Below are 72089 nucleotides of genomic sequence, written 5' to 3' on the forward strand. Positions count from 1 at the left end.
TTCCTTAACCTCAAACTTATGTAAAGTAATGGAATCTATGGCCAAAAACAGATTACAACACTATCTAACTCAAAATAACATCATAAACCCAGACCAAAGCGGTTTCACTCCTGGCCGCTCAACCTTAGATAACCTCGCCCGACTAGAGCAGGATATTAAAACAGGTCAGCTAAACAAACAATATACAACAGGCATCTTTCTAGACTTCTCAAAAGCATTCGACGTGGTTTGGCTAATACAAAAACATGTACTGTCACAAATTATCATTACTATGTTCTTATGCATGTAGATACTCCATCTCGAATTAACTCTGATTGCACGGACTTTCGGTTCATTTTCTAGGACATTGACTGATTGTCGTTCATGTTAATTAAATATCCTTAAAGATTTAAAGCAATATGTTTATCAATATAGGTTCAGAAGATTGTCTTATGAAACGTTGAAATAAATCGTGAAAATACCATGATGCATTTTTTATTGATGCAAACATATTGAACAATATAGGCGTGTCAGTCCAACCAAGGATCATTATCATGACAATTCGGTATTCAAAACAACAGACATCGGACTGTGGACCGACTAATCAACGTACCTCACAGCGGGTTGTCGTGTTACCAGTGCCGCGCTTAAATCAGGAACACTAGTATCAATTTCAAATACCGTATTCGGCGTAATAAGCGCCAAGGGCACTCTCAAAATTAGAAATACGGGGCTCTTATTAGAATAGAATTTTGGTGAAAAAAAAACAGATCGTAAATGTCGTTGTTTATGCTATAAGCCTGAAATGATACAAAAGAAAAGTCTGTGCTTATTAAACACGACAGATATATTACGTCGAATACGGTATCTGTTCAGTACATATACAGCTCTTACCAATAAGTCCTGCCAATCTTGCTGCCCTGGCTTACCAGAAATGAGGTGAGGCGTAATGGAGATTAACGTTGCTTCAAGATTTTTGCAACTAATTTGCATTTGGCTGCTTGTACTTGTCCGGACTTATGCTGGGTTTATATTTATATTTATTATATATTTTGCTTGGCTTACTGATCCGCCGATTTTAATAATAAAAAAAATCAGAAAAGAACTAAATCGGAATGACGACCTTCTTTTATACACCCATGACCACCTACCGATTCAAATAAAACTTTAAGATGATACACGGTATACAACTGGAAAAAATATACCCGCCGTAACTGAAGGTCCTTTCAGCAAAAAGGCGTTAACAGTGCCATTGACTTCAGCAAATTGTCACCCGTACCTCACTAACACAGCTGCCACCAGTCACGGGAATTACTTCCTTTTCCATTTGCCCATTGCTAAACAAAATAACGGCTTCCCTTGTTAAGTTTCCACCTTTGTTATCCCATTCCTTTTGTTGTTCTTGCATATATATGTTCTCTGCTTCATGGCATTAATTAATCTGATGTAGGAGTAAGTATATACTCCGAAACGTTCTTCTTCATAATATAGAATTGAAATCCATAAATTCTCTTCCTACATTCTCTAATATATTTTAATCTACGATTTTAAGTCATTCCTACTGAGAAAATATCTAAAATTTTACCTAATTTCCAAACCCATGGAGTCATAAAAAGGATGTACTTCTCCATATTGAGACTATCCGCCTCACAACTGTCTCTGTGAGACACGGGGTGTGGTTTGTGCCAACTGCAACTTCCCCAGAGCGAGGGATGATCAGTGCCAGCCACATATGTCGCTGGCGATGCGTTTAAAATGCTCTTACACACACACACACACACACACACACACACACACACACACACACACACACACACACACATATTTATATACTGTAAATCTTGAAATTAACGCGAGTGTTAATTAAATGCGAAAAATGCATTATAAAACAACGCATTTATATCAACAATAGGACATTTTGGATAGCAGAAATACCAACTCAGACACACGCTGAAAACAAACTATGTATTCCACATCACTGTTTATTGAGCAGCACTTGTAACAAGTATATAAACAATGCCATTCAAACACTAATTACATCCTGTGAATTGTCACTGCTGGGGTCAAGACAAGAGTTCTACACACTTAGGTCATCAGTGATCACACCTGCAAGTCCAGACAGACGCCACCCACGCAATACGGTGTCTTTGTTCTTTGCGACTGCGTCAAAGGCCGACACGAGCCAGTGCGCATGTATTGTTTTAGCGGAAGTACTCTAATCAGTGCAAATGAGCGCTGCTATTTGGTGTGTGATTGGATTAATGTAAGGTTGGATGAAGGTGAGGATTCTCCTGTAAACCTGACAGAGGGCATTTTCTTTAGATATAAATCCACTGATGCTTGAGAGGAGGGGGTGCCCACGAAGTAATTTACGGCAGCGAAAGCGCCGATAAAGCAGCTAAATTATCTCTCAAAATACCAGAAATAAGCCTAAACCTACCCATCTCAAAATCAGAAATTAAAAGTGTAAACAAACAAAAAATAACCAAAAAATGGCATAATCAATATCAAAACTCAAATAGCCAAATAAAAAAAGTGCAGAAAACCACTAGCCAAACCTAAAATCCTACACCCCTCTAAAAAAATTGACAGATTAATTACAAAACTCCAAACAGGACACACGAACCTAAATAACCACCTAAAAAACTTAAAAGACACACCACAGGCAACTGCCCCCACTGCAAACAACCCGAAACCACAGAACACGCACTCATCCACTGCACCCACTACCAAACACACAGAACCACACTACAAATCACCCTCAATCCAAATAAGGTTCCTACTCTAGATGAAATACTAAACCCTCAAAATAAACTAGAAAACTTCAAGGCCCTAGGCGTATTCCTAATCAAACGGACCTAATTATGCGCATCTAAAAACTAATTAATCTACCAATCCAAAATCCAATAAACATACAAACACCAACCTCACCCGGCTCCCTTAGTTCCCTCCTCCAGCCACCTCGGCATTTATTCCAAATTTAAAAATTCCAAAAATGCAATATGAGCAACCCCTCTTGGGTTGCACACACCACTTATACCCTTTTTCGGAATACACTAAATGGTCCGGCCAGGCCCGTGTGCGAAATAAGCTACAGTCGGAAAGCGCACGTTAATCTCCTACATCATTCAGTCAGTCAAAGAAGGGGGTGTCGCATTCATATTGAGTCGCATTATTGGCTAGGGACCAGCGGTCGCATTCTTCTGGAGACGCATTAATTTCACGATTTACAGTATATATACATATATTCATTATAATTATGTATTTTGTATATTGTTTATCGTACAATAAAACACCGCTGGGAGAATGGTTTACCCCATGCTTCGTTCTTCGTTTTTCTTTGCGATTTATCGTGTAGTTATCTTTTAATATAATTTAATCTTTTCATGTTCCCTTTGTCTCGTTCCCCCTGTTGTTTTGTCGTCTTGTAACTGAGTCTAACACGTGTCTTCAGGTCCCGAATGCGATTTTACTATATGCTGAGTCACCACTGCGATGGAGTGTGTATGTATTCCTACACGTTGAATGTTTATCAATCTCGTCATTTTTGACTGCTTTGATATACGCGGATTCATAAAGTTTGCGCATCGGTTTTTCGATTCATACCTCAATGAACCGAAAAAAATACACAGTCAACCTTAGATAAGCATGGTGAATACAAACCATCGATTACAGCAACAGGATCGTTCGACAAATCATGCCTAGGAAAGGTTACGTCATGACCATTGTGACGTCATAGACCGATGTATTTCGTTCGGAAGGAGTGTGACGTCACCGCCAACTACAACGTTCAAAATTTCTGAATTGGTTCCACGGCAAAGCTTTGTTGAGTTATGGAAAAGGCAACTTCAAACGACTGTGACCCTCTACTTGAGAAGAATACCGAACCTTATCGCTATTTTAATTCAGTCATCCGCCCATGTTTGGCTGAATTTCTAGGAGTGTGCCTCTTTGTGTTTGTCGGGTGTATGTCGACACAGGATGCCCTCACAGCCCAGTCTCAAATTTCTTCAGCGGCTTCAGTAGCTCTAGCTCACGGACTGACATCAACTGTCCTTATTATGGGATTTGGAAAAATAAGTGGAGGTCATTTTAATCCAGCTATTACTGTGGGTGTGGCTCTAGCTGGTGGTATAACCCCACTCCTTGCACTTGGTTATGTTATCGCCCAGATCCTTGGTGGTATATGTGGTGCTGGTTTGTGTAGAGCAGTTCTCCTCGACAGTGTCTACCAAGTAATTTACGGCGGAGCACATCTTCTCACTAAAGTGGATCCAGGCCGCGGAATTCTGTGTGAAACACTTATCACTGTTATACTGGTTCTGACTGTAATTCTTGTTAGTGTTGAAGAATCTACAAAGACCAAGTTCGCCCCTCTAGCGATCGGATTTGCTGTGTCTGTTGGAATCCTGGCAGCTTTCAATACTACGGGTGGATCAATGAACCCAGCGAGGAGTTTTGGACCTGCTGTTTTACTGAGTGTATCTTCTAGCATGAATGCCTTCAGGTCACATTATGTTTACTGGGTTGGACCTTTAATTGGATCCCCTGTGGCTGCCTTCTTCTACAGAGTGTTCTTCGCAACAGGAGACAACCTCCTGATATTCCACAGGAAGTAATAACATTGACGTTGTAGTGAACAACTGCGACATACTCTACTTTGACCCTGGAAAGTGTTATGTTTACAAATATTGTATTTATAAATGACTGCTGTCAGATGGACTTCTTAAGTGTTCGTTTCTAATATGATGTAAAAAAGCCCACTAAGAAACGAATCACTAAAAATATTGTCTTACAGATATATTTGTTTTTTCTTATACATTTGGTATACATGTTGAAGGAGTTCGTTGTGTTGTCCGGTTTGATTGTATTTAGGCGCGTTGTTTAACGTGATCGGTAACATATATATATATATGTGACTTTTCCGTCGAAAAATATCATCCGACAAATTATTAAATACCATGTCATTCATGCGCACCCTAAAGTATAAACAATTAAAAAGATGTTGCACAGGTGATGACAGGATCCTCAACTTATGTCTGTATGTTTGTTTATTGTTTAACGCCGCACTCAGCAATATTCCAGCTATATGAGGACGGTCTGTAAATAATAGAATCTGGACCCGACAATCCAGTGATTAACATCATGAGCATCAATCCACGCAATTGGGAAACGATGACATCAACCAAGTCGGCGAGCCTGACGACCCGATCCAGTTAATCGCCCCCTACGACAAGCATTGGTTGCTTAAGACCAATTCTACCTCGAAATCTTCACGGGACTCTCCCGATTATGAAATCCACTGATTGTTTCCTTGTATGTTTGAGGTTTAACGCCATACAACAAAGAAAACAACAACAAAAGTACGATTTCAAATTAGTTTATTAACGTTAATATTGCTTTGCTTTTTTTGTGCGATTTAATACGTACGCACCAAGCAAATATGGACATTTCTTTATGCGTGTCACCTATGCGAGCTAATAAACAACAAAGAGATTATCTTCAGGCTGTTATAGATTTATATCACAATACGGAACATCACACATAGACTATTCCAAACAAGTTAAAGAACACACACAATTTGAAGAATGTGGGTTGCAATACCCAGGAGCCATGATATTAATTATAGTCAAGTGAAAAATATCGAGTCTTTTTTAACTTCTTTTACCTTCACAGGTTCACACCCATGCTTGTAATAAAAGGCCATTAATGGTATCGTGTGGTCAGAACCGCTGACTTGGTTGATGCATGTCATCGTATCCCAATCGCGTAGATCAATGCTCATGATGTAAATCATTGGATTGCCTTGCCTAGAATTGATAAATTATAAGACCGCCGTCATATGGCTGGAATATTGCAGAGTGCGGCGTTAAACAACAAACAAATTTTAGTTCGCACCCGGCGTACGTTTACAGAACCATCAGAGTCTCTGCCAGGAAGAAGCTGTTGATTCGCATTCTGAGACTATCAGTTGACGACGGATCTATTTGGCTTTATTATAATTATATAACAGAAACGTCTTTACAATAATACTGCTGGCATAGTTCATCGAATTCACCGAAATTGAAACAGATATCACCGTCGTCATATGTATATTCAGTCTGTAACAATTGCCAAAGTGTTACATATTGATTTTAGTTTTATACTCACCAAATCATTCACTCTAATTAGGCAGTCCTTGACATTTTTTTCATTTTTACACCACCCTACACCCCGTGCACCGTATTATCGTATCCATGGAAATAGGCAATATTCAATATGTCCCTACACTATCAACATTCACATACCGCGAATTAAGGCTCAGTCATTTACAATTATTTCATAAACAGGTTTAGTTCAGAATCTGAACAATGTGTTCTGGTGTCCCCCGCCGTGATATCGCTGGAATATTGCTAAAAGCGGCGTAAAACCCATACTCACTCACTCAGAATCTGAAAGATTTACAGCCCAAGTAAAAATACCGGAGGGTGGAGAGGGGTGGTCTTGAATCGCGTACGGCCACGACATTTTGACTTTCTGGGGTGGGCGAATGATTTGAGTTACATTTTACACGTCTTTTTATTGCAGCCATATCACAGCGAGAATCACGAAGACAGGGCTTTCCAAATTGCACCCACGTAGACTCTGGGGTTCGGCGTGAATACGTCAATCAGTATCAGTCTGGTTCCCTGGGTATGCTGCGCTGGCGCTCAGTGTAGCGCCAGCGCAGCACACCCAGGGAACCAGGCTGAACCTCTTTTGGCTTCCCTAAACAATGAGAATATGTGTTATCTGGTATGTTCAGTGCATGATCAGTGCAAGCAGTGCATGTGCAGATAAAAATTCATCGACTTTTCCTCAATAGTTTAATGTGAGTGTGTGAGAAAGTATACAGTTTTGGGGACAATAGAGAACTCGCGCTGTTTGCTATATCCAATTGTAATCTCATATCTTTTGAGTCACGCCATACGATTGACGGGCAAGGCTTTTAAAAAAAGGGGCGGTCGGGTAGCCTAGTTGTTAAAGCGTTCGCTCGTCACGCCTAAGACCCGGGTTCGATTCCCGACATGGGTACAATGTGTGAAGCACATTTCTGGTGTCCCCCGCCGTGATATTGATGGAATATTGCTAAAAGCGGCGTAAAACATACTCACTCACTTTAAAAAAATGTATTATGCGATGCCCATTTCAAGCACGTTTACAGAGTAGCTGTGCTAAACACATTCACTGATTGTCATATGTGCGGTATAAATATAATGAAGTGAAAACACAGTGTTTGGGAGTAATTTATATACACCGCCATACTTTGTTTAAAGGCAGTTATTAGTCTGGTAATTAAAGGTTTATATTTCATGAAGTTTCAACAAAATTGAGGGAAAAGGTTTTTTCAATGCATTTCAGATCCTTGACAGGTCTACTTTCAAGAAAGAAAATAGTTTACCAAAATTTGACCAGGGGAAACACCCAAAATAGGTCAAATCCAAGACGTCCACCATAAAAAGAAACGAAAAATCGAAAAAATCAACAACATGGAATCAATCAAAATCTAAACATGAATTATGAGTCAATTTATAATCAACTTGATAGGATTAAGACAGAGGAATATATACATAACAAACTTGAAGTAAAATATATATCGGCGTGTTCATAATTCAGATGCACCTGTGGAGATCCACTGTAGACAGGGAGAGAGTGACTATACTTGGGTTGTCACACGACTGACAACTGTAGAAGCGAGCACATCGTTATTTGTCATGATACAAAGCTGACTTTCTGATTATCGTAGACAGTCAGCAAGCACAGACGTGCATTCTAGATTATATGTCATTGTTAAAGGACTGTTAACCGCAAGCAGATAAAAACAAACAATCCGTGTAATTGTTGCCACGACACATACACTCATTTGTAGACGGAGAGAGATCCAGTGTAAATAGAGGACGGCGACTTTGACAACTTCGACACTGTTTTGATTCTCAGTAGTTTGAGTATGCGTCGCTTCCCGACAAAACCGAGAAAGAGATAACATCCCTGGAGTCCGTTGAGAACGATCTGGAAGTCCCACAAAATACTTACATTGGCATGAGCTGCGGAGAAACAGAACACCCAGGAGAGTCCAGAGATGAGCGACAACTTGCCATAGATGAACAGCTTCTGTCTCTCTTGGCGGCCAGACATTGACGCTTGGTGGATCTTACTTTTCGTCTCAATGATGTACAGAGTGGCGCAGAAACACGTGAAATTAATCAGTAAGCAGATGCCGAAAGGCAAACCAAACACCCAGAATAATGCGTCAGAGTTCCCAATCCAGCAGATGCCATTGGCACCGTAGCTGATGTCAATGCCGCACAACTTCCAGTGGTCTAGACAGACTAGACAACCACAGGCAACTGAAGGCACCACCCAGGCGAAAATGGCATAGAGACTGTATTTGCGACGTCTGGATTTCGTGTCCGTCACCAAGTGGTCACTTCGTAGGGTACATACAAGGTCAAATGTTACGATGGTCATCCAGAAGAAAGTAGAGATCCAGGCGGCGTGTGCGACGGCAGCCACGGCCACGCAAAGAATTCCTTTCGGCAGTGTCATTACCAACTGCAGGCTCTGAGAAACCATCAGTGTTCCAGACAGAGACATAACGATTTTTCCAGGCACGTTCCGCAGTTCCGGTAGCAAGCAGTATACGATCAACGTCCCTACGAGAAAGGTTATGGATATCGAAGATGTAATAATTGTCAGATAAAATTGAACATGGGAATATCTGAAGAAGTAAAACCTTGTATGTTCAATGTAGTCTCTTGTGAGGTTTGACTCACAGACATAAGCATAATTGTTGAAAAGTTTGTAGGCATCTTCCTCAAACACTAAATTAGAATGAAGCAAGGTAAGCGTCCCATTGGTGACTATGTATTGGGTTGCGTCATAACGCAGAGATGCACACTCAGGGAGCAAGCCAAGGTCTGGCACACAACCTTTGATCCTCACTGTTGAGTTAGTAGCAACAAATGGATGGACCTGATACACAAACGGGACGTTGTCAACAGGAAAATAGGTCCAATTTACAACAGCATTATACGGCTGATGATCTGTGTCCAAAGTTGCATTGAAATCAGTTAGTGTGTGAAGGGCAGGACAAGACAGACGTTCATCCTCCCTGTAGTCTTTGAGATATCCTGACGTCATCGACCAGGCCTTTAACTTAAGTTCTTCAGGAAACAACTTCAAAATGTCCCGGCAAGCTGACAAAACAAGCGAGGCTGGATTATCAGTGTAAAACGCCAACAGAACCTTTATCGCCTGGCTCGAGTCATCTAGTGACGGTAACATGCTGCTTATGGTTGTATTATCAGCGGGCATTATGTCCTCCTTGATGTAATCTATAACCCTGATCTTGAAGTTCGAGCTACTGGCGATAAAGTAATTCATCTTTTGAATGAACACATGTTGAAACATGTCTTCTAAGTCGTCTGAAGTACTTCCAGAAAGGGAATTTACATAACACACAAGGACAAAGTATCGGGGTCCTGACTCAAACACCTGGGAATCTGCAGGGATGTATCCTTTATCCTTGAGGTGACAGGTCCCGTTTGCAGGGTACTTGTTCGGGCTGCAGTACAGAGTAGTACACGATAGAGTCAGAGTGTCATACACCTCATCTGGCTTACAGAGCTTGTGAGTCTCCTGAACACGGTAGTGCTGCTTCCCGACTGTGTAACTCATCCCATTACCGTCAAAATTAAACAGGATCTGTAGACTTGCAATCTTCGGTCTGACTCGTTCAGGAGATGTAGCTGTTGTGGAGTGTATCGTCCCATCGACTTTCTCATTCAACGCTGTTGTGAAAACCAGACCCTCTTCTTTCAAATCACAACGCATGTTCTCAGCAGCATACTTTTCTCCTAGCGTACACATCGCACAATGCACATTCTTGTACTTTACACCGTTAGTGTCACGTATGACGTTTAGATAAAGGTGGCAAAGATTGTTCAGTTTGATGGCTTCAGTGGATTTGTTCCCATAGGTCTTCTTAAATTCCGGACATTCGGACACAACACTCGAAGGCGTACAGTTCCTCACGAATTGCCACATGTTAGATTCATACACGATTTCACATCCAGGAGAAGTTAACATTTTCGACATGACATTGTGATTTAACGTGTTTGAGACATTTGGCGCAAGCATTGACAGATTTTTACCATTAGGACAATTAACCATTACAGGCCATGGTACGACACTATCCTTATCGATTCCATGACAACGAGCACACAACGCATTCTTGAATAATATAATGAGATTCGGGGCAAGTGACACCGGGCCCTGCAACAAAGGGTTCTTCCCGGGATTCTCACAACTTGGTTTAGACGTTTGGTCCGAATGGAAGGTCTCCGGACAGCTTGAGATCATCCATACATGCCCTGTTGTGGAGCTTGAACTCTTGACTTTTGTGCACTTCATATGGGGCCTTAACGTCATCAACTCATTTGCGGATGCTCCTCCATTAATATACGGCTTCTGTTTATACTCTGTTCCTTGGAACGTGATTTCAAAACTAGATATAGCGTGAAGAATATCACCCGTCTGTGGAGTTGGTTTGCAGTGGTGGTAATAGTCTGCACAACAGTCTCCAAAACTCGGGCACGCGTCGTCACATGCACAGGTCTGTAAAGGCGGTGGATGAAAGACATGGTTGCTCTGTCGGGCTCCCTGCTGATGGCGCCCGTGTCTACAGTTTCCCAGGCAGGACAAGGTGTTGTTGCAGACGAATGCATCACTGTCTGTTGATGTCGCAGCCAGGATGTCGGGCAACCCTGAAACCAAGTGTGAGTTAGTATATTTACGCCGCTTTTAGAAATATTCCGTATTATTACACGGCGGAGGTACAGAAATTGGATGCACACGTTGAACCCATAAAGGGATTCGGACCCGGGCCCAAACGTGGAGATAGCTTGTTGGTGGGGAGGGGTGGGGTGATTTGAAAGATTGGGTTGCACTTGAATCTTAAAAAAAAAAATAGCGTTTGTTTAGCAGAGAAATAGTCATTTAAATGTTATAGGTGTTTTCATATATATACGTAACCGTGGTGGGTTTGTTTCCCTCTGGATCCGCGTGTGCGGGTCGCTGTTAACCACCAGGCTTTCACACCGCCTGACTAATAACATGAATAGGCGTGGCGATGCATTTGTCATTCAATTTTGTCTTTCTATGATTGAACGATTCTTTAAAGTTTGTGAGCGTTTTTAAAATAAATGAAATAAAGGCAAACTAAAATGCAGTTATACCCATGCGCGTTGCCACTGCGTAGTTAAACCACTTAAATATGATTAATATACAATTATTTAAAAATTGCTTTTTATCATTGTACACAACAATGCAGTACAACATGGACTATATGCGTATGGTCAACACAAATGAAAATAAATTGTATGAACGGGTCTCCGTGTGAACGAGTTGACTCGTTTCCAACAACGTTAAGGTACGAGTAACTCATAGAAAATAACATACGAGGAATTACAAATACCTATACTTAGTGAGTTGATTTTGAAAGGTTTAGCGTTCAACATAAATTCACGAGAGAAGATATTCCATTATTTCGAGTTGAGAGAGGGATATTCTTCATATTACCCACAACCTTTTCTCTGAAGAAATGTAGAAACATGTGGTGTTCTTGTTTGATAGGCATTACTTAGAAGTTGACTGATGACAAAGTAGAAAGAATTTATGGATAACAACTGAGGATATATACCACAACGTCGCCTTACAGTAAATAAAGACGTTATTATCCATAAATTGTCTCTACTTTTACTATGTGGTGTTCTTGATGCCAATGGAGACATCAGGTCATTGCTATTGTTGGAAGACGCACGTCTTAAATATCGTCATGAACAATGGGAGACGTCATCTTCAATTTCGACAATGCGTTCATATGCATGACCTTGATGTATGGGCCTCCTCGCAAACATTGGAAACCAATACTACAGTGGTGCTCTGTGAGATTTACTGAAAATAATGTCACCTATACCCGTGCCTTTATGGGTGTCATCATCATCATCATCATCATCATCATCATCATCACAACTACAACAATAATAACTGACTCGATTGACTCGATTATTTTTACAGGCCGCCATTATATAGCTGGAATTTGTTGAGTGCGGCGTTAAACAACAAACAAACAAAACAAACCTATCGCTCTGCGAAGTAAGTGATCGACCCAGAGGTGCGACGACAATTAATATAAAAGAGTTGATGCTCGTGTAAGCGTCGTCCCATGCCATGGAGAAACGCAGAAACGTTTAATCTTACAGCGTTTATCAGATATCACCAATACTTGTGTTTTCATGAGAAGATATAAGAAATTAAGTGTATAGAAACCTACCTTGAAACAGAAGCCCAAGCACAAAACATAAGATGTACTGTATGAAAACCATCTCAAACGTGAAGCTGTGGATTGCCGTGACACAACTAGTCCAGTAATGATACGTGAACTGTTAACATGTTGTCTTTTATACATTATGAATAAAACAGACACTTTAACATCATGTTTACTCAGGGCTTTGGTGGTAGGGATGAGGATGAGTGTTACTGCTGGACTAATCACTTGAAGAAACAAGAATGGAACGAACGTGTCTCGCTTGATAAAGGCTGTATGTTTACGTGTGTGGCAGTAATGGACATTATGGGCAAAGTGACTGTAGAGAGTCAAGTCGTGCAATAAATTTCTGATTGTGTTAATGGTTAGAGGAAGCCATCAAGCGACACCTAAAGGCTGGAGGACAAGTATAGCAGTGACGTAAATACGTCGCGGTTAAATTCCAAATCTCATTAAAATCAGATTTTAGTTCTCGCTACCGCTAAACAAAGATCTGAGGACATCCCATTAGGGGTCACGTCAGAACGACCTTTCATCCGACCAATCAGTGCATAGCTTATCAGATTATGAAAGTGACTGTCGGAATGTGATTTCTAATCATGCAATTTCGAAAACTTTAACATGGGGCATTCCGAACGATAGTTACCGTTTTAACGACTGAATCCTTACCATCTAGACCATCTATTAGTCATTCCAGAATGTTTTTTTTGTCCAGGTTTCAAATTTGTAATCGAGAATTTGTCAAAATATGCTTCGAAGCGCAGTCGCCAATTTGAAATTTGTGCCGTAAAGCACGAGAAAGCTGCCTTCTGATTGGTCATTCCATTGGTCGGTCTGACGTGACCCGTACTGGGATGTCCTCAGATCTTTGTTAAGCGGTAGCGAGAACCAAGATCTGATTTTAATGAGATTGTTAAATTCCCTTTCCACACGCGAAATCGGTGTTATGACTAGGAGTTAGAACCTATGTGTAGAAAAGCCGAATGACAATAGATACAGGATGATAGTGCAAGCACTATGGAATTAAGCAGCGCTTTGAATGAACTATCGATGACTACCTCTAAGTGTTAAAGAGGTACGAAGCGTAAATATTGTACATGTGCCACGTTATCAGCTAAGAGACTTAATTGTTACGTTCAGATCTGGAATATCTTTCTGTAAAATGAAACGAATTCTTATGTGTGACTGTTTATTGTTGTCTTTTGTTCTGTTTTTAAACATATGTTATTGTTTGTTTGTTCTTTAATGCCGCACTCAGCATTATTCCAGCTATATGATGGCTGTCTGTAAATAATCGAGTATGGGTCGACAATCCAGTGATTGACATCATGAGTATCGATCCACGTTGTTTAACGCTGCTCTCAGCTATACACCGGCTAAATGACGCCACGCACGTACGCACACACACGCACGCACGCATGCACGCACGCACACACACACACACACACACACACAAACACACACATACACCAATACAAATATATACACATATACAAACATGGTTAACATACACATTATATACACATGTATACACATACACAGGCAGTTTATCTATTTGAAGTATGGGTGCCACGTACCTTTAATAGATCTACCTCTAATAGTCACCAAATGCATACATTAATACAACAAGATGTCATAGTGTATTAATTTCTGCCTGTTATGAATATTTATAAGCTGCGATTAATAAACGTTATAAATGTGGGGTTTTCTGTTTGTGCTAAATGAATGGTCCCTAAGTCGGAAATGGAATGGTCCCCTGTCAACATGGCCGCTTTCGTCAGGCTTTGCTACACGTGCAGTGCGAAAAAGGCGTCAAATATCTCCCATGGAACTTGTATTTTATCTAGACGGTTTGCAACGACTGTTAATTATGGAGCTGCGAAAAGTAGGAACTTTATGCAGTGTCAATGCAGGCTGCATAGTACGGAGAAACTTGTCAGTGGGTTACATCAGACAAGGTCGCCAAGTGTGCTCAAACACTGTGAACAACATAATGGGCAGCCTAGGATGGTTTTGTTCAACGAAAAGCGAACACTAAGCACCTATAGACACCAGACTATCTCAAAGAGTGCTAACACTTCTAATTTTATGAAATTCAACTCTTCAGCATTGACACTGAAAAGTCGAGCTGGTCGGACTTTTCTAGAACAGAGTCGAATTGCTTCTGCTACCGTTTCTTCGAGATATTTTTCGAGTAGCTCTGATAAAGGTGACGGAAACGAAGATGGGCAACCTGCTGAGGAGGAAACGCAGACGCCGCATGTGCAGCCTGAGCCATTTCCAATGGGAGCTCTTACCACCTTAGCAGTTCCTGAGATTTTCCCCAAAGTGCCCGTCATTGCAATCAGCAGAAATCCAGTTTTCCCAAGATTTGTTAAGATGATAGAAGTAAGTTGCATGATCCCATAAGTATAATATAGGCCACTAACTCTCTTGTTTTCTCTGTGTTTTGATATAACTCCATATTAACTAAAATAAGATAGATACCCTTTAGTTTGTTGTTTAACGACACACTCATTAGTATTCATAGTCAGCGGTAGAAACTAACATTTTTGGTCCACTAGTCCTTATAATGATCATATATAGCAAAACCCTTAAAAATGCCAAATATCTACTATTCCTTATGATACTTTAACAATTGAGCAGTTTGGCAAGGACTATAGGACTAGTGCCAATTTCTAACCCTGATAGTATTCTAGCTATATCATATGACAGCAGCCTGTAAATGACTATGTCTGGCCCAGACTAAACTAAGGGGTGGGGGGCATCCTAAGGGGTGAATCCCATGAAAAATGATGAAATGTGATGTAAATATGTAGCATAATGTGAAATATATATGCGTTGTTACATATTACAAAAGCATCTCCCAAATTCACATACTGTTTATTTGTTGTTTAACGCCGCACTCAGCAATATTCCAGCTATATGACAGCGGTCTGTAAATAATCAAGTCTGGACAAGTCAGTCCAGTGATTGACATCATTAGCATCAATCCACGCAATTGGGAATGGTGACATGCATCAACCATGTCAGTGAGCCTGACCACTCGATCCAGTTAATCGCCTCTTACAACAAGCATTAGTCGCCTTTTATGGCAAGCATGGGTTTCTGAAGACCTGTTCTACCCCGGATCTTCACGGGTTAGTGTTCAATATGCAGGTCAGTGACATCAGCATGATCATAGGGAACTCATCTTGCTCATGTTGATTAGCGGTAATTCATTCAAGATATTTGTTGAAAGTTTAAGTTCAGTATACATTGTATCTGCATGATTTGTACTGTCAATTCAGGTTGGTGACAAGACCTTGATGGATCTGCTGAGAAGGAAAGTGAGACTCAATCAACCATATGCTGGAGTGTTCTTGAAAAAGGATGACAGGTAATTTTGTCTTGTTTGCCCTTTTTTGTACCCACATACTGACATGTCTATCCTAGTTCAAATATGATATTGGATTGATGACATCAGATGACACAGAGCTATCTATTTGTTTTGAAATATGACTTTTTCAATACGCAAGTGACCGCCTCTGGTCTAGTAGGTGGGGCGTCCCCTCGGAGAGCAGGTCAGTGGTTGGATCCCCTGGTGCATCAGACCAAAAGGTTTTAAGATGGTACTTCTTGTTGCGCATTGAAGGGATAAGAAACAAAGACTGTGCCCCGTTCCATAAAGGAGATCTTAATGCTAAGACGATTGTAACCCCAATACTTTAACATAGATTTGCAACAGTTGTAGAGCTACAATCTCTTTGAAGTATGGCTTGAAGTCAATATACTGTATGGGGTATGTTAAAGTGTGGCATGGGTTCTATTTAGCCAAGCACTGTAAAACCAGCATAAGTCCGGTCTCGTATATAAGTGCAATAATATTGATTGAGACATTAAGTCCAATTTCACCTAATTTCACCAATCCTAAAGTCTTAAATAAATGTTTTAAAAGATAAATTTAGCCTTAATGATTGAAGATGTTGCTCTTGGATAAGTATTTGTAACACTGTTTCCAGTAATGAGAGCGATGTCGTTTCCCGCCTGGACGACATCTATGATGTGGGAACCTTCGTCCAGATCACCGAGATGCAGGACCTTGGAGACAAGTTGAGGATGATCGTCATGGCACACCGCAGGTAGAAGGCACAACATTGTGAAACAGACATGAGATGATATAGTGACCTCTTTCTTTGGTACAGCATGCTTAGTGTGGATTTCTTTTTGTGCCAAGTGTTTACTATCTTGACATTTATTTTGGTTTTTATCTCACAGTTCCACACCCACTGTAGTTTCATGTCAATGTAGTAGGGCAGGGATGGGTAACTCGGGTACCCGGGTCGGGTGGGTACTGAGTAGGACCCGGGTACCCTTGGGATCAACCAGACCTGTGGTTAGTCACGTGATATAGTGTTTTTTGACAAAAAGTATCCAGAATTCTATGGTGACACTACAAGTCACAAATGTTCTTATTTCTTTCTGACAATGCACCCATTTCTTCTGACTTTTCATATCTTTGAATAAAGATATAACTTGAGTCAACTTCAGTGTATGCATAACCAGATTGTTTAATACATGTATCTAAATACGTTTTGCCTGTGCTATGGTAAAAAAATGCGCAGTCTGACATTTTGTATCTACAAGGGAGACCTACATTGGGTACCTGTGTAGGGTCGGGTAATAGGGGTTTGGGTACCTGCGTAGTAAATTTGGACTCATCCCAGCCCTACAACGTAGTCATGATATCATTTGGTCAACTTTAACCTTTGATCAAACGGTTAAGCCAGAATGTAAGATTGGCTAGTTAACGTACCATGCCTATCTGTGTAAATGTCAAATATTTAGGTTTGTGTAGCTACAGTATTTGTTTCTTTCTTTGTTGTTTAACACAGCACTAAGCATTATTCCAGCCTTTTGGCAGCATCCTGTAAATAATTCCATAAAGCAGACAGTGATCAATATTGTGAGTAACGATCCATTGGGGTGTGATAACACGCAATCTACCAGTCACTGAGTCTGGCGACCAGATCCATTTGGATGTGTCTAATGACCAGCATAAGGGGGAACCATTTCTAACCCAGAATCCCCAAAGGGGTGTAGCTCACCTGGGTAATGGTGACTCATTATGTCTAGATGGCATTGACCGTTGCTCATCCTATCAACCACTGGTTACAAGACCTTTGATTTAACGGCCACAGCTTGATACTGTTGACTACATTCACTCACTCACTCACTCACTCACCGAGGGACCAGTTCAAAAGTTTCATTAAGTTCATTGGTGTGGGGTTAATGGGCCTGCAAGTTTTCCATCCAACAAAATCAACTTACCTGATTTCTCAATGTTTTATGTTGTAACTTAACTAAATGAATCCTATTTTCATTTATATGCTGTAAGGAGTTGTCATTAAATACATCCAGTCTTTCCACAAGGTAGTTTTTATTGTTCGTTTTATATTGTGTAGTATGGAATGGCAGATTTGATCTATGAAAGCTCTACAAATGTTTTTCAACACCTAGTAAATAAGCTTAGGCGGATAGAGGCCACGCAACGCATGTATTCAATATTTTCAGAGTTAAGGATTTTTGAAAGGGGTGTGGGGTCTGAAACCTTAAAGAATTAACTTTTTTTTATCCAATTTGAAATTTTTGAAGAAGAGGCAACGTTTTTTTATGGGTTCAACAACAAGGTTCCAATGTCAGCGAGACTTTTCCCTTTGTCATATACTGTTAACAAATATAAGCTCACTTGCAGGATTCGGGGCGGTCGGGTAGCCTAGTGGTTAAAGCATTCGCTCGTCACGCCGAAGACCCGGGTTTGATTCCCGACATGGGTACAATGTGTGAAGCCCATTTCTGGTGTCTCCCGCCGTGATATTGCTGGAATATTGCCAAAAGCGGCGTATATCCATACTCACTCACTCACTCACTCACTTGCAGGATTCGGATTACTGGGCTTGGCTCAGAGGAAGCTGAAGTGCAAGATCAAGCCATTGAAGCAGGTATGTCTGCATGGTTAGGCCAGACTCTTCTGGTTGTATTAACACAAACTCACCACTTACTATGAGGATGAAGGTTTTCATGGTAATGAAATTGAAGCTAAGACTGATAGATCAAGAAATGAAAACATGGTAAACAAGGCATTGGTGACAAGTCAGTTAGAACATTGCCTCTTACACATTTTAAATGCATTGAAATAACATGCTCGACTGACTCCTTGTGAAAATTCGGATAGATACATCCCAGGTGAAATCTGCTTGGCTTGATGCTTAGGACAAGATTTGTTTTGGAGATTGAAAGGGTTTGGTGGAGAATACAATACTGGTCCAGGTGTTTCCAAGGTGAAAAACAACTTGAAAGTGGACATTACGTATTGCTTTTCACAGACAGGGACAACTATTAGCATGTTATAACAAGGACTTTTCATTATGATCAGACAACAATAACAGTAACAAGAAGAAACGGCGACGACGACGTAACGGCCGCAATGGTGGTGAGGAGGCGGTAAAGACAGTGGGAGGGGAAGCAGTTGAGTCGTCTCCCTTGTTGGATAATGTGGCAGAGCAGATGCTTCAAGCTCCAACACCTGTACCGCCCATGCCTCACGTCCTGATGGTGGATGTGGAGAACCTTCAGCATGAACCCTTCACCAGCGATGATGAGATAAAGGTGGTTACTAATACCTGTCACAATTATATGTTTACTTAAGACTTCAGATTTAACGGGCTGCACGGGTGGCCCAGTCGTCTGAGGCGCCACAATTCGCTGTGCAGAGTTGCATCCCTTGGGCATGCCAAAAACCTATGATTGTGGGTATGCCTTGATTAAATTTCTTGTTTTGTCAGCACCATACCTGTGTCACTTTTAACAGTATTCCAGTCATATCGCGGCGTGTCAGCTTAATGTCGGAGGAAAGCCCGAAGTGATGCAGGTCTTAGACGTCTACCACTTCGGTGAAACCCACGAGCACGGGTATGGTGCTGACAAACCTAGGAACATAATCTGAGTGAACCAGGATTCAATCCCACAATCATAGGTTTCTGCACAGCGAATCGCTGCACCTTAGACACCAGGGCCATCCATACATAAACAGGAATTGCTTGGATAACCAATCAAATGCCATTCAATGCCACAATACCCCGTGTTTGTGATAACATTCTGGTGGATTAGATCCATAAGAAACTGTATTTGTTGATTAAACTTACTGGCAAGTACTGTTAGTACTTGGATGGAAGTCCACAAGCAATGGCCAAACATCAGCTTTTTTGTGTTAATGCTGTCTTTGTGAAAATGTTATGCTATGTTTTATAAAAGAAATTTGTACATATAGTTCATGCTGACCAATTTGAAGCCGATATAGCTATGATAGCATGTTACATGATGCTGGCTGATTATCATAATTGATTGTAAAAGGAGGTTTGATGTTATGCAGGCGCTGACATCTGAAGTTGTGAAGACGATCCGGGACATCATAGCAATGAATCCTCTGTACAGGTACATGGACCATCTAATAACCTATACAGGACCATCTAATAACCTATACAGGACCATCTAATAACCTTAGAGGACCATCTAATAACCTATACTGGACCATCTGATAGTAATAACCTATACTGGACCATCTAATAATGTTTTTGTATATACTATGCAACACCAAAGTAAGTTTTGTTATTGGGGAAATATATGCATTTGTATGATGACAGATACATACTTTTCAAGGCAGGGAACATCTTGATATTGTGTTTTGATAGATGTTTATACCTCACCAAGTTATATTGACTGAAGGCAGTGACAAGACATTCACCATTGAGTGTCACGCACATACAATATGGTTGCTGTCATCATTTTGAAAAAGCATAGAACTGTTGGATATGTTCTGATCAGCTTCCCGAGGCAAGGGAGTTTACTGACTATAAAAGTCTAGTTTCCACTCTTGCTAAACAAGGCTGGAATTATGGAGTTATATTTTGGCTGGACTAACGAGCCTACGTTCAGTCCAGTCAGAATTTCGTAACGAAATTGACATCTGGTTTGAAAACTGGTGTGCATGTTTTGGTTGATTGCAGGATTTGCAAAGCAACTCGGCATTAACAGATCTTTTACAAATCTTTTCATGTTTTTTATCCAGCGATAAGCGATAAGACCCGTTTGATCACAATATACATTTTGATTATCAACCAGATTGTCTTGACTGGCCCTGCCATTTTCTTTGAAACAAATGCGAAGTGATATGAGAGGCGGAATCTGATTGGTCAATAGGAGGGACATAGAAGGAACATAACCCGTAATGGCCACAGGTGGTGCTATGATTGAGTCTGGAAATTCAAGCCTAGTTTGGCAAGGGTAGAAACTGGACATTTATAGTCAGTTAATTCCCTTGCCTCGGGAAGATGTCTTGTGATATTTTACAAATATGTTTTTTAAATCTTAAGTATTTGATTGTCATGATTATATGGAAGAGAATTATTGCTTTTTCTTGTATATTTTTGTGTTCAAAGGTTAGACCTATAAGATATGAAAATTATTGGTGCTTACTTTGTAAAATTGTTGACTGAGACTTACACAGATTTGTAGATGATAAACACCCCCATGATAATAAGTTATCACTAATCATTACCTACTTAATGGCTCTGTTTTCAGGGGTAAGTTACGTGTGTCATCTAAATGAGACTACTGTATTTTGTGTATTCCAGAGAGAATCTGGCCCAGATCATTCAGGCTGGTCAGAGGGTGATTGACAATCCAGTTTACATCAGTGATTTAGGTAAGTAGACTGGTTCTGTGCTGCTTGTGCAGGGATACAGTGTTGGGGGGATGGAGTTGTTGGCGGGGTGGAGGTGTTGGCGGGATGGATGTGTTGGCAGGATGGATGTGTTGAGGGGTGGAGGTGTTGGCGGGATGGATGTGTTGGCGGGATGGATGTGTTGGCGGGATGGATGTGTTGGCGGGATGGAGGTGTTGGCGGGATGGAGGTGTTGGCGGGATGGACTGTTGGCGTGAGGGTGTGTGTTGGCAGGATGGAGGTGTTGGCGGGATGGAGGTGTTGGCGGGATGGAGGTGTTGGCAGGATGGAGGTGTTGTTGGGAGGGTGTGTGTTGGCGGGATGGAGGTTTTGGCGGGATGGAGGTGTTGGCAGGATGGAGGTGTTGGCGGGATGGAGGTGTTGGCGGGATGGACTGTTGGCGTGAGGGTGTGTGTTGGCGGGATGGAGGTGTGAGTTGGCGGGATGGAGGTGTGTGTTGGCGGGATGGAGGTGTTGGCAGGATGGAGGTGTTGGCGGGGTGGAGGTGTTGGCGGGGTGGAGGTGTTGGCAGGATGGAGGTGTTGGCGGGATGGAGGTGTGAGTTGGCGGGATGGAGGTGTGTGTTGGCGGGATGGAGGTGTTGGCAGGATGGAGGTGTTGGCGGGGTGGAGGTGTTGTTAACATCACATGTAGTCATTAAAGTATCAGATAGATTTTGAATGTAATTTTGTGTTTGACTGCTTATCTTAATAATTATTCATGGCATTGAAAGTGGGCTCTTGGATAGTCAGCCATTGTAATCTGTTTCTTGAATGAAATTACTCTAAATGATTATGCATGTTCATGATACAGTTTAACCTGCAATTTTACATTGTTATTTACTTTGGATGGAGTTGTCTCCCTTGCTATGTTTCTCAAGCCTGTATGTATGCATTGTGCTTGAAGTCAATGACCTGCATACAGGCTTGCCTTTCATATACGCTGACATGCTTCAAAGTAGCAGTAAAACCACCGCTCACTCTCTCCGTTTCATCAGAACTACTATCTGTGAAGGCATGTTTCTTCTTTGAGCAAGCTGAGATATAAAGGACATTAAAAGCCTAATGGTTTGCACAATTTCAAGCTTTATCAGGGTTTATGTATTATATACAGCAGGGATGTATCTCGAGGCCAGTTTTCAGAAGCATGTCTATGGAAAAGATCAGTAAAATTCCCAACTTAAAATGTTCCTAATTAATGTTAATATAGTTGTATGTATTATGTTGTGTTGTCTTTCACTGTTATCAGGACAAGTGAAGAGGAAATGGCTTTAATGCTTAGAAAATAGAATCTTTTGAACCCAATTTTTCCCCATATTAGCTTGCCAAGGGCTCTTAGTTTGCAATCCCAGATAAATCCCTGTATGTATATGTTTAATAGAAATAAGCTATCCACATTTTTCTGTTATTACTGATCTTGCTTCAAATGTATGTTGTGTTTACGACATTTGTCACTGAAACCTTGTGGCTTCAGGAGCTGCTCTGACTGCTGGGGAGGCGGAGGAACTCCAGAAGGTCCTGGAGGAGACAAATGTAAGGCTTAAGACTGTCATGTTGCCCATCCATGTACCCCCTCCCCTTCCCATGGGATCGCCATGCCCATAACCCATAGTTCAACCCCCCACCCCCCCCACTATATCCCATGCTTGTACACCCCCCACCCTCCCTTCCCATGGGGTGGCCATGCCCATAACCTATGCTTGTACACCCCCTACCCTCCCTTCCCATGGGGTGGCCATGCCCATAACCTATGGTTGTACACCCCCTACCCTCCCTTCCCATGGGGTGGCCATGCCCATAACCTATGCTTGTACACCCCCCACCCTCCCTTCCAATGGGGTTGCCATGCCCATAACCCATGCTTGTACACGCCCCATCATCCCTTCCCATGGGGTTGCCATGCCCATAACCCATGCTTGTACCTTGACCACCCTCCCTTCCCATGGGGTTGTCATGCCCATAAACCATGCTTGTACACACCCCCCCCCCCCCCATCATCCTTTCCCATGGGGTTGCCATGCCCATAACCCATGCTTGTAACACACATCCCCCCCCATCATCCCTTCCCATGGGGTTGCTATGCCATAACCCATGCATGTACCCTTCCAAACCTCCCTTCCAATAGGGTTGCCATGCCCATAACCCATGCTTGTACATGCCCCCTCCCCCCCATCATCCTTTCCCATGGGGTTGCCATGCCCATAACCCATGCTTGTAACACACACACCCCCCATCATCCCTTCCCATTGGGTTGCTATGCCATAACCCATGCATGTACCCTTCCAAACCTCCCTTCCAATAGGGTTGCCATGCCCATAACCCATGCTTGTACACGCCCCCTCCCCCCCATCATCCCTTCCCATGGGGTTGCTATGCCATAACCAATGCATGTACCCTTCCAAACCTCCCTTCCAATGGGGTTGCCATGCCCATAACCCATGCTTGTACCTTGACCCCCCTCCCTTCCAATGTGGTTGCCATGCCCATAACCCATGCTTGTACCTTGACCCCCCTCCCTTCCAATGTGGTTGCCATGCCCATAACCCATGCTTGTACCTTGACCACCCTCCCTTCCAATGGGGTGGCCATGCCCATAACCCATGCTTGTACACCCCCATCATCCCTTCCCATGGGGTTGCCATGCCCATAACCCATGGTTGTACCTTGACCCCCCTCCCTTCCAATGGGGTTGCCATGCCCATAACCCATGCTTGTACACCCCCATCATCCCTTCCCATGGGGTTGCCATGCCCATAACCCATGCTTGTACCTTGACCACCCTCCCTTCCAATGGGGTTGCCATGCCCATAAACCATGCTTGTACCTTGACCACCCTCCCTTCCAATGGGGTTGCCATGCCCATAACCCATGCTTGTACCCTGACCACCCTCCCTTCCAATGGGGTTGCCATGCCCATAAACCATGCTTGTATCGTCCCCATGGGGATGCAGGGCAGAAAACAGGGATGTGAAATCTCTGCGGAAATGCGTTTTTTTAAACAGTAGTCTTCGGAAAAAATCATCATCCGCATAAAAATATAATCAAAGTTTTAAAAAATACACTCGGAAAAATATGATCGGAAACCGGACAACTGTCTCGAATTGTCCTGTTTTCGATCAGAGCTTTCAGCAGCAGGCTTTCGTACTCATCCGTTTTCTATTACAAATACTTGCACTATTACGTGGGGTGTGGCGCCACACAGAAATTATAAATACTCAGAGTCAGATGATGGTTTGTTTAAGAAAAAATTGTCTTTTAGCCTATGTGTGAATGAGATGTTTTACAGTTAGTTGTTCATGTGATTAGCGAGAAAACTATGAATGTTTCTTCAGCGTTCGAAAACCAATAACATGGGGATATATGTTGTATTAATATCTTATGTTGCAATGAAGTTTTGTTTTTTTTCAACAAAAGGTAAGTAGGTACAAGGTAACTTTTTTGTCAGTATGCTTCAACATGGGAAAAGGGCCAGACATTGCACCCTTGTGACAGTTGTCCTTGTGTCTGGGGGATGGGGGTTGAAGGTTATGGCAGTATTGCTCCCAGACCTGGCGGAAGCTATGCCCGATTTTTTTAAAAGTACTGATTTAACTTCGAAATTTTACTGCATCTGCCATCTTTGTTTATTTGACTTATTGACTTTTGCCATTGACTTATTACATTTTTGGTGTGAATGTTGTCCAAACTGAACTAAATTGCTTAAAATGCAATCAAATGTTTAAAAGATTTCTAGGGGGGCATGCCAGACCCCCCTAGACTTTTCCTCTTTTTTTGGAAAGACCTGCTCACATCTCTGAAAATAGGTCCCCCACAACCCATTCTTTTAGCCCGTTTTGGGGTCATCGTACCCCATGCTGTAGGTGATTTGATAATGAAGTAGACATCCATTCTTACCTATACCATGTATACATATTAATTTGGTGACAACTACATCATCACGGTTGTTTTTCTACAGGTACCCAAGAGACTGATGTTGGCTCTGTCATTGTTGAAGAAGGAGTTTGAACTAAGCAAGCTCCAGCAGAGGATTGGTAAAGAGGTCAGTTGATTCGCCTTCAGATTCTGGTTCACAAAGCAGGCCTAAAGATAGGGCCCTAGAAGATCCGGGGCAGAATAGGTCTTCAGCAACCCATGCTTGCCGTAAAAGGCGACTACGCTTGTCGTAAAAGGCGACTAACGGGATCGGGTGGTCAGGCTCGCTGACTTGGTTGATGCATGTCATCGGTCCCAACTGCGTGGATCGATGCTCATGTTGTCAATCCCTGGATCGTCTGGTCCAGACTCGATTATTTTACAGACCGCCATCATATAGCTGGGATATTGCTGAGTGCGGCGTTAAACAACAAACCAAACCAAACCAAAAAGCCTAAAGATAGGTCCAGTGGATAGAGCATGTGCCCAGAGAGTGGGAGGTCGGTGGTTGGATCTCTGTCCGTATCATACCAAAGGGAGGTTAAACTATGGTACTGCTTGTTACCTTGCCAGTGATGGGATAAAACAAGGAGTGGTCTGCATAAGGTGTTCATGTTAACATGTTAAACTGTGAGTGCGGGCCAAATTGTATGAATGCCGGAGCATGCTTTCACCATATGAAGGTTCATACTCCAATTAACTCACACAAAGTGGAAGTAAATGCTCATGATTTTTTTATGTCACTATTTTATACCTCGTGGGAATTATTACACAATTTCATTTAGTATGTGTGACTTCATGTTTACACTGACAGCCATACAACAACCAACTGAAACGCGGAGTGAAATAGTTCATCAAGGCTGAAAAAAAAAATTGGTTCCCAGGCAATAGCTTTTCAAAATATCGTGCGAGCGGGCGGACCTTTTTATTTCTTTTTTGTCGTTGTTGTGTACACATTAGTTAGAATCCAAATCCGTATATCGCTGTGTATAAGGCAAGTTTTTCATAACTAGAATAGGAGCCTTTGAAGGTATGTGTGTGTTTGTGTGTGTGTGTGTGGGGGGGGTCGTCTTATACACAGGGTTGAGTATTTTATGGGGGGTTTTCTGCAACACATAGACATTACAGTGGGCACGGAAAACCGGAAATACCATGTCAACAAATCCGTACTGAAATACTCAAATTAATCATGTAATTACACTGTCTGGTTGTAGAAAGAGTTCATAATATATCTGGGCATATGTTGGTAATCTATTTAATAATTTTATTCAACATTTCTATAAATATTGTTCGGCAAAATCGTATGTGAAGTGATCGGAAGATCGCACAACTCACCGTTATTTACAGCAACCACGGTCATATTACTGCTATTGACGCCTTGAAACAAACTCTAGTGGATAGAGAATGGATATATATATCATAATTGCCATACATTGAATCGCTGAAAGTCATACTTGTTGTAGTTTGACATTAAGTTTTGTCCCTCCTCTTCAACCCCCACTTTGAAGTCGAATAAAATTCATAATACATCACGCACACAGATACACTTCACAGTTTTGAATAATGTGTGAAATTCCCTTTTCTGTGATATCATCCACTTGCATTTTAGGCCAAGCAAAAGTACTGAAAATGACCTCAGAAAATTAGGTACATCGTAAATGTCACCATTTTTTATACATTACTCAACAGCGTTATTCACAGCATGTTTTGAAATCTAAATTTCGGAAATTTATTTGGAGAAATGATCATTCCAAAACGTCTCCGATAACCCTAGAATCGTTTCTAAAGGTTTGTTGCTGAAGTGAACTTTCCATCATATTGGATAGTGTTTACAAAATCATGTATCATGTACACCGGTCATGAGGCGCCTGTAACATCGCGTATATTTGAAACTTAGCTGCCTTACATACATCCTTGAATTCCTCATACATTTTAGAATCAAATGACTAATGGTCTTTGTCACCAATACAAAGTGCCTAGATGAAATCAAGCAAAACGCTGTGCTCGAAAAACTGCACTTGTTTGAAATGTAAACAAATCAAAATTCAAATTTTACACAGTGTAGCATTTTCTCCTATTTTGAGCTATCCATTTGTCTATTCGTTCAAGATATTGGCTCAATATTTTCAGAATATGCATGGGAAGAGAATCGTAGGAAGAATTAGGGAATTTAAAATAGATGCATTGCAATGATTTTATATTTTCAACAGAAAATGTCAAAGTTACCGTCCTGTGTGACGTCATGACTGACGCAAAATCACGCACAACGACAACGGTATTTATCGGAATTTCTGACTATTTCCGTTGGTTTCAATGAAAAATATAACACCAAATAACAGTACATAGATTGTCAGAATGTTTCTGATTACTTACATGTCACATTTATGTATATACGATCCCTAAATCAACGAAAGTTCCCTCGTGAAATCCTGTGTACTGTTGGCAGTGAACACGCAATTTTTTATAAAAGTCGGTCACCGATAGTGATGTCACAAGTCAACATTGTTGTACATATTAGGCAATTTCTTTGAGGTGCAGGTCCTTGAATGAGAGTGCACACGCTCATTGTATCAGGCTGTTTACAGTTTCAGTTATGGTGTAGATTTTGCATATCTTTTATACAAGACAAGATGCACGGTAATCTTAATCTCTGCATATAAAACAATGCCAATCAGAACAGGAAATACAATTTAATCGGCTAATCATTATGTTTAGTGATGTTTTATCTCAAATTTCAAATTTGTATTGACCAAACAGCAAAGCAAGCACACAAACTCCTATTGCCGCCATGACCATAACACACGAGATGCGCAGTAAAGCAGTGCGCATGAAAAGGGAAGTAACTGCACGTTATATTGGATCGCATTGTTTTTAAGTATTGTAGCATTTCACAGTTGAGGTCGTGTGTTCGAGACGCGGAACATTTAAGGATGTATTCTCTTTTTAAATGGAAATAAAAACGAAACGTGCGTCAGACTTTATGATGATGCGGCGGTGCCTCAGAACCAAGGATATATATTTTTTTACTCGAAAAGGAGTGGTTACATGAGCACCTTTTTTGGTTACAAGAAATAAATTTAATTATCATCATTAGATGAAGTAGGTCTCTAAGAACTACCTCAGTGTGTCGGTCTCAATGACAACGTATCATAATACATTTACAGCAAATACAGGACATCAAAATGGCCGATGGGAGAGATTTCCGAAAGATGTTCATGAGCTTGTGTTAGTCATCATTTATCATTTGGTCAATCATTCATTTGAAATGGTGATTATGAATGTGTGTCAAATTTATAGTTTGCTGCAAACTGTCACCTGTCTGCCGAGACACGGATCGTGTCCCTAGTTTGGACATGCATTTCCTTGTTTTGGTCTCTTGGGTGGGTCGTATCAAGGCTATTCATGAATGGACATACAGTTAAACTCTCTGACTTATCCCAGTGTTTGGTAAAACGCTAAAGTCAAGATTTTTTAAGGTCTAAATGATGAGAAACAATGCTTCTGTATTTATTTATGGGCAATTCCCAGGAGTTTCCCCAGGAATGTGGAAGAGGTCCATCAGTGTTTATGTCATTTCAAGAAAACAACCTCATGATAAATGTATGAATTTCTAAAGGTGATGTTCATTCACTAATGATCATTAGTTTCACGTTCATATGACTGACCACTTGTCCAAAAGAAAAGCTGTTGATCATGTAAACTTCACATGAAAAGGAATATAATATTGAAAAAGGTTTTGCAGGTACCTGCAGGAAGAATACATAATGAGGGGTTGTGTTCCAGAGAAGGAATGTTTGCGAAATATGTCCATTGTTTTGCCTTACATGTCTTGTGTTTTATAAACACATCTAGTGTTTTATGAAAAAGGTTTGTCCTAACATGTATAATGCTTTGCCGAACATGTCTAGTGTTTTGAGGAACATGTCTAGTGTTTTGAGGAACATGTCAAGTGTTTTGCCGAACATGTCTAGTGTTTTGCCGAACATGTCTAGTGTTTTGCCGAACATGTCTAGTGTTTTGCCGAACATGTCTAGTGTTTTGCCGCAGGTGGAGGAGAAGGTGAAGAAGCAGCACCGTGAGTACATCCTGCGAGAACAGCTGAAGATCATCAAGAAGGAGTTAGGCATTGAGAAGGATGACAAGGACGCCATTGAGGAGAAGTTCCTCTCCAGACTCAAGGTAATGCCATTGAGGAAAGGTTGCACATTTTGGTAGTACGTACCATTTAATACATCTCTGAAGAGAAACAATACAGATTTTACAATTTGGTCATCTGTTAGTGTTCAAATTACATCTTTCATGATCTGGTCATGAATCCAATGTTCTTGATCTGGTCATGAATCCAATGTTCATGATCTGGCCTTTGAACCCCTTTTTTATGATCGAGCCACTTATACCATTACCACGATGCAGATATTGATCCCATGTTCATGATGTGGCCATTGCTCCCATGTTCATGATGTGGCCATTGCTCCCATGTTCATGATGTGGCCATTGCTCCTATGTTCATGATGTGGCCATTGCTCCCATGTTCATGATGTGGCCATTGCTCCCATGTTCATGATGTGGCCATTGCTCCCATGTTCATGATGTGGCCATTGCTCCCATGTTCATGATGTGGCCATTGCTCCCATGTTCATGATGTTGCCATTGCTCCCATGTTCATGATGTGGCCATTGCTCCTATGTTCATGATGTGGCCATTGCTCCCATGTTCATGATCCGGCCAGTGCTCCCATGTTCATGATGTGGCCATTGCTCCCATGTTCATGATGTGGCCATTGCTCCCATGTTCATGATCTGGTCATTGCTCCCATGTTCATGATGTGGCCATTGCTCCCACGTTCATGATGTGGCCATTGCTCCCATGTTCATGATCCGGCCAGTGCTCCCATGATCATGACATGGCACTGACAGAGTGGTGATGTTGCAGGACCTGACAGTGCCGAAGCATGTGAAAGAGGTTATAGACGAGGAGCTGACTAAGCTGTCCCTGCTAGACAACCACTCGTCAGAGTTCAAGTAAGTCCCAACGCCTCATGTCAAGGTGAGCTAAAGAAACAAAGAAGCAGCTTGTTTGGCACATTTTCGCCACCAGGCTTCATATTGTCTCATAGTAACTCCACTAATATTCCACTTAAGGTATAAATGTTTGGATTTTAACTTGTTGCAACAATGATTTACAGCAACCACTATTGGTTTACCACTATTGGTGTCTTGCAATTGATCTTTGGTGACACAGAATGGATACATATTATATCATAAATGCCTTACATTGAGTCGCTAAAACTCCTATTTTTAGTAGTTTGTTTGTTTATTTGTTTATTTGTTGTTTAATGCTGCCCTCAGCAATATTCCAGCTATATGACGGCGGTTTGTAAATAATTGAGTCTAGACCAGATAATCCAGTGATTGGATCATGAGCATCGTTCCACGCAATTGGGATATGATGACATGCATCAACCATTAGTCACCTCTTATGACAAGCATAGTTGCCTTTTACGGCAAACGTTGGTTGCTGAAGACCTTTTCTTCAAAGGATCTTAAAAAGGTCTTGTAGTAGTTTGACTGTTATATGTCAACATAACATTCAAAATGGCTAGATCGTCTCAATGGTGATTGGTCAAACTGTTCCATACATATTGTTACTATCATTTTAAGTAATAGTCAAAGCTACAGCTAAAATATCACAAAATTGGAACATTATTCCTGATAGATAATAGTTTCAGATACAGTTTCTTTCGATCATTGCATCAAAAATCCTTTCAGCTTATATCATTGGGTATGTTTTAACTGAATCACTGGTAGATCCTGGATCTGACTGTTATTTCCGGTTCAGTTGACGAAAAAAAAGACATGGTAATCTACATCTCAGCATAGAAAACAATGCCTAGCAGAAAATGAAAGTTAATTGATAAATGGTAGTTTACCCTAATCTAGATTACAGTCAGTGTATATACCACAAACTGGATATCTCATAAGTATCATAGCTACATTCAAGAAGCAAGAAAGTTGTATCACGTGATCAGAGTAATCTGGACTACGACAACTAGACTGTCAGGAAACTAAGCAATGCTTTTTGCTGTTTCTTTAACATGACAACAACAGACTTTTGATTTGATTTGAACCTGCCAGCCAATCACTGTTCAAAGTTGTGCGCGCCATCTACCTGAGATCTATTTTAAACAATTGGGAATTCCAAATCTCTATTCACTTTCATCTGTAAACTTTGATTTGTTTCTTACATTTGTGTGATGTGCTGATATTAGCTGACAAAAAGCATTGCTTGCAAAACGGACATGCAAAATATTTTCTGCATGTTTTGTCGATTTTTATTCATGAAACACGCATGTTTGTGCGTTAATGTGAACACTGACACACAAACTGATTTGTAAGCAAACTGATACATATGAAGACTGATATGTAAACAAACTGATATGTACACTTGTTGATATATGCCTGTTCTGGTGTGTACTATAATACTGACTGATGTGTGTGCAGTGTGACCCGTAACTACCTGGACTGGCTGACCAACATGCCGTGGGGGAAGCACACTGCTGAAAACATGGACCTGGACAAGGCCAACATTGTCCTGGAGGAGGACCACTACGGCATGGAGGACGTCAAGAAACGCATCCTGGTCAGTAGCATCCTGTTAAACCTTGCCCTTTACACATGGAGTCAGCACCACCCTGTTAAACCTTGCCCTTTACACATGGAGTCAGCACCACCCTGTTAAACCTTGCCCTTTACACATGGAGTCAGTAGCACCCTGTTAAACCTTGCCTTTACATATGGAGTCAGTAGCACCCTGTTAAACCTTGCCCTTAACACATGGAGTCAGTAGCGCCCTGTTAAACCTTGCCTTTTAATAATGCAGTCAGTAGAGCCCTGTTACACCTTGTTTACACATGGAGTCAGTCGTGCCCTGTTGAACTTTGCCCTTAACACATGAAGTCGGTAGCGCTCTGTTAAACCTTGCCCTTAACACATGGAGTCAGTAGCACCCTGTTAAACCTTGCCCTTTACACATGGAGTCAGTAGCATCCTGTTAAACCTTGCCCTTTACACATGGAGTCAGCACCACCCTGTTAAACCTTGCCCTTAACACATGGAGTCAGTAGCACCCTGTTAAACCTTGCCCTTTACACATGGAGTCAGTAGCGCCCTGTTAAACCTTACCCTTTACACATGGAGTCAGTAGCACCCTGTTAAACCTTGCCCCTTACACATGGAGTCAGTAGCACCCTGTTAAACTACCCTTTACACATGGAGTCAGTAGCATCCTGTTAAACCTTACCCTTTACACATGGAGTCAGTAGCACCCTGTTAAACCTTGCCCCTTACACATGGAGTCAGTAGCACCCTGTTAAACTACCCTTTACACATGGAGTCAGTAGCGCCCTGTTAAACCTTACCCTTTACACATGGAGTCAGTAGCACCCTGTTAAACCTTGCCCTTAACACATGGAGTCAGTAGCACCCTGTTAAACCTTGCCCTTAACACATGGAGTCAGCACCGCCCTGTTAAACCTTGCCCTTAACACATGGAGTCAGCACCGCCCTGTTAAACCTTGCCCTTAACACATGGAGTCAGTAGCGCCCTGTTAAACCTTACCCTTTACACATGGAGTCAGTAGCACCCTGTTAAACCTTGCCCTTTACACATGGAGTCAGTAGCATCCTGTTAAACCTTGCCCTTAACACATGGAGTCAGTAGCGCCCTGTTGAACTTTGCCCTTAACACATGGAGTCAGTAGCTCCCTGTTAAACCTTGTTTACACATGGAGTTAGTCAGGCCCTGTTAAACCTTGCCCTTAAGGAGACGCATCCTGCTCTGAAGCTCCCTGTTTTTAAACCTTGCCCTTGAACATGGACGAAAAAAAATATTGGTGACATGACATAATTACAATGACATCTAAAAATGAATCAATTTCATATGCATACAAAAACATAGACTCTGCTCCAAATATCTGAGTCAGAAGGACTGATATTGAATAGCACTGAGCATGCTGAAGCATAGATCATACACTTTCATATCTCAACATTGTCAATGCTGTTTGCTGTGCAGGAATTCATCGCTGTGAGTCAGCTGAAGGGCTCTGTCCAGGGCAAGATCCTCTGCTTCTATGGGCCACCCGGTGTAGGCAAGACCAGCATAGCCAAGTCTATTGCCAGGGCCCTCAACAGAGAGGTAGGTGCCCGACATACATGGGATACTGCTCACAACTGTAGTTTTACCTTATCCTGACTCATACTTATTGCTTATCTCATCTCATTTACGAAAGGTAGTGGAAACTTCCTGAACAGTGTTCCCAGAGAACAGAAAAACAGCTTATCTGAATGCACCCCTAGGCTGCGCATGCGTATCGAAAGCATGTGACCAAGCAGGTAGGCTTGTCACTCTCTCATTTTTGTGCCAAATGAGTAGCTGGACAATTTTTTCCTGAGCTCGTAATCCAAGTCGTCTGTTCAACATATCCGTTTTTCATAAAAACAATTTGCTTGGATTACATTCTTCTAACATCTATAAATCATATCTAATGATTACTTTTAGTAGACATAGAGAAGAACAATTGCACAATACCTCTTTGTCATGCAAAGCAAGGAGTTAGACCAGAAGAGACAAAAAGCATCACAATCTGCATCATCTACTTCAGACACGACAACCATGAAGAGAAAGAAGTGGGAGGTAACACCTACATCTTCTTCACAGGAAGGCTTACCAGCTGATAGTATTGTAGAGATCCAAGTTTTACCCCTTCATCACAGAGTAAGACAGTCATGCCTACATTAAAGTCTTCCGAGGGCAGCAGAGACATTGACACTCTCAGTAAGAGCTGTTCTAAGTCGAAGAAGATATCTCCTGCTGTTATTGTTGATCATGCACAGTGTATGTGTTCCCACCACCAGCAGTGATAAACCTGATCTTACAGCTGATCATACATAGTGTATGTGTTCCCACCGCCAGCAGTGATAAACCTGATCTTACAGCTGATCATACATAGTGTATGTGTTCCCACCACCAGCGGTGATATACCTGATCTTACAGCTGATCATGCATAGTGTATGTGTTCCCACCACCAGCAGTGATAATCCTGATCTTACAGCTGATCATGCATAGTGTATGTGTTCCCACCACCAGCAGTGATAAACCTGATCTTACAGCTGATCATGCATAGTGTATGTGTTCCCACCACGAGCAGTGATAAACCTGATCTTACAGCTGATCATGTATAGTGTATGTGTTCCCACCACCAGCAGTGATAAACCTGATCTTACAGCTGATCATGCATAGTGTATGTGTTCCCACCACCAGCAGTGATAAACCTGATCTTACAGCTGATCATACATAGTGTATGTGTTCCCACCGCCAGCAGTGATAAACCTGATCTTACAGCTGATCATACATAGGGTATGTGTTCCCACCACCAGCAGTGAAAATCCTGATCTTACAGCTGATCATACACATGAAGAATGTTCCACTGCTTTTGGTCGCGCCTTGTTGGCCAGCAAGGACTTGGTTTCCAGGCCTCGTCACAGTAGCCAAGAAGACAACCCTGAAGCTCCCAAACTGACCAAATGGTCTTCATCCTAACATGAAGCAAGTTCATCCAAGCCCGAACCTCTATGAGCTTCATGCATGGAACATATTACAATCAACCTTACTAGAAGAGGTTGTTCAACCAGGGCAGCTGAGGAAGTCTCCTTAGCTCTTCACAGTTCTGCAAGGAATTTATAGGACCATAAGAGGAAGAAGTTTTTTGACCAGTTTGAGTCATCATAGGGACTTTCAGCAGCTGAAGCCACTTCCCCATAGGAAATGGAATCCTTCTTTACCTGAGATTCACAAGAAACCTTAATGGCTCAATGCTGGGCACATATTTAGCAGCTACCAGCAACCATTTGGCAAGCAGACAGACAATTCCACGTCCCACATCTCTCATCCATTCTTAGATCAGAAGGATATTGAAGATTTGTTGTTATGCCCAGTCAGAGCCTTATGCATATACCTACAAAGTTGAGAAGACTATTTATTCCTTTATCAAGGAGTACTTCAGCTGAAGTCTCTAGAACAGCCGCATACAAGGCAGCAGGGTTAGACCCACCTTCAGCATCCAACCAACACAAAGTCACAGTTATAGCTTCCACACTAGCTCTACATGGCAATTACTCCATCCCGATGATTATGGAAGGCTGTTTTGGGAGATCGGACTGTGTCTTTGCCACTCACTATCTTAGAGATTTTGCTACAAAGGATGATGCTGGAATTCATCAATTCGGACCATTAGCAGTCGCACAACTGACCATATCTTCTAGAAGATAGACCTTACTACACTCACCCACGTTCACGCAGACCTACTGACGTCAAGTTACTGTCCCGTAACCAATGACCCAGAGTCCATGTCCCCTGTTTTACTATGTAATTCAGAGCATGAATGACTGTGTCAAGAATATGACCTTCTCTTAACACTTTAGTCATTCAAAGTATGTATTTTTTTAAGGAAAAATATCATTTATACTTATCCTGACTCATTCCCTCAGCCCACCAGCCAACCCCTCTTCAACCTCATACATGTTTTAGCCGAAGGTGAGAGTTATTAGTTATTCATGAGACAAAGCATTGAAGAAATAGATGAAGACAAACAAATATTGATTCGACGTAATAAGCGCCTGGGGTGCTCTCAAAATTAGAAATACAGGGCTCTTATTAGAATATCATTTTGGTGAAAATAACAGAGCTGAAAGATAAATTTTGTGGTTTATGCTGACAGTCTGAAATGTTTATATACGACAGATATAATTTTCTAGAATTTGAATGCCCATAATTAAGGGTGCATATAACACACGAGTGTTATCATACGTGAATAAATAAGTCTTGTGTACATTGATCAATCGGAAGGGTTGCTAATTTGGATTGTTCACTAGCCAATATATTAGCAAATATCGCCATGGGCGCTTATTAGAGCGGGGCACTTATTACGTCGAATACGGTATGTATTTATTGAAACGTCTACAACACTGTATGCTCTGTTGATGTTCTTCACTGCATGGTATGCCAGATGGCGTTATATGGTATCAGCCACCAGGATACTACTGCTGCACTAGGGCGATAATGTTGTGATCATACCGCCAGATATTGGGGTCTTGGGAAGAAAACCAGTAAGATATGGACATACTGATTGAGTATTATCTACTCTTAATGACATGCTGATAGAGACTATCACTTATTTGAAGCTAAAATCTACATGAAGTAATGGCTACTTTTGAAATCACGAGTATATGTTTGACATAGATATCTTACCTTTGAAAGAGAGAAAATGATGAATGATGAGAAATTTGTAAATATTTTGCCTTCTGCCCCGTCTTAGATTATTAAAAGTAACTCTCAATATTACCGGTAATAAACTATGTATAGGATCCAGGGAATGTACAACAGTAGACATACTCACTGATGAAGCCAGATGGAGACTTCCTAATCTACACTTGATAGATTAAGTATGATGGAAGGATGTTCTCATGTCTTTTTGAACAGAGTGTCATAAGTTCATGCCTCAGCATGAACCTTAAATATTCATGATATATAATCAATATTGTTTCTGGTGTACCCGTGTACCCCTGAAGATCCGGGGTAGAATAGGTCTTCAGCATCCCATTCTTGCCGCAAAAGGCGACTATGCTTGTCATAACAGGTGACTATGCTTGTCGTAAGAGGCGACGAACGGGATCGGATGGTCAGGCTTGCTGACTTGGTTGATACATGTCATCATATCGCAATTGCGTAGGTCTGTTCTAATGATGTCAATCACTGGATTGTCTGGTCCAGACTAGATTATTTACAGACCACCGTCATATAGCTGGAATATTGCTGAGTGCGGCATTAAACAACAAACAAATAAATCGTTTCCGGTGATGAAAATGAGCTGAAGGCCTAGTGAGCTTATGTCATGGCTCGTTGTCTGTCTGGTCTTTTACCTTTTCACCAACCCCACTGAAACCTCAAGGCCCATGGAGCAGAAATGTTGTATACATGATCCAAGCTGCGGTGTCTCCAACAGATGCTCATTTCAGGCTTTCCTCCATTAAGCCGACACACCGAGATATAACTGGAATACTGTTTAAAGGGGATCACTCTAACAGCTGCTCTCAGAATTCTGATCCGATTTTAAACATGGTAGCAGTTGTGACCAGATTAAAATTGTCATTCTTGTCCATTACCCAGCTATTTATGCATGGATCATTATAACAGTTCTTATGCACAGGGGACCGCCTCCGTGGTCTAATGGTAGAGCGTCCGCCCGGAGAGGGGAAGGTCTGGGGTTTGATCCCCAGCTGCGTCATAGCAAAAGACGTTTAAAGATGGTACTTATTGTTACCCTGTCTGGCGCTCAGCATTAAGGGGCTAAAACAAGGACTAGTAGGCTCGGAGTCAGTATACTGTGTCTGAGGGTATTCATGTTAAACTGCAACATGGTCTCTCAGTGTGCTAGCACTATAAATGGGCATCAGTCCGGACTAGTACAAGCAGCCACATACACACATATACACGTACATGCACGTCACTATATAAGTGCAATAATCTTTGATGTGACGTTAAACCCCATTTCACCTCACCTCTTATGCACAGGTCTTTTGTGTGCATAATTTCATATTCCCCTGTTTTCCTTATGTTACTGTATTTTCATTATCGCCTAAGAAAATGGCAGACAATATCGAGTTCAAACTTTGTATGAATGAGCCCAGCTGTGGTGTCTTTAAATACTGATCACTGAATTCCAGACCGATTATAAACATGGCCGCCATTATTTCTTCATAGTTCAAATGAGCTTGAGAACCTTGTTGCTTTATTATATATGCTGAAATACTGGTTTAAAAGATTGATGCCAAACTGATGTAACGGACTGGCAGAATCTGTTTGTCCTCGTGACTGTTGGTTTTATAAAAACATTTTACAGAGTTTGGTAATTGTGAGTTACATCGGTATACAATCTGTTTGCAGTATTTCCGATTCAGCGTAGGCGGCATGACCGATGTAGCTGAGATCAAAGGTCACAGGTAAGCAAAAAAATTTTAATACTCACAGAAAACATACAACAACATAATTTGATGTGTTTGGAATTGGTAAAGTGTAGAGATTACGTTATAGCTGTAAGACATTTAGAAACCAGGTGAAAGTGTATTCACATCAGAATTATAGAATACTGCAGTGTTCGCCAGATCGTGTTGCCGAGAGCAAGGCACTTCCTATCGTGAGATGAAAAGTGCGTTACTGGTCATGTGACCTGAAGCACCGGGTGACCACAACTTGTGGATAGAATGTATGCCTGGAGAGCTGAAGGGCAAATGTGGTACTTGTTGTTACCCTGCCTGGAGCTCGGAAGGGATATATAACAAGCACTGTTCAGCTCAAACTCAGTATACTGTGTCTGAGTGGAGTATCCATAATAAACTGCAGCTTGGTATATCTGTGAGCTATCATTGTTTAAGCACATGTCACCTCACCATTTAAAGCGCTGGACCCGTGAAGATCCGGGGTAGAATAGGTCTTCAGCAACCCATGCTTGCCGTAAAAGGCGACTATGCTTGTCGTAAGAGGCGACTAACAGGATCGGGTGGTCAGGCTCGCTGACTTGGTTGATGCATGTCATCAATCCCAATTGCTTGGATTGATGCTCATGATATCAATCACTGGATTGTCTGGTCCAGATTCGATTATTTACAAACCGCAGTCATATAGCTGTAATATTGTTGAGTGCGGCGTTAAACAACAAACCAACCAACCAACTTAAAGCGCTGTGTGCTTGATGTATTGGTTCTACACTGCCTCAACAGATAGGATGTTCTGACATTAAAGTATGATACGTGTTTCTGCAGGGTTGTGTGTTACATGTCTGACAGTCTATAAGTCAGTAGTGTTGGTGCAATTGTCAGTGGATGTTATTTTCTCTCCAGGCGGACGTACGTAGGCGCCATGCCAGGGAAAGTTATTCAGTGCCTTAAAAAAACCAAAGCAGAAAATCCTCTTGTTCTTATTGATGAGGTAAGGTACAGCATGCTACAGAGGCACATATGAAGCAAACTTTCAAAGATGGGTGATCCACAGGGTCATGCTGGTCCAGTAGATGAATACATGCAAACATAAGTCATTTTAAACTCTCATGGGATCAGTAATTTAAAATCTTTTGTGAGTCCGGAAAGACAGGACTTTCTTAAAACTAGTAGGAAATAGGAAACAGTTTTGCCCTTATTTTGTTGACAGTTCAGCAAGACTGACAATTGTGCAGTATCTGTGTGAAAATAACTGCAGTTGTATTTTCTCTAGGACCATATATAGATTTCTCTGTGGCCTGATCTGATTTGCATAATGTAAAACATTGAATAGGATTCATAATCTTTCACTGTGAAATTGTTCAAAGATAGTCCACTGTTTTCAGTGTTAGCCTTAACACTGTCGCATGTGGCCTCTGGGACCCCGTCCTGTGTAATTAGTGTAACCATTACATGGTTACATTGAGATACATATTATAATTTGAGTTAGGAGAAAAACAATCATATTTGAATGGCTTAAACCAGTTTTGCTTGGGATGCCAATAATAAATTTGCCATGTTGCCTGTTATCAGCAGCTGTCTTAAATATTCAAATCTTTCTTGTACAGGTGGACAAAATCGGGAAGGGTTACCAAGGTGACCCATCGTCAGCTCTCCTGGAGTTGTTGGACCCGGAACAAAATGCCAACTTTCTGGACCACTACCTGGACGTTGCCATGGACTTGTCAAAGGTTGGCCATGTTTCCAGATATTGATTTATAACACTAGAAAGCATGTGACACTGCATGTCAAAAGTCATTCATTTTCTCCTCAGAGATTCAAGGGCGGAATAGATTCCCACTACTGCATGCTTGCTGTAAGAGACAGCTTAAGAGATGGGGAGGGTTGCAATGGTGACCTGGCTGATTATGTAGCATTACTGACAGTTGATGTGGATCGTTCGCCATGTAATATAGCACAAGTTTGCCTGGCCCAGATTCGATTATTACAGGCTTCTGCACTCCTGTGGAGTTTCTGGGTTGGAAGTGTTCTTTGTCCTGATCTCTTTATCCTCTCGGCATATAATGTGGGGGGGGGATGTAGTCAGATCTGATCTGTCCTGTCCGTCCATTCGTATTTCATTTCCGGAGCATAACTTGAAAACCGTGACAGATTTTAAAGCCAAACTTGGTATTAACAAGGGACTGAAGTGGTTACTTTTGCTATTAGGAATTTTAAAAATTATATTTGTCCCTGTTTCCACAGAAATAAGTTAGACTCAGCTGTTAAAAAACACAAAACTTGGTACATATATTAATCAGGGGTTGAAGTGGTGTCTTCTGCTATTTTTAGAATTTTAAATTTTCCATTTCAATGGCAACAAGTTTGGCTTTGACTCTGTTCATAGTGGTGTGTTTGTCCGGACCATATCTGTTAAAACTAAAAGGTATTCTTTCATGACACTTTGCACACACAAAGACCAGGGTTTTTTAGAATATGTACCTGACATAGAAATACAAAGTTCCGAATTTTAATTCCGTGGTATTGTTTTGATAGCTCAAAAACTACTCTTGTAAACAGACAGATAAGATAGAAATTCTCTCAGTTGGACGTACTGTAACAGTCAGATAATTTGTTCTTTCAAATTTTGTGGGGACTGGGGGGATTTGTCGTCTTCTGATGACTCTTGTTTCAGATTGCTGAGAACAATTTCATGACAAATTGAAAGAAACAACAGGATGCACATTTCAAAACCCTGTGGGTATCATGTGTTAGAGTAGATTCCCACTAAGTTATGCTGGTCGTTAGAGGTGACCAAAGGGATCAAATGGTCAGCTTGGTGACTTGGTTGATTGTGTGTCATCATTCCCCAATGGTGTGGATCATTGCTCACAATATCAATCACTGGCTTTTCTGGTCCAGATTTGATTATTAACAGACTGTCGTCATAAAGCTGTAATATTGCTGAGTGTGGCGTTAAACAACAAACTACATGTACTACATGCTATGTGTACTACATCTGGAATATTGACTACATGTATATGTAAAACACCACTCACTCAAGATAGGTAGGTTGTATACTGGTGATTCATCAAATGTGTCAAGTCAACCTGATAAATATTTATTTACTTGATCCTATTTTCCATGAAATGTCTTTTTCTTATTGAAATTGGACCCGTGAAGATCAGGGGAAGAACAGGTCTTTAGCAACCCATGCTTTCCGTAAAAGGTGACTGAGCTTCACTAACTTGTCGACTGAGGCTCACTGACTTGGTTAATGCATGTCCGTGAATCCCAATTGCGTAGATCGTTGCTCATGATGTCAATCACTGGATTGTCTGGTCCAGAGTCGATTGTTTACAGACCACTGTCATAAAGCGGGAATATTACTGAGTGCGGCGTTAAACAACAAACAAACAAAATCTTATTGAAGTTGATCTGCTGACATGTGCAGCAGTGTGGAATACAGATTGTTGTAGAATCATGGAATGATGTTCTCTGAGTAACGTGTGCACCCTTTGACCCTGTAGGTGTTGTTCATATGCACCGCTAACATCACCGACACCATTCCGGAACCACTGAGGGACAGGATGGAGATGATCGATGTGTCGGGATATGTGGCTGAGGAGAAACTGGCCATAGCTGAGGTAGGTAACATTCTTCAGACACAAAACACAAAGATTTCAACCTCTGTATTCTTTGCATAGTGAAACCCTTTTAATCAGGATGTCACTGTTCTCAGTGAAATTGTCAGGCTTAAACAATTTCCAGATTAACGATTCATTAGCATGTAGAAATGGCCCTTGAATTGTTTGTAATGTGTCTTTCGTGCATCTTCTCTTGTTCAGCATCTGTTGTCTGTCATAAGCGCTATTTATTGTCATTACTCAGCCATATTTTTGTGGGTGGGAGTGGGACTTAACATGTATATTTTTGTGATATTTTGAATTTTGCCATTGTCTGGAGTCACACTGAAAGCTGAAACTTCTTATGGCCATTACTACGCCGCTTCTGTTCAGTAGGAGTGGGGCTCAACTCAAATGTTTCGTTATTTAAGGATATTTCATATTTTGACCTTTATTTGACTTTTGAACTTTGACCATGTTCGAAATGTCTATCAAGATGCATCGCTTTGCACCATAAGCACCATGTCCTCAGAAACTTCTGGTCCATTGAAGCTGGCACTTCACAAGCTTGTTTCCACCCTGGAAACATGAAGAGGAAATGTATCAAGAATACTGAAGTTAAAATCCATATATCTTGTGTCTTTGTTAGCCTCCAACTTCTAATGGTGACCAAGACCTGTATCATGGTGGTTATTTGTGAAGTCTGTTTCTTAGTTTTTACTTAAAAAGTCCACTCCATGGCTGAGTGGAAAGAGCATCTGCCCAGCCGTGCCATACCAAGAGACTTTTAACGCAAGGCATTAAGGAAATAAAACAAAGACTAGTCGGCTCAGAGTATGTATACTGTGAATGGGGTATCCATGTTAACCTGCGGCATTGTTTCTCAGTTGACTTGCGCTGTAAAACCAGCATTGGTATGGACTGGTACAAGTAGCCACACACACGCACACACTGGCATGCATGTCACTATGTATAAGTACAAAGTTCTGTAAAACTGCAAACTCAGCTTGTGTATGATATGTGTATTTGTTTTATAGAAATACCTGATTCCACAAGCCCAGGACCACTCTGGGGTTCACAAGGACAACATTGAAATCAGCGATGATGCCATCACAACACTGATCAAGTCCTACTGCAGGGAGAGCGGAGTGCGCAACCTCCAGAAACACATAGAGAAGGTGGGCTTTTTCCATACTAAAATGTTTAGAAGGTTTTTGCTAAACAATTTGCTAAGGTTGGCCAAAATAAAAATAATATTTTTACATTATATTTGGCATAAAGTTGTGTGGAGAGCGGAGTGCGCAGCCTCCAGAAACACATAGAGAAACTTTTCACGAAAAATAAATGTTGACCATGGTAATACTGTTTAAAGTGCAGGATGTGTAATACTTTATGGTGACATGTATCAGGGCTCTATTTTGGTATATAAAACATTCACCAGTGCAACCTAATATCAATAAACAACCTAATATTTATGTCTACATGCACACAAAAAAAGATTAATATGCGTCTGACTACGACTTAATTGTTCTCACAACATCAAAATTGAACACAGTACCTGTAAGCTTTATTTACCATTATATATCACTTATCCTGGTGTTGTGTGTACTTTGTCATACTTTTGGGGGCATGATGTCATCAAACTGTGGACACTTAAAGATTATGTGCAGCAATACGTCATTAATTTACTGACAGGGTCACTGGCAGAAGACATGCCTGTTTCAACTTTGATAAATTTATGGGACCATGCTGCAACTAGGTTTTCATGTCAACATGCACCTGGTGCAATTTCCTTAAATCGAGCCCTGTGTCATCTTCCGGAGGCAAGAGAGTTAACTGACTTTAAAAGTCCAGTTTCCACCCTTTCCAAACTGGGTCTTACATCGCAAAGTGCATCAAATCACACAAGCACCTTGATTAAAAACATGAAAAGGTGTGGAAAATATCTGTTGACAACAAGTTGGCAGTGCACATGCTTTGCAAATCCTGCAATCGACCGAAATCAAAATCTGCACGACAGTTTACGAACCGGATTTCGATTTCGTTGCGCGGTTTTGATTGGACTATGCATAAACTGGTTAGTCCAGCCAAAATGTAACTCCATAATACCAGCCTAGTTCGGCAAGGGTGGAAACTGGACTTTTATACTCAGTTAACTCTCTTGCCTCGGGAAGATGGGCCTGTGTGTACATGTCTATTTGCTTCAGAGAAGGTGATATATGAGGCAGCAATACATATGGGCACTAGTCCTATTGTCCTTCCCAAACTGCCCAATAGTTAAGGTATTATAAGGACGAGCTGAAATTTGCCAAAATTAAGGGTTTTGCTAAATGTTATCATTATAAGGACCTAGTGGAGTAAAGCTGTTAGTTTCGATCAGTGACAGGCTTATCCATGTTACTTGTTAAGAGGCCTATATTTTGCTGTTTTACTGTTATACACTGGTGTACATGTCAAAGACGTATTTATGGGCTGCTGTGATTTGGGTTGAATATTGCTGACTAAGCTGACTGTCAAAAACAAATTCTGACACTCCCTGCCTGGAAGTGCATGTCAACCTCAGAAGATAGGAGGTGACCGTAAGACTACATACCTGTACTTCAGCAAATCTTCTGAAGCTGCCACTTGTTGTGAGGCCACAGATCTACTTTAGCTCGGATATAATATGGAGCTTCTGTTTCATTCAGATCTATCGCAAGGCCGCGTACAAGATGGTGAGGGAGAAAATTGATACCATTCGTGTAGATCTGGACAACCTACACGACTACGTGGGCAAACCGATCTTCACCACCGACCGCATGTACGAGGACACCCCCCCAGGCGTGGTGATGGGCCTTGCCTGGACTTCCATGGGTATGTGGGAGAAGCAGACTGTGTTATATCTTTGTAAAGTAAAAACTGCTTTCAACATGACAGAAATGTGATGGAGCATTGTTCACAATTGACAATGAATGGTCCATTTCACAAGCCTAATGTCAAAGATGAAAGTTTTAGGGTGTCTCAAGGTTACTATGATATAGCAGAAAAATTGACCCCATAATTACCTATTGTGATGCCCTTTCTAAACCTTCTTATCATTGATGGGGCCTCGGCAGCTTTGGTGTATTTCAGTGTTCAAACTGTATGTAAGAATTATTGCTGGGAGATATTTAGGATATTTTGAAGATTCTTTTTTCATCTCAACTTTGCTGTGTCACAGAATCTATGTGCTTGTGAGTCCCATCTCACAACCTCCAGGATGGCACATAATACACAAGAGAGTATGGTTTCCAAACATCAGTATCCCGGAATGAGGGGTGCTTACCAGAATAGACCGATCCACAAACATCAATTAAACTCCAGACAGCCAATCAGAGAATACATATTTCTTGTGTGGCCTTGAGCGGCATTCAGCATCTTCCTGAGGCAAGGGAGTTAACTGGTTATAAAAATTACTGTTTCCACTGCACTTTTATAGTGAGTTAATTCCCTTGCCTTGGAAAGAAGCCTTTTGGTGAACAAAGCAATTATCCTTCATATTATTTACAAAATTTACGTATCAGAGGGTGTCAAAAATGTTGGAACCACGTATCACTAAGTAATGACAAACTGTGTCCCTTGATTTTAACAGCCATTAAATATTTAATGGATGATTTTGAAGGATAAAATGAACTGATTATTATCCCAAGTATTACCATCTTTATGTTTTGTTTTATGCATTAACTGATGGAATTAATCTGCCTATGTGAAGTATAGTATTTAGCAAGTTCATAATGTAAGTAAAGTATGGACTTTATTGAACATAATATATATGGAACATTACACCTGGTGATTCTCTTATCTGTCATTCTGTTTTTGATCAATTACTAATGGAATTTACCTGCCAGTGTCAACTTTAGTACAGAGCAAGGTCATTAAGTATTTACATCATGGACTGCCAATGTGCCTTGAGATACATATGATATATAGTTATTATATTTTGTTAATCCCTGATATGTCATGCACTTATTATATGAGTAACATTATCAAACAGGCAGGATATCTCATTATAATCGCTACTGCTAAAAAAAAATGTAGTGGCACTGAGGTGTTAGATCTGACTTCAATAACGGCATGGATCTTTGCCCACACTATCGATCACTGGATTGCCTGTTCCAGACTCAATTATTAACAGGTTGTCATCATGTAGCTTGAATATTGCTGAGTCAACAAACAGACAAACACAGCAATCAAAAACACCATTTGAATTATTGTCCAGAGGTTGAAACCGAGTGAGGATTCAGGAGTAGAATATCATCCTAGCACCCAAGCCTGGCTACTGAGGACCAGGGACCGTTGCACAAAGTGATCTTAGTTCTAAGGTGAACATAACTCCCATACCTGAACATGGACTTACGTCAGTCGTAGCGCTAAGGTTGTTTTGTACAACGGCACCCAGGTGATTGTTGTTCATCATTGCTATTGAGCAGAGATCATTGCACATGCTGTCAGTCACTGGTTTGTGTGGCTCATGTTATTTACAGGTGATATATTCACTCACTCACTCACTCGATCTTCCCTAATGGGGGAATACATGCTTTTGCCATCTGTTCAGGCGGGTCCACGCTGTACATCGAGACGGTCAACAAGAAACCCATCTTGCCGGACTCGACTGATGCCGGTTCCCTGGAGGTGACCGGTCACCTGGGTACCGTCATGAAGGAAAGTGTTAACTTGGCGTACACCTATGCCAAGTCCTACCTGACAGAACACCAGCCTGATAACTCCTTCCTGCAGAAGGCTCATGTGCATCTGCATGTGCCTGAGGTATGCATAGTGGAAGTACTTAGATCCTGTCACACACACTAGCTGCCGTCCAACAGTCCTATCTCACAACAACGAGCACTGCATGCATTAACTAGATCCTGTCACACACACTAGCTGCCGTCCAACAGTCCTATCTCACAACAACGAGCACTGCATGCATTAACTAGATCCTGTCACACACACTAGCTGCCGTCCAACAGTCCTATCTCACAACAACGAGCACTGCATGCATTAACTAGATCCTGTCACACACACTAGCTGCCGTCCAACAGTCCTATCTCACAACAACGAGCACTGCATGCATTAACTAGATCCTGTCACACACACTAGCTGCCGTCCAACAGTCCTATCTCACAACAACGAGCACTGCATGCATTAACTAGATCCTGTCACACACACTAGCTGCCATCCAACAGTCCCATCTCACAACCTCCAGCACTGCATGCATTATCTAGATCCTGTCACACACACTAGCTGCCATCCAACAGTCCCATCTTACAACCTCCAGCACTGCATGCATTAACTAGATCCTGTCACACACACTAGCTGCCATCCAACAGTCCCATCTCACAACCGCCATCACTGCATGCCTTAACTAGATCCTGTCACACACACTAGCTGCCATCCAACAGTCCCATCTCACAACCTCCATCACTGCATGCATTATCTTGCTCCTGTCACACACACTAGCTGCCATCCAACAGTCCCATCTCACAACCTCCATCACTGCATGCATTATCTTGCTCCTGTCACACACACTAGCTGCCATCCAACAGTCCCATCTCACAACCTCCATCACTGCATGCATTATCTTGCTCCTGTCACACACACTAGCTGCCATCCAACAGTCCCATCTCACAACCTCCAGCACTGCATGCATTAACTAGATCCTGTCACACACACTAGCTGCCGTCCAACAGTCCCATCTGACAACCTCCAGCACTGCATGCATTAACTAGATCCTGTCACACACACTAGCTGCCATCCAACAGTCCCATCTCACAACCTCCAGCCCTGTATGTATTATCTTGCTCCTGTCACAATAGTAGATTAGCATGTTTCAGATGCTTTTGAATTCAAATACCGTGGTAATGAGGATTGTGAAAATGTTATGATGTTTGAACACAGGGCAATATTGCCGAAAAGCAAGTAAGAGGTGAAGTCAATAGCTATCTGATTGGAGAGCCCCTTCTTGCTTGATCCCATACAGATGTCATAGCCTTTATGTCCACATGGTCATAAGAAAACTTACTTACATAAGTATCGTCAATGGAAAGAAATGTTTGTTACTCATAACGATACAGTCAGTGAAAAGAAATGATAACCATTCAGCTAAAAAAAATGCACAAGAAAAGTCTATAATATCCTACACTCCTTATATTTGCCGTGACTCTCTGTTGCCAGGGAGCGACGCCGAAGGATGGTCCAAGTGCTGGCTGCACCATCACCACGGCGATGCTATCACTGGCGCTCGGCCGCCCTGTTCGCCAAAACATGGCCATGACGGGGGAGGTGTCTCTCACAGGGAAGGTTCTGCCGGTCGGGGGAATCAAGGAGAAGACAATTGCGGTAGGTTTTCATTTAGTTCTGCCCCTGTGAAGATCTGGGTTAGAATAGGCCTTCAGAAGCTGTTCTTAGAGGCAAGGTAACCAGATCAGGTGGTCCGACTCGCTGACTTGGTTGATGCTTGTCATCGTATCCCAATCGTGCCAACCAATGCTCATGACGACGTCTTTTCACATTGATAACTTGGGATCTTTAGTGGGGAGCATAGCTGCCCCAGTCATCTAAGGTATCGCAATTCACTGTGCAGAGTTGCGTCCCTTTGAATGCAGAACTCTATTATCATTGATGTGGATCCCAGATTCGCCCTGATTATGTTTCTAGGTTTGTCAGCACCATAACTTGCTTCTGGGTTTAACCAAAGTGGTAAACATCTGAGACTTGCATCTCCTTCCTTCCACATTTACCTGACATGCTATGGTATAATGTGCCGAAGGTTGTTGCAATTTGATGATGGCTTATGAATTTGATCATGTAATCAGCTTTTCAGCCCAAGTGGGCAATCAGCTGTGACAGTGGTAGCTATTTGTCTGTCTAGATCTATTTAACAAAGACAAGATCCGTGTAGAGACTTGGTCCTCAGCAACCAACTTGACCAATGTGCAGATATCAATCAATAGTTGGTTGGTTGGTTGGTTTGTTGTTTAACACCGCACTCAGCAATATTCAAGCTATATGACGGCGGTCTGTAAAATAATCGAGTCTAGACAAGACAATCCAGTGATTGATAACATGAGCATCGATCCACGCAATTGGGATTAATGGCATGCATCAACCAAGTCAGCGAGCCTGACCACCCAATCCTGTTAGTAGGCTTTTACGACAAGCATAGTCACCTTTTACAGCAAGCATGGGTTGCTGAAGATTCAATTTTGAGCCGGAGAATGGAAGGTCGGTAGTTTGATCCCCGTCCCCATCATATCTAAAGAAGCGGTTACCCTGCCTGGGATTTGGCAGTAAGGGGCTAAAACAAGGAGAGGTCACCTTGGAATCAGTATACTGTGTCTGAGTGGAGTATTCATGTTAAAAATGCAGCATGGTATATCAGCGTTACCCAGGACGAGTACAAGCACTCACACATCGCTCTACAAATGCAGTCAAACCACATTTCATGTCACCTCACCTTTAAAAATAAATACATTTGACTTGAGTCATAGTTTGCATTGACATATGACAGGAGTCAACTGTCTTTTGTTTTGCCGGGAGAAAATATGACACAGAGTGTTGCAATGTGCCCAACTGTTTGTGGATGAGCAGGTTTCAGATGTTAAACTTTCCATTCATGAAATGCTCAATAACACCCTGAAAACATCTAATGGTTGCCGGCTTTGTGAAACACAAAATGTTATCTGTAATTTTCCATAAAACTATTTTTACACATACTCAAACAGCTGTTTGAAATGATTCTTGGATGATGTCATACGTCCCCAGGACAAATGACTGCCTGATTTAATGTTGCAAAAAGTCAACAAAATCAAAGTTTGGCAAACATTAATAAAAAAACAGTGCATGATGGCTTCGATATTCTTGATACCCTGAAGAATACAATGTTTTTGAAATTTTGAATGAGATACTTACAGGTTACACACAACCAAATGTTTTCCCATAGACTTCTATAGTAACGTTATGTCTTTTTAAAAAATAACTAGGCATTCAACAGCCATTACATTTACATATATGCACAGTCTGGCCTTAAAGCTGCAATAAAAACACAAATTTTGGCTAGGTTAGTCAGCTCCTTTTCCGAGTACAGGAAGCTGAACACACCAACCCCAGTTCCGCACCAAATGTCGCCTACTTGAAAATATCTGTGCTCACATAAAGCACAAGTCATCTTGTTAAAAAAGTCAGCACCAAATATTGAAAAATATGGGCAGTTTTAATTGCTGGATGGATGTACATTTAAAAGACATAAAAATCTTACACAATATCATCCAATCACAGCCTGCAGATGTCTCTTGATCTGCACTGAAGGCTCCCTACGAAAACCGCACTGTCACAACCAGTTCTGATTTGGTGTAGTAGAACCTGTAGACACAACTGTCTAAAACTGCACTTGTCAAATTTGTGATGTATTTATTGTAAATATATGTAGCTTCTTAGAAACAAATGGAAATTGGCTCAAGTTCAATACTTTTTCCTATCTGACAGGTCTATATGACACCAGTATACACACATCTGATGCACCAAAAGAGCTGTGAGGGTTAAATTATTTAGATTTTGTCAACTCATTACAAAATACACTTCTGTATTAATAAAGAATTTTCTATGACAGTACACAGGCCTTTATTGTTTATTCTTGTTTCACACAAGGAGGGTCTCACAGGTCAATTCCATGGTTGCCAGACGTGGCTTCGAACATATCACCCCAAAAGTATCTTTTCGACCCCGTATGATAGACAATACTGGGAAATTCAAAACAAATTAGGCATTTAATTTTAAATTTATTAATGGTGAGTTGTTTGCTGATCTGTGCTGATGACAACTGAGGATAGCAAAGTCTGATACATATCATGGAATTTGGTTGTGACACTAATGAGCTTAAGTCATAAAAGAGGCTGGACTCAGTGAGCTTGCTGGAACTGGTACCCCTGCATTGTTTACATAGGCCAATATATAAATGACAGGTCCATATTTGGTATTTTAACTATGGGAGGGCAAGAACCAATGTTGATGCTTTCATTCCAAAGAAAAATTCATAGTGTCAGCATCTTGGACCAACTTTGGAAACATGGGGAGATATCGAAAGAAAGTGAAAACATCTTTTAATGCGGGACATAAAGCTTGGAATTCAGGCAAAAAATTCACCAGTGAAAAGCAAAGCAACTTTAAAGTGCCAAAAACTGTCAGGTTGACAACTGAGCTCAATAAGAAAGTGTGCAGTGTAGGGGTGGCTGGTGTCCAGCAAGTTCAAACACTGACAAGTGAACCGTACCGTCTGTTAAGGCCAAGAAAGGAAAACACCCCTGAGGAGGATAAGAGTTCCCTGAAAACAAAAAGTGAAAGGTAATAACACTTTAATCTATTTATTCCTTTGGTCCAGACTTTGAAATACTTGCAGGGAATACAAAATGCTCACTGTTAAATGATATAGGTGGATAAACTTACCAAGTTTAAGTATTTGTCCTTTAATGAGTCCACTTCATAAACGATTAATATTATGGACAGTTTTCAGTTATTAGAAACAGCAAGGGGTCAAATTCTCATACATATATGAGTGGTTTGTTCAATACCATGTAAAAAACAGTGTTGTTACACCCTAATTAAGGGCTTGAGGGGGATAGAAATAGAACATGCATTTGATCTGCCAGGGGAGATAATTCAGAAATGTCGAACACTACTACATACTTAAAAGGCTTATTTAGAAGTTTCCAAAGTAGTCAATGGGTTTTTTTTTAATCTGCAGGGCTACTGCTGATGTTTACCACTTGTTGCATGTTGGAGAGACTGACAAGTTGTACAATGAGGCATTCCGCCAGCACGCCAAGACTTCGCCCATGTGTAAGGGGGACATTGTCATGGACATAGACAATGAACAGCAGTGGGGACTTAACTGGATAGAGAGAATTAAATGCACTGACTGTACATACCTGTCAGAGTACCATAAACTGTACAAGGAGGTAGAGGGTAGTGGAATGAGAAGGGGACGTCGATCTTCCACTGCCAATACTGGACTTCAGATAGGCCTCTCAAAATGTCCCATTGGAAGTGAGAGTTTCCGTGTCCTGTGCATGAGTGCCGATATACCTCCACCATCCCATTCAGGGATGCAGAAAGCTGCAAACAGAGTTTGTGATAACATAACATCTCAGAATACAAAGGACATGAGAGCCAGGAGGGCGGAAATAAGGGAAATAAATAAATACAGGGGAACAAATTTAAATAACATAAGTTTATCAACTGATGCAATGTACAACAATCCACTTTGTTCAGGTGTTGGGAAAACCCCTTTTCAGCCAGCCACTCAAGTAACCTATGTGGCCACTGAGAATCAAACTAGTGACCATCAAATTTTGGCTTTAACCACAAAATCAAAGCTTTGTTCAAAGCACAGTTTAGTTGACAACATTTCTTGTGTAAACAACCCAGACTGCACATCTGATTTGCACATGTCAGAATCAATTGGTAATGAAAAACAGTTAGCTGCAGAGTGTTTCAGGGACTTAAAGAAAGACCAAATTGAGGTAGAATTTTTGACAACAGATGCTGACAGTGCAGCTCACACAGCTCTCACTGAAATGTATGAAGCAGGTGAAATGGATGTTTCCCCACAAACTTTTCTCGATACACGGCATCTCTCGGCCAGCCATAGAAAGTTTATTAAAAATTCTAAATTTGTTGTGGATATGATGCCTGCTAGAACCAAAAAAGACAAACAAAATTTGGCAAATACATTTTCTTTAGACTGTGCATCCAGATGTGCAGCTGAGTTCTCAGCTGCTTACTCAAGTCATGCAGGTGACCTGCCAAAGTTGAAGAAATCTCTTTCATATACATCTGATGCTATTGCAAACTGTTACATGGGTGATCACAGAAAATGTAGAAGGCAATCATTTGTTTGCAAGGGGGAGAAGCAAAATTGGCTATTGCAAAGTAAATATTTAGATAAAAACTTCAAAATTAGTCACAATGAAACTAACTTTCAAAATTTGAGAAAATGCACTGACTTTCGTCTCGGCCCTAAAATGATCGAAAAGACCCAATTCAACCTCAATAGTCAAAAGTGTGAGGCAACAAACAAGGCATTGCGCCGGTCATTACCTCGCGATACCACCTTTGCACGTAACTTCCAAGGTAGAGCCCACAGTGCTGTTCATAGCGTCAACTGCCAGAGTCCGGTAAAGTCGATTCGTCAACTTCGATCAGGGCTTGGCTGTGCTGTCACTGCAAAAGGAAAAATAGATGATGAGATAAGCAAAAGCCATAATAAAGTACTTAAAGCTAAAACATACAAGAAATCACAGAAAAGTAAGGACCGCCGTGCAAGGAAAAAGTTAGAACTATTCAAACTCCATCATTGTAGAAAAATTCATTATTCGAAAGACATGTTATTGAAAAGAAATGCATATTTGAGAAATTTACACCCAAAATAGGATAATCCATATTTAAAAATGGCCCAAAACAGAAATATCTAATTATCAGATACATAACTTACACCAAACAGTAGGGTTTATGACTTTTGGTGCACAAGCCCTGTTGTCGACAGTGAAGTCTCTCCATGTTAATTTCATGGGACTCTAGTATCAAATGCTCAACATTCACACAAGAGGTGTTATGACAGAGATGGCTCACTTCAACTTTGTTGCCAAAGTTGTCAGTTTTGCCAAAACCATCTGGAAGGCATTTATGCACAATGCAGAGTGCTATTCTGTGAGCTCTCTCCTCTGTCCGCGCTTTCGACGGCCACAAAAAGAAGCAACGACCATAGCCCTGCTTATCACGGCAGCCCAACCATTCCTTACAACCCAATTCCCCACTCGCTTCACCCATTTTGCGTTCAAATTTGCCTCTACAATTATCCCAAAAGGTCTCCATGGCAATAGATATACAGAAAAACATGTAAATTAGGAAATGCTGAAATATGCACTTACCCTACAGGTTACACACAACCAAATGTTTTCCCATAGACTTCTATAGTAACGTTATGTCTTTTTAAAAAATAACTAGGCATTCAACAGCCATTACATTTACATATATGCACAGTCTGGCCTTAAAGCTGCAATAAAAACACAAATTTTGGCTAGGTTAGTCAGCTCCTTTTCCGAGTACAGGAAGCTGAACACACCAACCCCAGTTCCGCACCAAATGTCGCCTACTTGAAAATATCTGTGCTCACATAAAGCACAAGTCATCTTGTTAAAAAAGTCAGCACCAAATATTGAAAAATATGGGCAGTTTTAATTGCTGGATGGATGTACATTTAAAAGACATAAAAATCTTACACAATATCATCCAATCACAGCCTGCAGATGTCTCTTGATCTGCACTGAAGGCTCCCTACGAAAACCGCACTGTCACAACCAGTTCTGATTTGGTGTAGTAGAACCTAAAATGGGTATGTATATTGTTCTTAATAAGTCAGCAATGTTTCCAGGCTTTGAACCCCTTTTAACAACAACCTGTCAGCATGATCACATTCATGGCACTCACTCCCATTCATTTCATGATCAACCCATTAAGATCCGGGGTAGAATAGGTTTTCATCAACCTGTGCTTGCCATAAAAGGCAACTATGCTTGTCATAAGAGGTGACTGATGGGATCGGGTGGTCAGGCTCGCTGACTTGGTTGATGCATGTCATCGCATCCCAATTGTGTGGATGATGCTCATGATGTCAATCACTGGATTGTCTGATCCAGACTCGATTATTTACAGACCGCCATCATCTAGCTGGAATATTGCTGGGTGCGGCGTTAAACAACAAACAAACAAAACATTTTATGATCCGTTGTGATGTTGCAGGCCAAGAGAGTGGGAGTGACTTGCATCATCTTGCCTGCTGAGAACAAGAAGGACTTCTCGGATCTTCCTGAATACATCACTGAGGGTCTCGAGGTCCATTTTGTCAACCATTACAAGGAGGTGTTCAGTCATGTGTTCCCTGACGTGTAATGCTAGCTCTGTACGTGCGATGCCATCCTTGAATAACGAGAGTATTACAAATACTGGTACTGTGGACTGGTTCTTTGTTAGGAATCTGATCAGGTGATATGGTACTGGAAGATGCTTTCTAATGAATTTGCTCTCACCTATGAGAGAATTCAGTGCGAAGTTCCAACATCGTGATTGGGACATCATATCCTAAATGAAGCTATGGTAGAGGATGGAGCCAGGGTATTTATTATGATAGAATGTTGATATGATACCCTGCATAAATGGAGATGGTACAATGCCAGTTCTGTGTGGGTGTTGGATGCGAGCTGTGTATGTATGTTCGATGGCTGTGAGTGTTTATTCACATTTCCTTGACTTTCATCACTTGGTGTGTCATGGAGGCACAACTTTTACCTACCAAACCAGATTTGAAGACAACAAGCAGTATTTTAAGCTCTGATTATTTCTTCAGTTTAGTTGGAAAATCTTGTGTTAGAGTTTCTCAGTCAGTTCTGAGATATTGTTGTAGGATTATTGCTTGTAGCAATATATACAGGTATATTTCCTGATTTCTCAGAACATTTCCATCATATAAACATTTCAGGTTTCTTTTCATTGTGTTTTGATATTTCTGTAATATTAAAACAGTGCTATTACTTAACCAAACTATTTCTCAATTTGTGCGATTCATAAACATGTCCAAAGTAAGATTGGTTTTTATTAATCGGAGTAAGGAGTCATTTCGATTTTACCCTGTGTTGATGCTATTGAATAAAGTTGGCAATGTGATGGTTGTAACTGTAACATAATCAGAATCATTGTGGTGACATTGTTTTGTGTGGTGCCTGGTATGTGAAATCTTGCCCCGAAGTCATAGCTGTATATCCTTTCAGATTGTGATAAAATGTTTTGTTGCCAGGATTGTAAATTGATAAAAACAATTCCTACACTTATTCACTCACAGAATTGACAGTAGTTAATAAAAATGAAAACAAAATAGTATGCCCAGTAAAACAGGCATAGGTTATAAACCATCCATGTAATCACTGTGGATGTATCACTGCTTGTATCGAAAAATGGCAGAAGAGGACAATGAAATATATATCAATGCTACATTCATTCTCTTTTATTCAAACTCGAGACCAACAGTCTTGAATATGAATGGAAGCTGAAAGACAAATTGAAAAAATAAATCCAACATTATGAAAATAAATCGCAAATGGTATTGTCCAATCAGTTGACACAAGACAGCCACAAAATTGGCAGAGTGCTTTTTTCAAATTCTTGATTCTAAATGTGTGTCCTGTTAGAAGGTGTGTATTTAAGAGGAAAAGTAAGACATATTGACTTCATAAAAGGTGGTGTTTACACTGCACATATTTTTGTACAACATCAAGACAAATATATAGCAGTAATACCTTGGTTGAACAATCGTGTACAGGGCATTATGTATGTTTGTAGTATTTAACAACATACCAAGTTGATATATCTAGAATAAACTTTCCATAGATATGTTTATTTCTTAATGTTAAGAATGAATGATTGTTAGTGTTCTACATTTTAGAATGTAATTTGAAGCCATTTGTGTGTAATATCAAGATTATGGTCACGACCATCAACAGGACATTCAGTGGGATGGGTTGCTATGCAGAGTTATTTCCCTTGGTTAGCTTTGCCACTGTATTTCCTCATTTGTAGGCTCACGATATCTTGACTGTGTGAGCAGATAATGTGCTTCTGTAAGTCTTTGTTGTTTATTGCCGCAGTCAGCTATATGACCTCAGTAAAGAATTGGATCTGGACCAGACAATCAAGTGATTGACCTCATGAGCGTTGATCTAAGCAAATGGGATGTGATCACAGGGCTTTTTAGCAAACTTCATGCACATTCATGGACCAAATCACCCTTTATGGACCAAACCACCCTTTGAGGTTGAGGTTGGTTTGGTCCGTGAATATGCATGGATTTCGCTAAAAAGTCCTGTGGATACAACATGTCTCAACTAAGTCAGAGAGCCTGACTGCCCAATCCCATCGGAGCCTGACTACCCAATCCCATCAGAGCCTGACTGCCCAATCCCATCAGAGCCTGACTGCCCAATCCCATCAGAGCCTGACTACCCTATCCCATCAGAGCCTGACTGCCCAATCCCATCAGAGCCTGACTGCCCAATCCCATCAGAGCCTGACTGCCCAATCCCATCAGAGCCTGACTACCCAATCCCATCAGAGCCTGACTGCCCAATCCCATCAGAGCCTGACTGCCCAATCCCATCAGAGCCTGACTGCCCAATCCCATCAGAGCCTGACTGCCCAATCCCATCAGAGCCTGACTGCCCAATCCCATCAGAGCCTGACTACCCTATCCCATCAGAGCCTGACTGCCCAATCCCATTAGAGCCTGACTGCCCAATCCCATCAGTGCCTGACTGCCCAATCCCATCAGAGCCTGACTGCCCAATCCCATCAGAGCCTGACTGCCCAATCCCATCAGAGCCTGACTACCCAATCCCATCAGAGCCTGACTACCCAATCCCATCAGAGCCTGACTGCCCAATCCCATCAGAGCCTGACTGCCCAATCCCATTAGAGCCTGACTACCCAATCCCATCAGAGCCTGACTGCCCAATCCCATTAGAGCCTGACTACCCAATCCCATCAGAGCCTGACTACCCTATCCCATCGGTGCCTGACTACCCAATCCCATGAGAGCCTGACTACCCAATCCCATCGGTGCCTGACTACCCAATCCCATCAGAGCCTGACTGCCCAATCCCATTAGAGCCTGACTACCCAATCCCATCAGAGCCTGACTGCCCAATCCCATTAGAGCCTGACTACCGAATCCCATCAGAGCCTGACATGCTTTAGAATTTGTCAATCTGAGTTAGTATTTCCAGTGATAAGATTGTATCTTTAATTAATGACATGCCTTAGTCAGTTTCACTTTCTGGATATTCCAGCATCCTGCTATCATTGCACCCAATAATGCATTTATTTTAATTATTTCTTGCATGAATAAAGGAACGATTGTATTATTTATACAGAGATTGTGAACGATTGTTTATGATCAAAATGAAACGCATGAGGCTATATTGTCATGCACCATATTATCACAATGTGAACATTCATATATGATATGCTCTATCAGCTGTTGTAATGCTGAAATAAAGCAGACTTAAGTATGTATTGGGGCGTCCTGTTGTGTCTGGTATTTATTGTTGAGTATTGAAGCATGTTTTGACTGTACTTCCCATCTGGTAAACTTATTGAAGCATGTTGTGACTGTACTTCCTATCTGGTAAACTTATTGAAGCATGTTGTGACTGTACTTCCTATCTGGTACACTTATTGAAGCATGTTGTGACTGTACTTCCAATCTGGTAAACTTTTCTCCCCACTGCAATATCTTCAGGATATCGGATAATAGAAAATGCTCCTGAAACATAGCCACAATATAATTTGTGGAAGATTATTTATCAAGTAGTATGCATCCAAATACATAAACATGGCAGACATGTTCTTTGTACAGTGGAAAGGTGAGGAGCGCTGTGACACCTACCCTTGAAAACAGCATACAAGGGATAGGTTGTGATAGGTCACCAGCAACCTATGCTGGTAGTAAGAGGCGACCAAATGGATCGGGTGGTCTGGCCTGGTGACTGTGTGGATCATTGCTCATAATATCAATCACAGAATTGTCTGGTCCAGAATTGATTATGTACAGATTGCCTATAAACATTAGGTTCAGAACGCCGCGATGTAACTGGAATACTGTTAAAAGCAGCGTTAAACCCAACTCACTCACTCCTCATTAGGTTGAGGACAACTACCTGACCCCTGAAGATCCGGGTAGAATAGGTCTTGAGCAACCCATGTTTGCCATAAGAGGCAACTATGCCTAAGAGGCGACTAACAGGACCGGGTGGTCGGGCTCGCTGACTTGATTGATGCGTGTCATAGTATCCCAATTGCGTGGCTCGATGCTCATGATATCAACAACTGGATTGTGTGGTCCAGACTCGATTATTTACAGACCGCTGTCATATCGCTGGAATATTGCTGAGTGCAGCGTTAAACAAACAAACAAACAGGACAACAACCACATTGATTTCAACACTCATTGTGCAACCGACATCCACGATTCATTAATGGTCATGCATTTATTGCAACCATTAAGCATACTTTTCATACAATTTCCCTGTTTTTTTTTAGTCAAACATAATACACTGCATGATCTTTATATTATTCAAAGATATATTCATCCATTCCACTTCTTTGGCTGGGCACGGGTGGCCCAGTCGTCTAAGGCGCCGCTATTCGATGTGCAGAGTTGCGAACACATCGATGAAGAAATTCAAAGGTCGTTTGGAACTTGACAATCCTTTGATTGTGGTGGAATTAGGTACTGATTTGGATATATTTGATATCAAAAGACAGGATAGTGTGGTTCTATGTAACCCCAAACAAAATCTTTCTCCAACCGTCCAGTCAGTAATTAGTAATAGCCAATGTATGAAATAGTACAGTTCACCAGCTTCAGTGGCAGTGAGATGTCAATTTGATTAGACCTGTGAAGATCCGGGATAGAATAGGTCCTCAGCAACCAATGAAGGCGACTATGCTTGTAAGGGGCGACTAAAGGGATCGGGTGGTCAGGCTCACTTACTTGGTTGATGCATGTCATCGACCCCAATTGCGTGGATCGATGTTCATGATGTCAATCTAGATTGTCTGGTCCAGACTCGATTATTTACAGACCTCCGTCATATAGCTGGAATATTGCTGAGTGCAGCGTTAAACAACAAAGAAAGAAAGTCAATTGATAATGACGTCATGGTAACCGATGACATCACAGTGGACTGAAAGCATTTTGATGAAATCTTATCACAGCATTATATCCAACGAAATACAAGTTTAATGATCCGACGCTTGTGGTGATACATTTGATATAAAAAAAGGTAAGATTCTATCTGTCATCCAAAACTATTCTTCCAAGTATATCTCCTGTGGAAGCCAGTTTTGATAAATTGAAATATCAGTTTTGCCCATTAAGCAATGTTAATGTTGAATTACAGTGAGAACTCGGTGTAGAAATTTATGGTTTCACGTACACCTAAACCACAGTCGGGTCCCAGTAATGTCAGTCTCACTGCCTACAGAATGCCCCTCCAATTTCAAGCCCAGTCACTGCGAAGATGTATGGACACTTCTCAGTAGTATTGTGGGCCGACTGGCGGCGCAATGCTATCGACAATAGCGAAACGTTGACAACCCTGCGGCTAGGCTACAAATGAAATCATACAGTGAGCAACAAAAGTACGGTGGACACGTTTTGATGAACATTCCGTCTATTAGTTGAACGCTGACGTGTTCCACAGCCATGTTCCAATCACCCTGTAATAGTCCTCTGGAAAAGTAATACTTGCCAGCACATTCTTGGAGGTCTTGCAGGCCTGGTCACCAAGATCCACTGTCTACTTGGCCATGTTATCAACTCCCTGGCCGCAATCAAGGAAGGCACCTGCCTTTGTCCGTCTGTCTGTCTGTCTACCTGCCTGTCTGTCCGTCTGTCTACCTGTCTGTCTACCTGCCTGTCTGTCTGTCCGTCTGTCTACCTGTCTGTCTATCCGTCTGTCTCTCTTCCATCCTGTCTGTCTGTCTACCTGTCTGTCCGTCTGTCTACCTGTCTGTCTATCCGTCTGTCTCTCTTCCATCCTGTCTGTCTGTCTACCTGTCTGTCTGTCTGTCTGTCTACCTGCCTGTCCGTCTGTCTACCTGCCTGTCTGTCCGTCTGTCTATCGTCTGTCTCTCTTCCATCCTGTCTGTCTGTCTACCTGTCTGTCCGTCTGTCTGTCTGTCTACCTGCCTGTCTGTCCGTCTGTCTATCCGTCTGTCTCTCTTCCATCCTGTCTGTCTGTCTACCTGTCTGTCTACCTGTCTGTCTATCCGTCTGTCTCTCTTCCATCCTGTTTGTCTACCTGTCTGTCCGTCTGTCTGTCTGTCTACCTGTCTGTCTACCTGCCTGTCTGCCTGCCTGTCTGTCTGTCTACCTGTCTGTCTACCTGCCTGTCTGTCTACCTGTCTGTCTGTCTACCTGCCTGTCTGTCCGTCTGTCTACCTGCCTGTCCGTCTGTCTACCTGCCTGTCTGTCCGTCTGTCTACCTGTCTGTCTATCCGTCCGTCTCTCTTCCATCCTACCTGTCTGTCTACCTGTCTGTCTACCTGTCTACCTGTCCGTCTGTCTACCTGCCTGTCTGTCCGTCTGTCTACCTGTCCGTCTGTCTACCTGTCTACCTGTCTGTCTACCTGCCTGTCTGTCCGTCTGTCTACCTGCCTGTCTGTCCGTCTGTCTACCTGCCTGTCTGTCTACCTGTCTGTCTGTCCGTCTGTCTACCTGCCTGTCTGTCTCACTGTCTGTCTGTCCGTATGTCTACCTGTCTGTCTGTCCGTCTGTCTTCCTACCTTCCTGTCTGTCTGTCCGTCTGTCTACCTGTCCGTCTGTCTACCTGTCTACCTGTCTGTCTACCTGCCTGTCTGTCCGCCTGTCTACCTGCCTGTCTGTCAACCTGTCTATCTGTCCGTCTGTCTACCTGTCTGTCTGTCTCACTGACTGTCTGTCCGTATGTCTACCTGTCTGTCTGTCTGTCAGTCCGTCTGTCTGTCCGTCTGTCTTCCTACCTTCCTGTCTGTCTGTCTACCTGTCTGTCTGTCCGTCTGTCTACCTGCCTGTCTGTTGCACTCAGCAATATTCCAGGTGTATGCCGGTGGTCTGTAAACAGTCGAGTCTGGACCAGACGATCCAGTGAAGGACAACAGGAACATCGATCCACGCAATTGGGATACGATGCCATGCAATCAGCGAGCCTGACCAACCGATCCCTTTAGTCGCCTCCTACGACAAGCATAGTCGCCTTTTAGGACAAGCATGGGTTGAAAGATGATGTGTCTATAAATCGCGAAAACACATGCAAAGCACATAAACGTAGCGTTTGGGGATCAATTTTACAGCTTCATCCAAACGCAACCGCCTGTAAAAAACGTGCAGCACAGGATCCTGCATTTAGGCATGCAGGCCCCCCTGCTGAATGGGTATAAAAATCCACATCAACGGCTGTTCATACAGTCCTTATAACGGCAGTAGAGACGGTGACAGAAGGCCATGACTGAATGCAGCTCAACGGAACAACGCCATTGGGAGATTACAAGCTGGAGCAACTCAGCAAGAAGTGGCCAGGCACTGTGGACCCGATACAACAACACCAACAGAGTTGACGACAGACCAAGGTCAGGTAGACCAAGGGTGACAACCCAAGCACAAGATCGATACATCCGGCTGCGACACCTCCAAGACCGCACTACCACAGCCACGTCTACAACCACACAGATCCCTGGGATACGCAGAATATCAGATCAAACGGTACGCAACAGACTGAGGGAGGCTGGACTTTTTGCACGAAGACTTGTTCGACGTCATGTATTGACCCCACGTCATCAGGCGGACCGTCTGCTTTAGTGCAAACAGAGTGTTAGATGGGCACCTGCAAGGTGGAGAACTGTACTGTTTACTGACGAGTCCCGTTTCCTTCTCACACGTGCTGATGGGCGCGCAGGTGTCTACAGACGTCGGGGTGAACGTTACGCCCCCAACTGTGTGCAGCAGGTTGTCCCATTTGGCGGCGGGATTGTCATGGTATGGGCCGGGATTCATCACGGTGGTAGGACGCCTCTCGTGCATGTGGCAGGTGCATTGACAGATGTGCGTTACAGCCTTACGTTCTTCCTCATGTCAACGTTCATGGCGGACAGTTCCAGCAGGACAACGCTCGACTGCATATTGCACGTGTTCGTCAGGACTTCTTACAGCACAACAACATCCAGACATTACCTTGGCAAGCCCGGTCACCAGATTTGTTCCCGATTGAGCATCTGTTGGACGAGTTGGATCGACGCGTTCGCAGAAGGAATCCACCGCCCCAAACACTTCCGGCGCTTCTTGATGCACTTCGGCATGAATGGCAGCACATCCAACAGCGTGATATTGACAACTTGATTCCATCTATGGGTCGTCGGTGTCAAGCGGTGATTGATGCACGTGGTGGGCACAACCGATATTGACATTTTCTGTACCCCTGTGACATTAACTGTATCGTGTACGTGTGTCTGTCTAGGTGACACGATTAATGTTTTGAACATTGTGTACATTGATCTTCAAACAGTGTTTCAGTTGTGGTTTCTGTGTCCTATTTTGAAACAACCGCATCATATCACATTTTTAAAGTCGGTGTCAAGTTTCTTTTTTGAAGAGTATATTTGCCGTTTGATTTTTTTTTCTTTTGATAAAATACGTGAAAACAGTGGATCAAATAAATACGACACTTATCAGAGAGGCAGATAAAATATACTTGTCAATCTGATTTTCTTCTCTCTGGACTGATGAGATGCCTAAGTGTAAGTGACTACTCTCTGCCCCCGTCCATGCAGTTGCATTAGCTGTAGCTGTCAACCGGTGTGAATTATGTATAGGATGTCGTCCATGTTGAAAATACAATCAGAGTAGATCAGGTGAAACTATATCAATTAATCAAGGTGACAATATACACTCATCGTCAATCTACAGGCTTGTCGTCTTAAGAACAACGCCAACACATATATCCAAGTTTATATCAGTTAATGTAGGGCCGCCCTCGGCAATAAAACCTTCACATAAACAGTGCCCCTGTGAAGATCCGGGTTAGAATTGGTCTTCAACAACTCATACTTGTCGAAAGAGTGGTCAGGCTCGCTGACTTAGTTGATGCATGTCATCGTATCCTAATTGCATATATGGACGCTCATGATTTCAGTCACTGGATTATCTGGTCCAGACTATTTATTTTCAGACCACCGTCATTTAGATGGATCATTGTTGAGTGCAGCGTTAAACAACAAACAAACATAACAGTGCCTGTTAGGGGGACTTCCTATTCTGCCTAGAATTCTAATTTGTCTACAGCACTAACGCAACATGGTGCGGTCTTGTGTTCAAACCATGGATGTGTGATTGAGTGCATCTTCTAGAGGCAAGGGAGTTAACTGACTCCAAAAGTCCAATTTCAACGCGAAACGGGACTTTTACAGCCACTTAACTCCTTTGCCTCGGGAAGATGGATTGAGCGTGACTGAGTACATGTTTTACGTGTTACATGATGAACGTAGACATACTCAACAGAAAAATGTAGACAGTGAGATATTTAACGATGTGAATTTGAGCATTAAAAAAACATCCAATGTTTGATAAGGACACTTGGTTGTGTGATACAGTCAGTGAGCTGTGAACTGTGCAGCTGTAGCGTTATGTTACTTTAATATCCATGGTCGTAATTTGTTTTTTTTATATATTTGTCATTTTTTCTAAATTGTGATATATTAGTAAAATACTCAACTTGTTGCAAACCAATCTATCAAGAAGCTATTTGAGAAATAATCTGTTCAGATTATGTGGGCGAAAGACGTGGGTTTGAAATACACTGCTAATGGTATATTGAATGGATGCAGAGAAACCAATTAACAAACTGTAAACATTGCACAATATCCGTCACTGAAATTGCTTCTTGATATTTGAACAATTAAAAGAGAATGTTGACTATGAGAATATTCCTGGTTAACTTCCTGTTTACATTGTTTACAGTTCGGTCCACCAAATATGTGCCTGTTTATGCACGTTATTGTGTCTACAGTCTTAGTGAAGAATAATTATTGTTGTGGAAGAATTCACCTTTCTTAGAATAAATATTTGTTGTTTCTTTGTTGAACAACGCACTCTGCAATATTCAAGCTATATAACGGCGGTCTGTAAATAATCGAGTCTGGACCAGACAACCCAGTGATTGACATCATGAGCATCAATCCACGAAATTGGGATACGATGACATGCCTCAACCAAGTTAGCGAGCCTGACCACTCTTACGACAAGTATAAGCTGTTGAAGACCAATTCTAACCCGGATCTTCACGGGGGCACTGTTTAGTCGCCTCTAACGACAAGCATAGACGCTTTTATGGCAATCATGGGTTGCTGAAGACCTATTCTATCCCGGAATCTTCACGGGTTCAGAATTTATGACGAATTTGACTTTTCAGTGTCTGGTGTGTTTTGTCCGAAGAGACCGGAAGTGCAGACGATAAATACATTTGAAACATTCTGTGTGTCTTCAATCAATTTGGCTCAGTGTTTTGATGCCGATTCGTTCTGATTGACATGTGTATCACTATTTGGTGTATGGAAGGGAACGTTGTATCACGTCTCTAGACTGATATATGGCCTCTGGTAGTATCTGAGTATCTAGCGGTAGAGCGTCCGCCCGGAGAGCGGAAGGTCCGGGGTTCGATCCCCGGCAGCGTTATACGAAAGACGTTAAAAGATGGTACTTGTTGTTACCCTGCCTGGCGCTCGGCATTGAGGGGCTAAAACAAGGACTGGTCGGCTTGGAGTCAGTATACAGTATCTGAGTGAGGTATTCAAGTTAAACTGCGTTTTTGGGCCTTACGTTAGCAGAGTTTGGGTGACTGGTTGCAGTCTACTAACGTTTTAAAAATTTCAGTTTAGGACAAACCCAATCTTCAAGTGTATATTTTCGTATGCCCGGCAATTAATGTTCATTACTCATGGAGTTGATGTAATCTAATTAAACTAAAAGATCGTCATTGTGTATAGGTTGAACATTCATCAACACAGAACACCAGACACGAGTCAAACGTTGTATAATGTCAATGACATTATTCACTGTTTGTAACACAAGCTATATGCCTCACACAACCATAACTGTCAAATCCTCATGCTTAACTGTGTTTAATGCAATTTGATGGTTTGACATTTAACAACGTTAATAACGTACAAATCCAAAGCAACCTTTCCCTTGTGAAGTGCAGACAAAGTAGACACGTGGGTGAATAATTGTTCAAAATCATGGAACTGAAACTAATGAAACAATCAGATGGAAACACGTCTAATCACACGACGAACACGTGTCATTCCTAACCCAGAATAATAGTTAAACTGAGATCATATTTCGCTAACCGGAAACCTGGACAGAGTTTATGGCAGCTATTGGCTGAATTACAGTAGCAGGAAGTATTTGCAGGAAAGACCCAGCTGTCGGTTTAAGAAAACCAATGTGAGCTATAAAATATTACCACCAAATGTTTTCTAACCTTTAATTTTTTATTGCCGTATTAAAGTAAAACGCTCAAATGCTTTTTATGTTGAACGTCAACGAAATGTCTGCCTGTTGCACACAAGAAGTGACATCGTATTTCATTTTATCGAAGATAGTTGTGAATGTTGTAAGTAAGACGACGTTGAAATCATGACGTTTCGTTTGAGAGATCTCCTCGTCGTGAGGAAAGAACCCAACAGCTGAGCGCCAAAGCGTTTTATATACACAAGAGCCCTTTTGAGTTCTTTCACTAAGATAATAGAACACAGTACCCTTCATTTGAAGACAACCGAAGACACCCTTTCAACGTTGGTATACAGCGTAGTGGTATACACTGATGCTGCTGGGTTGGCTAAAACGTTCTGAGACTTAAAACGAAGTATCTAAGTATAAGCTAAAGTGGAATATCTTAGTACAGTAACATTGAACATAAACATTTCATGTATTAAGTACAATACTTCCAATGCATGTGAAACAATACACAACCAGGTAGCATCTTTCTGCGGGCAACAACGTGACGAGCTATTCCCTGTAAATGATGATTGACTAAATTGGAAACCGCCATCAAGTATCAAAGGCAAAGATATTTATTGCCTCCATATACAAAAGAGTTACACATAAGAAGTTTTACATTTTTGGAAATATACTCATGTTTAACAATTTGTTTCTGAGGGAAATTGCATTTTTAACATATATAGCCAGTGTTGATTTGACAGCATCATCTTCTGAAGAAAGAAGTGAAATATAAGCAGATACAGGATAATTTGATAGCGTTAAGGTATTAACGTGTTTCTTCGATCACAATAATAAGTACATCAAAAAGTCAAATAAATGTCATTTTCTATAGCTCAATGACAGGTGTCGTGCCTGGTTGGCGAAAATTCAATTTTCCCTAGTATCAGTAAAGCGAAAACCCAAGTTGGGGTATTTGTCCTACGAAAGCGAGAAATGAGTAAATACTATAAAAACACAGTTGGATGTTTAAACACAGGAGAAGAGATGATCAGTTTCTTAATTGAACAAACAATTACTTTCTTAGTTGATATGGGTTATGATACCGATGAGTTTAGAGGAGAGTCGTTTCTTAAGTATACATACAGTATGTATTTGATGGTATGTATAAAGAGTGCAACTTATTTATCTATGGTCAAAATGGCTAACTCACAAGTTCGAGTGACCATGGTTGATACCGTGCAAGGTGGTCAGCACTTGTTTTATGAGGGATTCAAGTTTCGTTGTAAGAAAACGGTCCGTGAGATGAAGTATTGGAACTGCGTTGTTGCTGCCTGCAGAGCGTTGGTATTCTTCAAGCGGTTTTGCAGGTAAGAAAATAATGCACATGATCATGATGATAATAATCTTAAAGACATAGACTCAAAAAGACTTTGCTTAACAAACTATTCAGTTATTTATTTTACTTATTATTAGTACTTATTTTTAGATACCACAGGTATTTGTCACATGTATGTTTTTGTTTATAGTTAATATTAGTTAAAATGCAATTATCTAACCATACCCACCAACCTATCCCGTATGAGATGGAAGTGGACTCTTTCAAGTCCAAGCTCATCCACCGTGCTAAGACGGAAACAACGCCGATTCCAACCATATACGGAGATGAGATTTCCAGACTTCGCCGTCACCACGACGTAGTTCCAGACGACCTGCTTAAGGAAATTTCTTCCTTTGCATCCCTGAAGACCATTCTGTACCGACAACGCCACAAGACCCTTCCCAAACTCCCTGCCACCCGACCTGAGATTCATCTTGAAGGACAGTGGACATTGACCGAAGCAGGAGAACACTTCCTTCATCGCATCGACAACGACATTCTCATCTTCACCACAAGCAAGAACAACAGATGAAGTGTTTGGTGACGGCACCTTCTCCTCGGCTCCACGACTGTTTGAGCAGATCTACACACTGCATGCTGAATTCCAAGGCCACATGTTCCCGCTTGTGTACTGTCTGCTCCCGCACAAGTCCGAAGATACGTACACCAGGACATTTGAACATTTACGTCTAATGGCTCAACAGCAGAATTGTTACTCTAATCCAAGAACTTTCCAGTTAGACTTTGACATCGCTGCCCACAATGCTGTACGGAGTGCCCTTCCCAACACTTTGATCAGGGGCTGTTATTTTCACTTCACCCAGTGCATTTGGCGTCGAGTACAGAAGGAAGGTCTGGACTACGGACTACAAGAACGGTGATGAAGTGCGACGACTGGTGAGAAGAGCCGCAGCCTTGCCTCTGATTCCCTTGGACAAGGTCGACGACGTCTGGCTCCAAGCCATCGCTGACAGTCCCGCGGGTCCCAAGGTCGCAGCCTTCATGGACTACGTCACGACAACGTGGGTGGAAGGACGCCAATTCGGACCTGAGATCTGGAAGCATTTCGGTAACCAAGGGCATCGCATTAACAATAACGTCGAGGGATGGAATCACAAACTCAACAAACTTGCCAGGAAGAGCCATCTGAACATTTTTGAAGTTGTTACGCTATTTCAAAGAGAACAATCCAACGTAGAAGTCGTCAGTCAACGAACTGGAGCCCACTGGTCAGCACCACCCAGAAAGAGAAGATACCGGCTGATTGACAACCGTCATCAGGCTCTGAAAGACAATCTCGTCAACAACGTCATCGGCGAAGTTGAGTACACAGATCACGTTGGTGACATGATCCACTTGGAGTGAATGACTTGAACACAACGTGTATGCCAGTGCAACCGCAAATTTATTATAGAAAGTATTTATGTTTTTACCATTATATTTTAAGATATAAGTACTTTTTAATTGTTGTTTTTGTAGAAATTATAATGTACATCTATGAAATATTAAAGTATTAGAGTTATTAAATTTGTTAAATTTAAGTACTTTTGTGCAACTATACTATACTTCAGCATCTAATAAATTACTACCGTGATTACAGTATACGCATTTCTGTGTTTTTCTTGTAATTTGAGAGTCCCGGTATAGCAATATCCCGTGTTTACTGTAGCGTGACCAGTCTTACTGTAGCTTCACGAAAGCGAAGAGATTTTAGAGTTGATTATGGCTAGGTTTCGCTCTTCCGGCACAGAACCGAATGAAATAATGGGCATAACCTCTTCGACTTTTCAGTGGATATTTTTCTTCCTTCATTTCTCATGAGATTTAACAACCCGAGCCTAAACTGAATAAATGGACGTCGAAGGGTTCTTGATGTTAATGTAGATAAGTATTTTTCTGGTTGAATAAGACTCTTAAAAGTTCTATACAAGTAATACCTTGAACTGTTTTCTAGAGTGGAATGCCATTCATGCACACATATTTATAGATTATTCACGAAATTGTTTCAAAAAGAGTCATCACCAACTGTTTGGTTTAACCTAACCTTTTCTGGGTTCCCTAAGCAATTATACTACTGGTAAGACTAAACGCCGAAAGACAAAACGCCATGGAAAACTCCCTGTGCCTAAGCCGTTTGTCGCCATGGCAGCAAGTTATGACTGTAGCTTTGAACATATTCCCTATTCACAAGATTTGGCACCGTGAGACTACCCAAACTTGAAGAAAGAACTGTCTGGATTGAGTTGTTGGTTGGTTGTTTAACGCCCCTCTCAGCAATATTCCAGCTATATGACCCCGGTCTGTAAAATAGTATGGACCAGACAATCCAGTGATTAATATCATGAGCATAGATCCACGCAACTGGGATCGATGACATGCATCAACCAAGTCAACGAGCCTGACCTCCCGATCCCGTTAGTCGCCTCTAACGACAAGCATAGTCGCCCTTTACGGCAAGCATGGGTTGCTGAAGACCTATTCTACCCAGGATCTTCACGGGCCTAAAATATTATGCAAATCATTACTGTTGTGGCGGACTCCTTACACCATCAATGGGGTCCAGGCACTCAAGTATCGCTGGCAAAAGTGTGTGGACCTCCGAGTGGATTACGTTGAAGAATAATTAGCAACCAACTCCGTCAATGCAGTCAGTCCATCATGGTTCGGTTTAGAATATTTCAGACACCTCTTGCATGAATTTTACTGTTATATTACAGTATGTTGTAAATAATGGTCTCTTGTCTATTGCACATGATGCAATATTTATCTCATGTATTTTACATGTTCCTCAAACCAGTATACATTCATTCCTGTTGATATAATAGTTTCTTTCCGTGATACTTTTGTAGTCATTGGTATGTGCTTGCAGTAATACAATTGTTGGGGCGAGGCTACAAGGTCCATTGCAGTACAGAGTGGACAGGTGTTGGATTGTTCTGAGATCATTGGGTTAGATTCTAGGACATGAGGCAAATTTACTACACATCTGGTCTGTTTTACTGTTGCATAAAAAACGTTCAAGATAATTACCGAGCAATAACTATGTAAAGTATGTTTAGTAAGATACTTGTTTTTTTTAATTAACAACAGGCTAACCTTTTTGGAGGGAAGCTTGAAACCATCTTGTCTCATGTTGTTGTTAATGGCATTCAACTGCTGACAACAATTTTTACTCTTCACTCAGTAATAGATAGACATCTTGGTTTGAAAAGTGGAAATGAAATGTAATGTTTGTAGATTTGTCTCAAGCTTATGATACTATTGATAGATATGAACTTTTAGTCAGGTTTATTGGCGAAGGTATTAAAAACCCGATTTATAACAGCATGTAAAACATTGTACTTTGGGAGTTGTATTCTTAGTCCGTTTGTTTGCAATGTTTATTAATGTGTTAGTTCATACTATTGATCTCAAATGTAAGGGAAGCATCCATAATAATCAACTATTTATTATATTGTTAATTGCAGACACTATTAACGGTTAAGTCACATGTATATTTATCCTTAAGGAATATTGTAAAAAAATGTTTTTAGTTGTGAATTAAGACAAGTGGTGGCACGTGGTCCTGTGCACAGCGCACAGATCACAAATCAGGTGAAGTTAAGCAACGTCGGTCTCGGAGAGTAGTTGGGTGGATGGCCACGATAAGAAGGTTGACTCCTGAAAGTTTCTAGGGCTGCGGTCCTGCCCCACACTGAAGCACATGTACCACATGTGGTGTCTCCTTAGGCAAGTGACTTTGTTCGAAATGTGCCTCTGTTCACCCAGCAGTGAGTGGGTACCCGGTAGGATCAGATGGTAATGTGGCCTCACAGGGAGCTTGGGATGTATACACCCCAGGGAGATGAGAATGAAAATCGAGTGCTCACTGATCCATTGACCGTGTTAATAATAGTATAGCGCTATGAGCATTGATTCATTCATATGATTCAGCATGGAATCTGGCTCATTATAAATGCACTTATTATTATTATTATTATTGTTATTGTTGTTGTTGCTGTTGTTAAGTCAAATGTTGTATGCTATCTATACACATGTTTGCTTAAATCAGTATCTTTTTCATACGAATATATATCCAGTATTATCATATGGCTGCGCAGGTCGCAGCTTAGATGCAAGTGGAGACATCAGGGCAGTTAATGCTTAACATGCCTGTAAACGGTTTTGGGAGTGAACCTATCAACTCTGAACCGAGGTGTACTTGTGACATATCCATTGTATGTTTCTGTATTTGGTTTATACGTTTGGACATGTCCTTCACTCCGTATTCGAAGAAGTCATTTTGTGATCAGAGTTGAACTACGTGTTTCGGTGACGCCCGCCAATTTAACTTTGTGACTGCCTGGGCCGCAATGAAGATACTGCTCACGATTAGTGTTCTGAAATATAAAGTTTATTTAATCTAAAGAATTAAGTACAGAGGAACCAAGAATCCTATGTGGTGCTATATCAACACGCCAATTAAGTTGTTCTGTAATCAGGAACTATGTAATCTTCGCTGGTGCATTTATCATCACTACCTATGAACACGCTTTTCATAAATATGAATATGAGGAACCAAGAATTGTATGTGATGCTAAATCAAGACGCGAATTAAAGTTGTTCTGACATCAGGAACTATGTAATCTTCGCTGGTGTATTCATGCGCGGCGTTTAAGTATCACTACATATGAAGAGGCTTTTCATAAATATGACAGCCAGTGCTACAGAAGAGTCACATAACTGGCCAATTCATGATATTAAACATCTTATGTATCCGATAAATTCCAACGGCCTCTTGACATTTGTAATCTTCCTCTTTGAATTTTCAATCGTAATTAACAATCGAAGTTGCTTCTTGTTATTAAATTTTCGTCACCTCGACAGGCAGCAAGGACGTAGCTGGACGTAATCGTTCAGCTTGTGGTATTGGAAGGCAGTTAGAGTATCAGTTGGACGTAATTAATTGATTGGTATAAATACTCAT

At 41.5% G+C, this 72089-nt stretch overlaps 2 protein-coding genes, 1 long non-coding RNA gene and 1 pseudogene across 3 annotated transcripts; 3 read left to right on the top strand and 1 right to left on the bottom strand.

The window, feature by feature from the left end:
* Positions 1-3812: 3812 nt before the first annotated feature.
* Positions 3813-4598, top strand: LOC139465906 (aquaporin-8 pseudogene; annotated as a pseudogene).
* A 9491-nt stretch (positions 4599-14089) lies between these two features.
* LOC139479815 (lon protease homolog, mitochondrial-like) lies at positions 14090-57703 on the top strand. Its single transcript, XM_071262702.1, has 22 exons — positions 14090-14713; positions 15616-15704; positions 16327-16446; positions 18245-18306; positions 18741-18973; positions 19737-19798; positions 20998-21068; positions 22560-22618; positions 25041-25124; positions 29045-29176; positions 29930-30018; positions 31498-31636; positions 33068-33190; positions 37997-38052; positions 38950-39037; positions 39654-39776; positions 41556-41672; positions 42689-42829; positions 44339-44504; positions 46225-46436; positions 47841-48005; positions 54462-57703. The coding sequence occupies exons 1-22, from the start codon at positions 14090-14092 to the stop codon at positions 54609-54611; spliced, it is 3105 nt and encodes a 1034-aa protein (XP_071118803.1). The 3' UTR covers positions 54612-57703.
* LOC139465913 (uncharacterized) lies at positions 50287-52786 on the bottom strand. The gene is made up of 3 exons (XR_011653178.1): positions 52761-52786; positions 51590-51776; positions 50287-50985 (listed from the first exon to the last, which is right to left on the bottom strand). It is a non-coding gene; the product is annotated as an uncharacterized lncRNA (long non-coding RNA).
* Positions 54631-57302, top strand: LOC139456387 (cornifin-A-like). Its single transcript, XM_071238067.1, has 2 exons — positions 54631-54704; positions 56606-57302. The coding sequence occupies exons 1-2, from the start codon at positions 54631-54633 to the stop codon at positions 57300-57302; spliced, it is 771 nt and encodes a 256-aa protein (XP_071094168.1).
* Positions 57704-72089: the final 14386 nt, after the last annotated feature.

This window comes from Haliotis cracherodii, unplaced genomic scaffold (assembly GCF_022045235.1).
Source record: "Haliotis cracherodii isolate W230 unplaced genomic scaffold, xgHalCrac1.p SCAF_1, whole genome shotgun sequence".
Classification (NCBI taxonomy): Eukaryota; Metazoa; Mollusca; class Gastropoda; order Lepetellida; family Haliotidae; genus Haliotis; species Haliotis cracherodii.

Coding starts and splice junctions, on each gene's coding strand:
- LOC139479815 (XM_071262702.1), top strand. CDS start 14,090: ATGGCCGCTTTCGTCAGGCTTTGCTACACGTGCAGTGCGAAAAAGGCG. Junction 18,974..19,736: donor CCAGCGATGATGAGATAAAG/GTGGTTACTAAT, acceptor GATGTTATGCAG/GCGCTGACATCTGAAGTTGT. Junction 44,505..46,224: donor CCTTGCCTGGACTTCCATGG/GTATGTGGGAGA, acceptor CCATCTGTTCAG/GCGGGTCCACGCTGTACATC.
- LOC139456387 (XM_071238067.1), top strand. CDS start 54,631: ATGCCATCCTTGAATAACGAGAGTATTACAAATACTGGTACTGTGGAC. Junction 54,705..56,605: donor TTTGTTAGGAATCTGATCAG/GTGATATGGTAC, acceptor CAACTAAGTCAG/AGAGCCTGACTGCCCAATCC.